A 60948-nucleotide genomic window follows, 5' to 3' on the forward strand; every position below is an offset into this window, starting at 1 on the left:
TGTTTGGGTAGCATGCAGTGAGGAAGAAATGATTAAGCAGCTGAATGTTTGAAATCCAGCTAAATGCACCGATTATTATCTGCTTAGGGCTTTCTTATCTTGAACTGTGTGGTGCTTAATGGCAGGCCCATTGTTTTCAGCTCAAAGGTATTAATGAAGGAATCAGGGCAGCAGGCTGATGTCATAGGTGGCTGAAAGGTGACTTGCTGCACTGATTTCTCTTACTCCACCCCTTCCTAAGGCCCTTCCAACTAGTTCACTGGACGGGTTAGTATTTTTAGAGTGGGGGGAAAAAAAAAGTCAGGTTGCATGTGTGTGTCTGGTAAAGGGATTGTGGTGGCTCCTAAATATCCTGCTTAGAAGATGTACTCTTAGCTACTGCTCTACTTTCCCACTTCATAAAGACACGGCGTTGCTTGCCCGGGTCTCAGTGTGAAAGCAGTCAGCCCTTGCTCACACCTGCCACAGACCCTGGCAACTAGTCTGCACTTTATATTCTGACCTGTGTCGCAGGTGAGGATTTTAGTTTTGTTTTTCAATGTGAAGAAAGAGCTGGGAATAAGTAACTACTGTCAAGTGATACTTTTTTGAGGTGAGCACGGCTTCTGAGGTGATGGAGGACATAGGAAAGAGTTTCTGTAATTGAGTATCACTTGTGCTTTCTGTCATGTCTCCAAGCTGTTTATTTATTTATTTATTTATGTAATGTTTGTCATTATTAAATGCAAAGGGGTATATGTTGTGTGAAAGGAAACCTGTCTCTCTGGGGTTGGATGTGTATTAACTTTTCTATAACTTGGCACAGGCGGTGAAAGAATTGAAGATTCAAAATAAATTAGATGTCATTGTGATTGTGATTTAATCATATATTGTTTCTTTAGCCCTTAAAGTTTAATAATTTTTAGTACTTCTCCGCACTGTAAAGCTTGCCATCATGCTGCCTACAGAAACGGTCAACAGAAAATGCAATTCAGAAGCTATTTATTACAGGCTCAGCTGTGAATTGGAAGAAAAGCCTTACTTGAAGCTTGTTTCTATGGAGCAAATGGCTTTTATAGAACAAGAAAAGAAAAACTGCTGTTAGGCAATTTTGTGTGCATAAAAATACAAAAAGGCCTCATGCAGGAATCAGAAATTATTCACTTTTTTTTTGCATTTAAATGAGACTGGCCTTTTAGGGAGTCTTTTTGATTACAGGTAAAATTAATCTCTTTGCTGGCATGTGATTAGTAAGTTAGGGCTTTTGTCCTACCTATACAAATGAGTGAAGAGCCTTCTCTTTTTTCATATTTTTGATTGGGTTTTATTTTGTATTTTTGTCCAGTTTAGTTTGGGTCTGTCAAACATGCAGTTGTTGCTGTTCACTTAAGTATTTTGTGCCTATGGAAGGAGCCATCTGAATCGTTCAGTAGCAAAGACTAGATAGCAGAAGAGAAAGCAGGAAAGCGGCACTGAGCATTAACACATGCATTAAAGCCAGCTGCTGATTTTTGTTTTCCTGTCTTTAGAAAAAAAGAGAGATACTCCTAGAGTTCCTTTTTTTCCTTCACTTGCTCGTGCATCATTTTGTTCTGTTTGGCCATTGAAAACAGAATCTGGTATTCTGAATTTAAAAAAAAAACAAAAAGCCAAACCAAAACCAAACAACCACAACTGAAGAACTTTCTAAAAGCATGAACTGAGGTGTGCCAAAAGTGCTGAATAAACTGACTGGCACTTCCAGTCCTCTCTCTCTCCCTCTCATTTAAGCCCACAGTTTCTTTAGGTTCAGCAGTAAAAACCTATTGAAATGTGAGATTAGCAAACTGAGGTAATCAGTCTGAGTTGATTAGGGAAGATGACCAAAAGTCGTCTTTTTGAGTTCCTTATCTTGAATTTGCTATTTCGCAACTGTTTCTTTCCAAATCTGTATTTCCTGTAAAAATCTAATACTTTACCTCATGTTTAAGTTGGTCTGTGTATACCACCAATATTTGTTGCGAGTAGTGAGGTCTGTCTTTTCCATACAATTATTTTGAGGGTTGTTTTTTTTTTGTTTTTTTTTTTTTTAAAGGAAAAAGTGTTTGTTTATTTCTTCAGCAGTTTGGCAGATTATATGTCAAGCCCAGGGTGAAAATTTGTTTGCTGAACTTATCTTAAACCTAAGAAGGGGAGGACGGTTCCGTTTAAAGGTCAAAGTGTTTCAGGAATTGAATTAGTTATATATATATTTTTACCTTTAAAGTTTTCCCTTTCCCCACCCAGACCTCAGATTTCAGAAGCTTTTCAAATGCTTTACACGTGTTAATTTCATATTGAATTACTTGATTAAATCCCAGAATCGTTAAATATCCATGTGCCTGTTATTATCCCCCACTGCACAGAACATCGCTCTGGGAAGAAATGCAGTGTTTGAGGTTAGGGGGGAATGCTGGAGCTGACAAAATTCAGATGCTAATGATAATTAATTTATATAGTGGCAAAGATAGGTGCACTGCCAGGTGCTTTACAGGCAGATAAGATCTGGTTTCTGCTCCAGTGAGTTTACAATCTGAGGCCCCGGTGTTGCAAATAGTTATGCACATGAGTTATGCCACTGAGCACGGCGACACTACTCATGCATGTGGAGCTACTCACCTGTAGTGCACTTATCTGTATACAGTTTCAACTACATTAGCTTTGCAATTGATTTCACCGTGAGTCAGTAATTGTTCAGCATGATAATTGAGGTTATTTAGTAGGCTCTGCCAGTCAGAAGCTGAAAGAAATAAAGAGGATGCTTTTCCTTAAGGAAATTGAAAATTGAGATTTTTCTGGGAAGTTATTTAGCATGCAAACAATTTGTGATAAGCACTTTTAAGTGGCATTGACTGAAACTGTGTCTATCTGTCTGCTTACCAATCAGGCGGGAGGAAAAAGCACGTGATAATTGGAAGGGAAAAGTGTTACTCCCCTCCCTCATTTGTCCTGATGCTGATGTGAGGCCCCATTGAGAGTGCTTCCAAGTGAAATTACTTTCAAGTCTGGGAAAATTTAATCAACAAAGGCCTTGGTAGCTGTAAATTTGTGGCAACAGTCCCTAATTCATCTTGTAATTCTATGACAGGCTCTGAATTCCCTGTATTTGGCCAGAGATCACCTCAGTGGACAGTTAATGAAAGAGTAGAGGGAACTTGAAGGTCAGTTGCGTTGAATTCTTTCTTTGTGGATGCATCTTTTTTGTTACTGTTGTTATCGCAACTCATCTTTGTCTAATTTCTTAAAGAGCACTTTGTTGTTTTCTGCAAAGTTAGATAATTTCCTTTGTTGCTTACCTGCCTTTACCCTTTGGAGTATTTACAAAATATCTCATATTGGAATTCTCAGAGTATATGTTTTTGTTGATGTTACCAGACAGAATTACACTTCAGCAAATTTGTATTTCTTCTCTGGGCATAGGTTTGAGAGTAAAACTTCAATATATGCCACATACAGATATGTTTTTGAGAGTGGAAATGTAAATCTTATTTCAGTGTCATGAAAATATTTTAGTTGTTGGCTCAAGACCTGTAGTGCCCCAGCTAAGCTCACAATAATCAATCTGAACTTCAGAAGACTGAGATTCTAATCAAAATCACACTGAAAAACACATTTGGGTATGCTGGATTCATACTGGCCGGCAGATAAGTTGAAATAGCTTGTGTTTATTGAGGAGCTTTAGTAAGTGGGTGCTGACTTAGTAAGAGGATTTTCATGTGACTTGTATGGCATCATAGATATGTTGAAAATAAACTGGAAAAAGAATAACACATGGGCAGGGAAATGAAATAGTGGCCTCTTTTTTTTTTCTTTTTGTTTTTTTTTTAGTGCTCATTAGCACTATTTGGTCTTTAATAAGTGCTCATTAGCACTATCTTCTCTTTCAGGATCTTTTGTTTCTTACTTTTATCTTTCATTGTCTCCCTCAGATACCTCTGTGTCTTAATCTTCTCTTTCTCACTTTGCCTTTTGTTTTTTTCTTTTCCTCCTTCATTTCAGATTGCATTCAAAGTACAGTATCTTCCCACTTCAGAGTCTCCTCCCTTCTTTAGTCTTTGTCAGAACAAAATTTGTAGTGCTCACCATGATTTGGCACTTCAAGGTCAAGCGTCTTGAGAGACCATTCTGGCATCAAAGGGAAAGGAGGTGTTACTAGATGAAGTCTGCCAGCTTCAGCTGGTAGGTGAAGTGGTTGTTTTACAGCACCTCAGCTCTTAGCATCTTTTCAATCACAACAGGATCTCTGCTACTTCCTCTGGGGTTGAATTCAAAATCTTTTCCAGCTTCTGGGAAGCTTCATTTACTCTTAAAGTAAACCTACAAGGTGGGACTTCCTTCTTTAGGGGCCCTGGCGATGAGCAGAGGCATACGGTACCAACAGTGTCAGCAAAAGTCCCCATATCCACAGGCTGGCACACTGTCTGCTGAGCCCAGCAGATATCAGTGCGATGCCTGAGAAGCCCATCCTTCCTTTGCCTGTACCACCCAAGGAGAAGGCCTTGCTCTCTGAGGCTGCTCTCTGTCTCTGCAGCCTGGCCATGCTCAGGAGCCCACTGCTGCAGCCAAACACAGCAGTGGTACATCCCTTGTGGACAGTGCGTGACCATGGCCACTGCTTGCCATTTATCAGTACTGGGGGATTTCCAGCTTCAGCACTTTTACAGATCACAAGTGCAGTATGGTAAGCAAAGCGATGCCTTTTAGCTCGATCGTGCTGTTGTTTCTGTGCAGATAGCGGGGTTTTTGCTCGTATCGAAGCCTTTCAGAATGACTGGGTGTCTGAAGAGTAGCTGTGGCCTCAGGTAGGAAGGACGTGCTGCTTTTGAATCATATGTGAAATGCTCACACCATAAAGTACTGAAATGCAATTGCAGGCAGATCTGCAGAACAAAATGGTCATTGTCTTTTCACAAATGTATGGGGGGAGCAGGAGCCTGGCCTCTCACAGTACTGGCAATTAAGCATTCCTACAAGTGGTGAGTTTCCAACTTTTGGACAAGAAGCCCATTTGAGAAAGGCAGTGGGAAGCGATCAGGATCATTTTGCATCTTGATTTGGCAGAGTAACAAACTTGCTTGAAGTACAAGTTGAAAATCTTATGTTTGTTTGTAGAGGGCTATTGTTAATATAATCAGATGTCAAGCTTCAAAAGCATCATATGTGACAATAAAGTGCTTTTATTAATGATGTGAAAAAAAAATTGAATAACAACATAAGAAAATTCTCATTGTGAGAGGAGAAAAACTGTGCCTCTCCTGACAGTGCTTCTTGTCAATGGGGATTCCCCTGTGGAACGCTAACCAAGCCCATTCAGAAAGGCCTTAATTAATTTAATTAAAATCTGTCAGATCAAACTGATTAGCCTGACATTCAGCCTGGCAGGGGGGAGGCCAGTTCCTGTGTCAGACGGGTACCGAGGTGGGCTTGCTCTCTGCTGTCAGAGGCACACAGTCACGGCATGTGGCCTGAGGTGCCTTCCTTTGTCAGTGGACTAAACATGGTGGTTCCTCAGGCCAGCCATTCCGTTGCTTTTTGTCAGAAAATATTTTGCACCCTCACAGCTGTGCTAGTTGAGGAAGGGATGGCAAGTACCTCAGCCTGATTGTACTGAGTGGCCTTTCCTAACCTTTCAAAATACTGGCCATCCTGTGTCTTGATTGTCCATGGCCACTGCCACCAGGCAGGAGAGAGGTACAGGCTGCACCATGTGCTCTCCTAACACAACTGCTGTCTCTGGCAGCTTGAGAGCTGCTTTTTAGGTTGTGAAGGTGGCATAAGTGTCTCTGCTGAGCAAAAGGCCTATCCAGTACTCTCAGATGCTCTGAAGGTCCAAGTCTGCTTGGGGCATCTCAGAAGGAAAGGCACTTTCTGTCAACTGCAACTGTCATGAAACTTTTTATATACAGTATTTCAGGTAATACTGAAAGTGTGTTTGTTACTGTAGCTGAACTTTCCAAAGAACAGCATGACCACATGTGGCATCATCCTTTCAAAGACTAACCTGAGGTGGGAACTAAGAATTTACACCCTCTAATGTCTGACTGTGCATATCCAAACTATGAGGAACCTCCTTAACCACGTATGCTTCTTAATCCTACAGCTGCTAAGAATGATGTGGTTTCTATGGCAAACATCAGGACGGCCAATGCAATCTGTGTCCCTATCCCTTCTCTCTTTCCACTTCCTCTACCCCACACATGTACTTATGGAGCATTTCTCATCTTCAAAGCTTTTTTGTAAACACTTTTATCCATCATTATAGTGGGACGGATGCATCAAAAGGATAATGCTCAGGTTTTTAGGCCCCAATCCTGCAGGCGCTTAGGCATGTGTTTTAGCTTTGTGTACTGTAATTCATGTTTCAGTAGAACCATTCACAGTGCATTAAGCATATGTGTAAGTCCCTGCAAGTTAGGAACTGTGAAGATTAAATAGCATTCCAGTTTGCTAGAAATCAAAAGGTAGATGAAAATGGTGACCCCAGCTACACAGGAACAGCAGTTCCTGAAGAAAGTGATGCAGCAGCTGACATGAAAGCCTTGCCAATAAAAGGCCTTCTAATAACCTATAAGAGTTGGGCCTTTATTTATGAGAAGGATCCTTCTGGCAGAACACTAAAGTGCCAGTTTCTCCAAAGGGTGGAAAGCATCTGGGCATCCAGCCCGTCACGTAGGGACACATATAGCAAAAGCATCTTTTTGTAGTGTTTAGCAGCATGTGGCCCATTTTAGTACTCAGAATCAACCAAACTTTTTGCCCGTGAAGTTATAGAGATCAATTTTCGGCCAAGCTAGAATGTGTATTTCATTTGCAGATATTTTTCCCATCACTTCCCAATTTTTATGGCCTTTTCAGTTGAATAGATATTTGATGTCCTTGAAATGGGCATGTAGACACATTTTCCACAAACTCTGTAGGCTTCTTTCATCCTGATCACATTACTATCTTCCTGCTGGCCTAAGGATGAGACCTTATTGCAAGGGAAATGTCTAATACCAAATCTTTATGATCTCTGTCGATGACATTCCAGCAGTTTCTTCCCAGCTCTCTTTCCTTTCTTCTTGCGTTTTGACACGGTGTCCCTTCTCTGGCATCTCCCCAAGTTCCCCATTAGTTCTGTCTTAAGATAATACAAAGCTGAATTCTGTTCAAGTGCTCTCATTACATTAGATTCTGTTCTAAATTTTACTTTATACTTCATCATCAGGTACCTAGCTCGAAAAACTTTAAGATTCTGATCATGCAATAGAGAGTGAGTGGTTGGCTCAGCATGCTGCAATAATCTAAGTTTACAGACATAAGAGTTCAAGAAGGACATATTGAAGAGAAAATTGTTTGCAGGATTTTATAAAATTTGCCTCTTCCCACAAAACAACTGCACTGACTGTACTATTTAATGTTGATTTCTTTTCTTCATCTTTTCAAATGTTAGCCTAATATTCATGAGGAAATAACACGTTATTGATCTATTTTTTTCCCTCCTGGGTCCTAGATCACAGTTTAGGCCCTACTTCAGCAAAGTACTTAAGAAGAGGCTTATCTTTAAGCACATGTTCAAGTCTCAGGGGAGTAAATGAGAATTAAGCAAATACTTAAGTACTTTACTGAATAGGGATAGAATTAAGCATGTAGTTGAATGTTCTGCTGAATCAGGGCCTTAAAATTAAAAATTAATCTTATTTGTGCTGCAAAGATTGAAAAGCTAGGCACTGGACTGGGATGCTGCATTAATATAAACCAGGAACAGGATACTACCAACTGTCACAAGAGGAATGATGTACGAGTAGTAGACAAGTGGGGCAATGCTGGTGGTGGTCAAGTAGTGGGTACGGTGCAGGAAAGAGGCACATTAAGTTCCTAGATCTGTTTTAGACTAAATTAATGAAGATTGACTGTGCCTGCTGCTTCAGTCCAGGCAGTGTTGAGCCCTAGCATGTATAACAAGCCGCCTTAATGAGAATAGTTTTTATACTAAGTCTAAAGTTGGAAAAGGGTCTTAATCTTTCTGAGTCCCGGTACAGATCCTGAAAAGCAAAGGCAACACTACCTTTCCTCTTTGTGCCTCCCTTGTCTATCTGATTGCATTCTCTTGGAAGTGGTGAAGTTTCTTTCTGCATTTATGCAGTTCATAAACTGGCACAGTGCTCTTCCTTGGGAATTACAGATACTCTCAATTCCTTCTGAGAAGTGTTTGGTACCAGTAATAAACACTGGAGGTGTGTAAGCAAAGTACTTCAGAACCATCTTTTCTGCAAACGTGGAGCTTATGCCCAAGGCTGGCTCCATGTGTGGGGCTGCAGCAGTCAGTGTTATCATTCAGCAACGCTTGGAGAAGATTGACCGACCCAAGTGCCCATCTTGAACTAGGCTTCATTTAGGAATACTTAACAAGTATTCATAGCGAGTGTAATATGATCTGCATGGGCACTAGCTAATGGTTAACTGTCTCTGTTGGACCCGTGCTCCTTAAACAAACACTGCAAGTGTGGGATGAGCTGTCTCACTTCTGCAGAGGCATAGTGCAGGTTGGGAGGCTAACACTTTCTTCTTAAGAGTAGAGGACAGCAGGAGGGCTTTCACTCTCTGCTCAAACAGGGACGGAAAGCATCACATTACTAGAGCTTCTATTTTCAAATAAAGATGGGAGAGCTGAGGGTAGTGGGTTCTCTGAGTATGTCCTGAAGTTCATAGCGTGGCTGACCTCAGCTCAGCTGTTAGCTTGCTTTTTTAACTGACTCTTGTCTGAACAGGTGCTTGATGCAGTATAAAGCTTCTCAGAATAGCTGGCGTAACTTTGCTTTCACACTTCAAGGCAAGTGAGAGAAATAGGCAAGAACATGCTTTACGTAGGAGCTTACTGTATGGAGATACTCTGTATGGTGAATGAAGGGGCAAGATAGTGCTGAGACTTTGAGCTTTCTGTACAAGCCAAAAACCTATTAGATCAGGTGAGTCAAAACTCTGTGGATCTTGCTTGTATGCTGGGGGCTGTGAAAACTTTGTGGAAATTGCTTGTCAAGACATAATGGGATAATAGTTTTGTTTTCTGAACTTTTGGTGGTATATTGAGACAAAAAGTGTGTATGTGGGAGAGATTTCTCACTCAATTTTTGCAGTGATAGCATCGCATCATCAGCTTGATTAATCCTTGATTTAAAAGTGTGATGCATTAATTTCTTTTGTCTGAATTATTCTTTAATTGTTAGAATTCCTGATTCCAGATCAGTTGTAATTCCCTCATTAAAAATAATAATAATTAAAAAAAAAAAAAAGGATCTGCTCTTACATATTCAGATTTTTCAGTCCTAAAGGCAGAAATCCAAACCTCTATATGCTTTGAAGCTTTGAATGCACATCTAGAGCAAAGCCAGTATAATGTGGTCTTTCACTGTTACAGTCAGAGTAAGATTGTATTTCAGCTTTTTGACACATTAATTACTTCAGAAATTGTCTATTTTGCATCATTTTTTCAGACTAACTTTCCCTCCCTTGATGACTTAAGTGACCTGTCTGTACAGACGAATTAGATTCTTAGCTTTGAGTAAAGGAATGTGTACGTAACTGTGTAGCATCTGCTGCTCATAATAGAAGCCTCTGATCAGGACAAAGGTTTACAATTTGTTTCATTTAAGGTACCTTTATGTACCAGATAAAATTTTGTTAAAATTCTGTTGGACTCTTAACTTCCTCTTGGGCTACTGGTGTAAGTACATTTAAGTCAATGAAGTTTCACGTGACTTGGAGCCTTAAACATCAGACAAGAAGCAAACCAATAGTAAAATACTGAAATAACCCTTTCTCTTTTATTTTTGGTTTGCTTATTAGCACTATACTTCATTTGGCTTTGTTTCATTTGTCTCTGTCAATAAAGTTTGTGTCACTTCATAACATATAATGAAGGCCTCTAGAGCACATACTGATTAGTTTAAAAATCATTCATTCGCAGGATAAATCTTTAGCTGTAAATCTTTTCTTAGTCTTTTCAAATGACTGTCAAAGAGCAACACCTTAATTTGTAGCCTGAAGTTATTTGTTAATTTTTATTATTATTATTATTTCTTGACAGATTTATTTATGAGCATTGTTTAACAGGGTAACTGAATTGTTTTCTACTGGAAGTAAAAAGTGAATGTATATTTTAAACAAATCAGTGTAATTGACAAGATTGAAACACAAACAATTTTGTGTTGTGAATTTCCCAGTGATCTTTCTTAGGCAGAATTAATAATTAAAAAATGGAAGTGTTTCTATGAATTACTCTGTTTAGGATATGAATCTGAAATTAGGAATCTGGAATGCAAGAATGGTCTTGGACTCTATTCAGTGTTTGTTAAACAAAAGTGCATTAGCTATTTTGCTGGGAAATTCCCTTTTAAGCATAGCAAAGTCATAAATATGTGTACCCCTAATATTTCTTTGGATTAAAGTAATACGGTCTCAAATCATTCGACGAATGCAAGTTTCAGGGTTATCTTGTTTTGTTTCACTAACATCCATTTTATGGGAACTTTATGAGTTCCAGTGCACCTTCCAAATATTTACAGTGCTGTGGTTGGATGGAAAGTTCAGACCGAATCTTTAACCTCCTCGTGTTGGTTCTAAAGACTGTCTGGAGTCCAAAGGTTACGAACTGCTTGTAAACTATCTCCAGAATAAAAGCCTATATGCGAGGACATCGGTGCTGCTTTGTGTTCTCTATTCTTCTCGTAATTTCCATTTTCTCCCCGGCCTGCCCCCCGGATTCTTAATGGTGTGAATTGCTACAGTCTGTAGCATTCAGTGAGGCTATGCTAATCGGTGTCAACTGAAAGCCTGTCCTGAGGCTTTGCCAGAGATGTTAATTCAGTTAGTACTACAAAGCCACAAAAACAACAACAAAAACAACTTCGAATCGTCTGCTGCTGAAACACAGATACCAAAACCCTCGACTCAGCAAGCTGTTGAAGTGAGCACACAGCTTCAATGGTACGGATTTAAGTGAAGTGTTCTCTGTAACATTAATCACTTCATACAAACAGGAGGTAACGGATGTAATTTGTTAGCAGTAAAGCGGCTCTTTGCAGCGTTTTGGTTTTTTTTTGTTTTTTTTTTTTTTTTCTTTCTTCTGTTGGGGCTGGCGTCACAAAGATCACAATTTGCATTCAGAATATCTTTACGATGTTGTGGCTACTGCAGAATTCAACGGACGCCTCCTGTGAATCCAAATTTAAGAGTTCGCTTTGCTGAGCTCTGCAAGGGTCTGCAGGCTAAGTCAAATAAGACCATGTCTGTTCTAAATGTGAGGCAGTATGCCACTGCTTAGCCAATGGGGATCTGTTTCCCAGAGCAAGTCTGGACCCTTGTGGTAGGTACATGAGGGAGAATCTTCAAGCATGAGTTGAGTGCTGGGTCTCCCAGGAGCCAGCAAGATGACCCAGAAACATCCTGACTTCAGCAGTACAATTTGTGTGGTTTTGCAAGCGGAGGATAGGGACGTAGTCCTCCTAATCTGCTCCTTCCTCCCCCCAGAACTGAACTGCTTGCGTATCCCTCGGATATCCTTTGAGGAGCCGGGCTCTGCCTCTCAAGCAGAAGCACAGAATAGTAGACTTTCTCAACGTTATTTTAAAAAATTGATTGTAAGTGTACATTTCTCCCTAAAGCCCTTTTCCAAATAAATACTTTTGCCAGAGACGGGGCTGTCACTGACAGATTTCCACAGGCATAGTATTCTACTCTCAGCTGTGATAAATTTACCTCTGTGGTAGTTCATTAGAGAAAACTTTGGCAGGGAAATGCAATTCTTCCTCATTCTGTAAACACAGCGTTGGTACTTACCTCCTTTTACTGGTTGTTTTTCAGAGGTGAAGTTGAGTTATATTGATATGATTTATGTGATTTTTTGAAAATACTTTTCCCTATTGGTATGTGGCTTTTATTTAATAACAGAATATGCAGCGTCTCTGGTTCATCAGAGTGATCAAAGGTCCAATGAAAGCAACTCAAATGGATATTTAAACTCTGAACGGGTTCTCATTGATCAACTTAAACTCATGGCTTTATTCTCCAGAAATAGCATCGTTTTGCTAAAATGGGTCTACCAAAAACATTTTTTGTATCAAAAAATTTAACAGTGTGATGGCATATTCTTCAGGGATGTATTTTAAGTGCCATTAGGAACCAAGCATGATCTTGACGATAAATGATTTTACAAGGCTTTGGCTGTCCTTAACTCTTTGTGAGATAATCCCAAATTCAGTGTGTTAAATATTGTCAAGAAATAGGCCTGCTGACTTCAATCTGCAGGTCTGTTCTGTACAGCATGCAGTTTCCAGGTACTCGGTATCTCTCATGTCATATAACCTGCTTTGTTTGCGTGGCTATCTAATCTTGCGGCAGGTGAGAAGCTGCAATTTGTAGGACGTCTTATCAAAATACAGAAAGCTGATGCGGAAAAAAATGGTGATTAAGACATATTTAGCCTGTGCAGTTTAAATTCTGATTTGAAAAATAGGCCGCAATGAATGACTAACGCCCAGCGGTGCATGAAAGCTTTTTGGAGAGTGATGGGCTGTGTGGCTTGGATGAGCCCTGCAGAAGACAAGCCCAGGGCATCAACGCTGCTTGTTCCTCAAGGGGCTGAGCGTCCTCCCCTCACCCCCCCCCCCAGCTCACTTCTATCTGTTTGTCCAGTGATGCAAGAGTTTGCTAATTAAACAGTTCACAGTGGTGTTTGGGGCAGAACCTGTGGACATTTAACCAATTGAACAATTTATTGCTGTAATTGAAGGGGCTAGCTGGTGTTTATTAACTAGCCTTCCTGTCACGTTCGAATTGCTGGACTAACCCTTGGTCCCTGACTTTTGTTTTTAAGCGCTTCACCTGTATCGCTTGTGCTTGGGCCGCCTGCCGCAAGGCCACGGCTTTGCTTAATCCTGTTTTGTGATTTCAGCAACGTGATTTGAATTTAATTTTTTGCCCTGCAAGTATGATATTAGAAATTAAGTACTACCTGTTTAAAGCAAAAATTTAGAAAAAAAATGGGTTGGTTAGGACGACCACTTCTAGCTTGAAAGTGAGTGTTGGTCTGTGTAAATTCAGTGTCATGCTCACTTGTTTTCCTGTTACAATTGCGGTCACCTCTATCATCATTAAAGTAGGTTTGGGACAGGGTGTACCGCAGCACCCCTGTTGCACCTCGGAGGCACACACAGCACTGGACACAAATCTGTCTCAGGAAGAATGAGCCCTGATGGTGAGAACAGGCTGCTTCTCCCCCTTGCCCACGAAAGCTTCTGTAACTAGAACTAATTGGCCGTTCCTAAAGTGCAATTAGTGGGGATATTAATCTAGGCCTGACAGGTGTGAAAATGCGTCTCTTTTGAGTCCATTCAAACGACACCATATCTCATGGACCGTAGGGGGAGCCTGGAGCAATTGTGTCTGTTAACTTGCAAGGCTTTCGTTTGTCGGAACTGAACAGCCCGCTTTTATTAATGGCATTTGAGTCTGACAACATAAACTCAACACAAATGGATGGGAGGAAGTTCAGTGAATACTGGCATAATACTTGCTATCAGTTCCATCATCAGTAAAGGAAATGCTTGCATCCACCACCATTTGGGGAAGAAAAAGGAAGACATTTGTAGAAAATACATTTTAGTTAGAAAGGTAGGTGTGAATTATTTTGAATTCAGTGGATTTTTTTCATCAGTTCAGTTCTGGTGACTTCTGGTGTAGTTTTATAATCTGCACTTCTAATTCTTTTTTCTTCTTGTATTTAGTTGTTCTTTGTCCCACTAGGCACAGTACATGTTAGTGACCTTAATCCAAAGGTGGCATTTCTATGCTCAGCAGCAGTGCAGATATTAAATAGCATTTATGTAGCAGGTTACTGTGGAGCTTCAGAATACGTTTGAGGAACTGGGGCTAGATGCATCTCTACAAGTTCATCTTCTTGACAGGTGGTGAAAATGGACACAGCTCAGTGGAGCTGCACTGATCTGTGCTGGTCCGAAGATCGCAAACCCAACCAGCAGACACCGTGGGGTGCCAGAAGGGTTCCAGCTGATTGTGCTGGTGGATCCTTATGCTAGTGGCCTTCTGGCTTGGAACTAGACAAGGAAATTTGTATTTCCTTCTTTATTTACAAGGGACATTCATGGCATGAGACTAAAAGACTAAGCCCACCCCAAAGACTTGCATTTGTTTTACATAAAATAAATGCATTATGAGAGTGAGAAATTGCTTGAAGATGGTCTTGATATTGAAAGTAATGTTTGTGCACATGCATGTGCATTTATACTGTGCAGTCAGATAAACTTTTCTCCAAAGGTGGAAAGCTCCATTTTATTATTTATGGTCTGCCTTGAAAAGTGTATGCATGAAGCTTTACTAGTTCATCCTTCTGGAAGTATCTGAGCATCCAGACCACGGTGATTTGATATTTCCTTGAAATATCTCAAAAACGCTGTGTAGAAAAGATATTTGTAGAGGCAGTCTTGTCACTCAGCCCAGGCATATGCTGTGAAAGTCAACTTCTTCAAAAATTCACTTTACTAATTAACAAGATCTGTCTTAGCAATGCTGGGATTTTTTATTTGCTCTGCTGAGCAAGGCTGAAAGACTCACTACCAGGCTGAAAGCTCACTTTTCAGGCTGAAAGACTTACTACCAGATCTTGCACAGGTCAGTTTTATTCTTACATCAAAACCTCCAGGTGCAGCAGCTTTCTTCTTTCCTTGCTGTTTACTCCATGACTTATTTATAGAGCCATATCCTTTCCCAACTTTGGTGAAGCCAGAAAGCAAGGAAGATCATGTTTGTGTTGCATAATGGAGCAAGGTTCAGTGGCCTTCAGGAGCATGGACAGGGACTGAGGTAGCCTAAGAAGCAGTATAAATGTGTCCCTGGATTTAGCTGCATATGCCTTCCTAAGCACTAAGGCTTAACTTGGCTGCTGATGTCCCTGTCGACGCTTTGATATAGCCATGCACCTCATGACACCATGCTTTTCCATGGTCAGCATGCTTGGAGCTGGCTTGTAGATGTGCCCTTTTGTGTTTCTTTTTCTAAGAAAGGTTCTGTGTTACCTAACTTACTGCCATTGAAATTGATCTTAATTCAGCATGGATGACCAGCACAGGAAATGGTTTCCTCCTTCCGGAACTATAGCAAGGCTTGTTGCTTCTTTGGAACTCATTGCCTTTCTGTTAAGACATCTGAATGCATTATGTGATTTATAGGTTTAGTATTCAATTACTGATTTATTTGGGCATGGCAGTCCTTTTCTTGATTACCCTAGATGGTGCAAAATGCACAAGAGGAAGGAGGGTCTTGTGATTGAGACACAAGGCTGTGATTCAGGATGTGTGTGTTCAGCTCCTTGTCCCTGTTCTCAGCTTTCAGTGAAACCTTGGGGAAGTCATTTAATCTCTTCCTCTTATGCAAAATCTCTGACTCTTTCTGTCTTTCCTATTGAGCTGGTAGATGCTTTTCACCAGCTGCACATCTGTGTGGTCCCCAGAGGGGCAGGTTGGTCTATTGCCAGGCAGCCTGCCTTCCCACATGTGGGGACAAGAGGTCGCGTGTGGCACTTCTGTGGTCCCTTCTTACAATGGAGAGCACGATCCTGTGCCCAAGTCTACTGTTGGAGCTCCTGCTTGCCCTTCAGTCTGTCAAGAGGTGAGGACAAAAAGGACTTGCTTTCCCCCTCTTTTCTTTGGAGCCAGAATGCGTTATCAGTCCTATGAACTACGCAAGGCAACAAGATTGCTCAAATCAATGTCAACCAAGCAGAAGTTATGCAGTTTCCCAAGCTGGTAACTATAATTTTTGGAATTACCCTAAGTTAAAGGATATGGTATAGCTGAAAATAGGGGTGCAAATGGTGCTTATTTCATGGTTAGTGATGACAGGGGTAAGTTCTGGTGCTTCACCTCTTTGTCCTTTTTAAGGAAAAGAAGTGTGCACACTGGAGATGTTTGTTCATATTTGTCTACCTCCAGTGGTCTAGGCAGTTACGTTCTTCATTCTTCAGTTATATTTTTCACTCCTATTCAGAGTTAGTTACTATTAGTAAATTAGCTACAGAGTGATGCAAAGTATTTGCATTGAGATGTTTCTCTTATAAATCTAAGCTGCAGCAATGCAGTAAAACCTGCTTTTCCACAAGAGCTGTCGCACTCTGGGTCTTGGTACCCAAGTAGAAAAAACAAAAAACAAAAAACAACAAAAAAAAAAAACAACAGTGATTAAAATAAAAGCTAAATAAGCATTAATCTGGTATTGATAGAAAGCTGTAGTTCTTTGCTGTGTGACTGGTCAGAAACCAGAGAATGAATAATAGCTACCAGTGTCCCACGATTGAAAAGCCAGAGGAAATGGCAGCAAGCAAAAGCAAATGAAGATGGATGAAACCCCAAGAGGGTGAAGGGAGATGTCGCCCATGCTGGGCAAGGATGGGCGGCTGACTCCTGGATCACCTCTGCCGTTGCTTTTTGGAGTGGTGTTTGGGAAGGGTAGTGTTTAGGAGCAGAGCTTCCTGGCTGTGACCGCCGCATAGCACTTACACATGCTGTGTGTGGGTCAGTTGGAGGTCATGGCGAGTTAACTCAACACCTCCAGTGAGGAGAAAGCTCTTGGGGATAAACTGCCTTACTATCACCGTCTACACAGCTATGGGAGGATTCACAGATGGTTCATTTGCGTTTCCTTTGTTCTAAAATACATTTTCTTCACATAATCAGTGCTGTGAACTAATACATCTCCCTTTGCTAAATAAAGCAGACCCTGAGCATTGGTTTCTCCAGGTAGGTGTTTCTTCTGGCTCACTGTGCTGTGTAGAGGTGCAGTCGGGTCCCCAGCAATGTACAGGTGCTTGGGAGATGCTACCAGGGCCCAAACAAGATCCAGGGCTGTGCAGAGCAACAGTATCCATGTGCATTTGGTGCCCCAGAGCATCCTCTGTGTCAGATAACACCTAAAACAAGGCTGCCTCCTTTTGCCAAGGCTCTCACTATCCCATGGCTTAGGTCAAAGGGGAGAAGCAGTTTTTACTCCATCGTGTGTATTGTAGTGCTGCCAATAACTTATTAATCAAGGTTGATGTTAGGAGTTGGTTAGGGTGAATGTGAAGGTGGATGGTGTTTGCCTATCAAATGCTTAGCTTGAGTACATTGAGCAAGCTGTATCTAGTTCTGTAGCTCTCATGCTGCAAACGAGGTGCGCAGCAGTTGCATTTAAATCGATGAGATTTGAAAAACATAGAGATTAAATTAGTGCAAATAGTGCAGGAGCCTGTGTCTTTTCTATTCATACACGCGTATGAGAAACCAGTGTTTTTTACGTAACTCCCGTGTCTTTGCTCCCAATAGCCTTTACAGAGCTCTGTTTGCTGAATGCACACAGCCCGTCTTGTGGTGTGCTCAGGCTGTGCTTCCCTGCATATGAGAATTTGTGGGGTTTTTTTGTGTGAACAAAAGCATAGAAACTGTAATGTGCTGAGGCAGAGGGAGTGAACTCTGCAAAACCTCTGCAGGTTGCAGGCTGCTCTGGTTCTGTCCATAAAAGAATTTAGTAGGCATGTATTTTATGTATATGGGTACATCAGTAGATACGTAAAAATACACGTGTCTGTTTCCAATAAAAGTATTCCGTGATCTAAACCTCTTCCAGATAACATCTTAAAAATCTTAGGCTTCACGTTTTCTTGAACAGGCTTGTTCAGGGAAACGAAAGAGAGTGCTTGACAAGATTATGGTGTTGCTTCTATACGTTTCCTTTATTCTTGTGGCTAAAAGGAAATTACAATGTGTTGTTAAGTCAAAGCGTGGTCTGTGGAGCTGAACCAAAAAAAGCCTTTAAATGGACTAAAATTCCCCTTCTGATAAAAGGGAAAACTACACAACAGAGAGACAGGATATCTTTAATTTAAATAGCGGGTTTAAGTATATTAATTTGAGTTCAAAGCATCTTTCAAAGGGTATGATGCCCACATTTTTAATTTTACCTAATACTGAGCATCTGGTGTGGACTGGTTTGTGGTACTGAGAGCAAAAGGAAGTACATTACTCATAGATGAAAGGAGTGAGGGGGAATCACTGTCCTGACTAAAAATAGCCTTTTTTTCTACCAGTTAATATCAGCTGGAGGTTTGATTAAATAGTAATTGTCTAAAAGAAGACAATAATTGAGTGCGACTGTTTCCTTTCAGGGGCCAGGCCCAGGTGGTGAAAGTTAAGTATTGTCCTTCAGATAGGGTCCTGAAAGCAGTTTTCCTGGATGTCCACTGAGCCTTTCTGTAAAATGTCCTTTCTGGGTGCTGAGCTGCAGACAGACGAAGTCCAGGCCTGTTCACGGGGCAGCAGCGGCTCTCGAGGATGCAGCGCCGGAGGATTTTATGGCTGCGTTGCAGATAGGAGCTGGCTCACCTCTTTGGCTGGAACTCTAACCCAGAGGCGCAGAGATCACAGGAGACAAATGGCTTGAATTAAGAAATGGAGTTGACATCTATAAAAGTCGGAGCACGTCTAGTAGGCAACATGTGTAATAGGACTATAACATTATATCTAATAGGGATATTGGAAAGCTGTCTAAAAGCGCAGCTTCCGTTCGGAACATTTAAAACCAAAATGCCCCAGATTAATGCTTTTCTGTCCAATTTCTTGATCAGAATCGTACATTTTTTTTCCCTAAAAATTGATCTTTGTACTGGTAACAACCACACTTAGCTTTTTTTTTTTTTTTTTACATTAATAATGAATAGATGTGTATTTATGTATAGGTCAACAATATTTTCCTTTAAATGTCTTCAAGATTATTTTCTCTGAGCGACCCTTTTACACTTCTTAGCATGAATACTAGTCTGGGACTTTACGCATCATAAATATCTGAGCATTATTTAATTAACCTTTGCAAGGGTCCAGGAGACCAAAGAGCCATGAAATGGAGCCAGGCAGGAAACGCTTTCTCTGCCTTGTGAAAATGTTCAAAATGCTACGTATCTTGAGTGGTACAGCCTCAAAACTTTGGGGATTTTTTCAAGGAGAAGTGGAGGAGGAAAGAGCGTGAGAGACCAACCACTCTGCTGCAAAATAGCCAAAAGTCAGAGTGCTCCCCTGGGGAGGGACATTCGTCCTTTCAGTCCTTTGTTCTGCTTGTCGCAGATCTGGGACTTGAACCTTACGCCTCCGCATGCTGAATTAGAACCATAAGCATCAAGCCAGAGCCGGGCAAGCACCACTGGATGGCTTGGAGACAAGCATCTGAAATAACCGGAGCCTGCTAGGAGAGCAGATCTCCAAAGCCTGTATGACCATTGCTCAGCCCTGCATTTCCTGCACCTTGGTCCTGCAGCCTCACTGCAAGTGAGGCCAAGTTCTCATTGCTGCCAGAAGTGCCAATCCCTCAAAGAGCAGCATCCCACCAGGAAGCTTTGGGCACTTGAGATTTTCCAGAGGCATCTGATCCCTTGCGTAGGTGTCTGTAGTCACCTCAAAGCCACAGCTGAAATTGATGACATGTTCAGATAGAGAATTAGGATGTCTTGATTCTGTGGTTTAAGCCACTAGACCACACTTTTTCTGAAATAGGTAGGAATATTTGCATTTTTATATAAGGAAACTGAGGCACAGAGAGGGTACGCGACATGTCAGAAGCCACGTAAGAGGCCTGGGGTAGGGCTGAGAGCAGAGCCCAGGTTTCCTGATACTTGCACCTGCGACTTGGCTGCAGCATGCTGTGATGGCACGACAGGAAGGGACGGAGTTAAAAATTGAATTTGTTCTGAAAGCAAAGACTCTTCTTGCTTCAGCTGTTGTTTTCTATTATACCCAAAGCAAAGATGAAGTCAGATTCATTGCTATGTCCCTATAATCTCTTTTATTTTTTTTAACAGTTGAGTTTAGCGATGTCTATCACTTTGGCTCCTACCTCAGGAAACTGCTGGCCTTCTGCTAACCACAGATTGGAAGGCTTAAATAAGAGACCGCCCATTGAGAATATAATCCCTGTCTGCAGGGGGAACAGAAATTTCTTCACCTCTGGGACGCAGCTTGTAGTTTAAGTAACCAGAACTTGAAATTCCTTGATTAGTTAGAGCACAGCATACCAAAAATTAACCTGAACTTAAAAGGGAAGGAGAGTGGTCTTTAGCTGACAAGGAAGATGGCCAGTTTGCTTATTGATGCCTCCTAGTACACAGAAAATATATAAGAAATTTTAAGGATGATGATAACAACAATATTGGGAAACAGATATTCTTCCATCTTCCTCTATTGCAAACGCATTGAAAAAAACTATATAATTCTATCTGTGTTTACTGGTATGTTTTAATAGAATAAAAACGGGGTCAGTAAGTCCTCTGAAAATAGGCTAAAATACAGGAAGATTGAGAGTTCATTGCTTCCATATTTTGAGCCAATGACTTCCAAAATCAAAGGCCTAGTAATCCTAATGGATTGACTTCCAAAATTCCTTGGATTTGTATTGCTGGACTTGTCTCTCTCCAGGGCTTAGCTGGATCCCTGCAGATAGATTTTTAGGTTTATATGCTGTAATTCCACTTAGTCCAGCTGTAAACTTGTGGTGGCTGAATTAATACATTACAGGGAGGGTTAAAAAAAAAAAAAAAAAAGTATACCTACAAAACCCTTAGCTTGTATATCAAATCCTGAGGGGGGGAAAACGGGCATTTCAATTAGTTGGTTGTGTGGCCTGATTGAAGAACAGGCCTGTGGCTAACAAAGCTTTGTCTGTAGTATCAGCTTGCTCCTCATCCAACAGGACAAATGGAGTGGTTGGTCATTAACGGGCTAGCCATCGGGTAGGGGTTTTGTTCTTAAATGGGGGCTTTGTCTTATCCCTGCTGTTTAAGCCCTCTCCAAGCACTCCTCACCTGTCATATCTGTCATACATTTAATTCATCACGCTCTCTGGTCAAAAGCTACACTGATAGTATCAAAAGAAGAGGAGGGGGCTTCTTATAACTTTAGCGATCAAAGGAGATTACCAAGCAAATAAGATTTTAATGAAGACGGCAGGTTTGGAAAGGAGAATTTACTGCATTGTGCATCGCTAACACATAAAGGTTGGGCTTATCTGTACAGTGTTTGAGAGCACAGTTCCGAACTGTTACAGAAAGAAGGCTGGATAAATGTTTTGGTGTGTGGTTTTAATTACAATCACAGAGGAAGGAGACTGGGGGGTGGGAGGGGGAACGGGGTTGGAGTTCCTTTTACTTCACTTTTAAAGGTCACATTTTTAATCTGTAAATATGATAAGCCTAGCAGCCTCCTTAAATATAGCAAGCCTGTTGGAGTGATGATGGATTCATCCACTGATTTTCTTCTGAGCTCATATTATGAGGCAAGGCTCCCTGTTAGCTTGGCCCGAGTTACTGAATGCACATCACAGCACTGTAACAGGCTTGGCCTTGCTGCAGTTACTAAAGAGGCAGAGTAGGCAGACTCTTCCCAGCCCCCAGGTCTGCACACAAGGATATTCTTGTAGGCACACATACTGGGGGATGCCAGACAGCCCCTCGCTGCCCCATGACAACTCATTCTCCGTTATTTCCTATTAAAATGACAGTCTTTCCATGGAGGAAGTATCCAACGGGGGACGGGCCAGGACTGGCCAACAGATATTCTGGCTTCTGATAAAGTGAAAACAACCAGTGCTGGGTTATCTGTTATTTCCCATTGCTGTTGCAGTAGTCAAGTGCTTAAAGAGCCAGTCTCTCAGAGATTCAGTTAGCAGCAAACATGCCTTACCACAAGCATAAAGCTTCAGCAACCAGCCTGTATCTGTACACTGCGTATAGCCAAACCTGCACTGTTAGCAGCACAACTGGGCGGCTTTATTTTTGCATTTTTCCTTGTGATGAAAATAAAGCCTCTGTAGTTGCTGAAGCCTTTGATGAAAGAACAGGTAGCTGTATTATTAGCACGGATGTTAACTTCTTTTATGTAAAGAGTGGGGAAGTGGCTGCCTGGCTTTCTTTAAATTGAATCAGAAACCTGGGGTCTGGGACAGAGGTCAGAAAAACATGTCAGAACTTGTAAGCCTTTATGGTTTTGGGTGGAAAACTCCAATTCTCACTTTCCACTGAGTAAAACTGAGAGCTGATCATTTGTGTGGTTTTCAGCCCGGGTATGTATGATGAATTACTTATTTAAAAGTGATAAAGTATAGGGAGGTTTCTACAGCTGAGAAGTTTTATGTTCAGTGAGGAGATGGGTCTCAGCACCCTTCCGACATGGGAGTTATTTTCTTGTTTTTTTTTCAGTTGAGGCCGTCATTCATCCTTCTAATTTGCTTTTCTGTAGCCCTCAGGATTTGCTGATATGCAAGACACAGTGTACCAGTTTCACTGAGAGAGAGATGAAAAATCACGTGTCGTCATCTGGCAACATGAATCTAACTGAAACAGAGTTGAACCCAGATGTATTCACTAGGAAGGACAGGGTGAAGATAGAGTCAGCATCCTGACGATAAATAACAATAAAACTCAGGTCTGGCTGTATGCAGTGTATGGATATTGGCCAGCTGCTGAGGTGCGCTGTTTTATGCTTGCAGTGGGGTGTCCGTTCAGTGCCTGAGCCTTACGTTGAGTAAGCGTGCTGGCAAATGGCTTCTAAACTAATTTACTTGAAACAATAGTGATAAAACTCAGATGTGAATAGGGCCCGTATTTAAATAATGCCATCAGCAGACAGCAGGCCCAGCTCCGCTCTAGCCAGGCAATCCCCTGTTCTCACTAGCTGGAGGAAACACTGGGAGTGCCACTGGGAAACTGGGAGCAGAGTTCTGCCAGACTGCCCTGTAAATGCGGCTGCTCTGCATAGAAGACTGAAACATTTCAGTTTATGGTTGGTTCAAGGACCTCCGTGCTATTATTCAGCTGGAAACTGCCCCCTCTCATCCATTTATCTCTCACAGTGGATTGTAGAGGCTGGAGGCGGTCTTATAATATCGTTTTTCCTTTCACAAATGAGAAGCTCTGGGAAGTTACGTGGGTTACTTGAGGTACAGACCATCCGTCTTGACTAATGTGTTCTGATTAGAGATCTTAAGAGGTATTTGCAGAACAGAAGCACTTATGTGAAGAAGTGTTTTGGAAAATAACGTAAGTCCGCATGACAGCGTATAAAAGTCAAATGACAGCGCAATTCACGGGTTATTGTTACAAAACTTAACTTTTCAAATGAGTTCCCGAAATACCCTGTGGTTGGGAGTTTCACTTGAGGAATTTACTCTCGAGCCACTTTCTCCAAGTTTTAAATCTGTCGACAGAAAAACTTCAAAAACTTGTTTCATATCACTCCGTACCCGACTAGGGGGGGAAATAAATAAATAAATAAATAAATAAATAACTCTACCTTTTGAAACGGGGCATCAGTTTTCTTCAAAAGCCACCGTGCCAACACTTAGCAGTGCAACGCGACGCCTGCTCTTGCAGCTCATACTTTATTCTCTGCATCAAAGCTTTGAGGTGGGGGGGGCAGGGGGGGAGCAAAAACAGAGAGTGAGAGAGCGAAAGAGACAAGCTCTTCAGAGCCTCTAATGACGCGTGCCAAACACGTGGAAGGTAAATCCCCTAATTCAGGCTATTCTTTCAGCATTCCCTGGCGGGTGGCCAAGCTAAATATTTCTGCTGGATAAAAAAAATGCACCCTTGCATGCAGCACTTTCTTAGCAGGGTGGCTCTCAGGCTTTGGTGGAGGGGGCTTCTCCTAGGGAAAGCCAACATGTGTGTTCTCTTATCTATTTATTTATTTTATTAAAAAGGAGCTTTATGGACTGTGATTGGATTAACTTAGCGAACCCGGGAGGAAGAGGAAAAACAAACTGGGAAGCTGGTTTAGCACCCCCACCTTTTTGTCATCTTCTTTTGGGATTTCCTGGCTAGCTGCCACCTTGAGCCTGTTGAATGTTCTTTAGATCAATCAATTAAAAAGGCTTTAATATTTGGGTGATTGGAACGCAACATATGGGCTGCTGGTGCGGATGTCATGTGGTGCGTGTAGTTAATTGAAATGATTAATAGAGGTGTTAGTTTCTTCAGGACTAATTGAAGAAAGAATATAATTGGAAGCATCGGCTAGTCATTATTGTTGGCTTTTTTTTTCTTCTTCTTTTTTAATGTATTGTGTCTCTTAGACACTTCTAAGTGTTTATAAGCATCCAAATGGATTTTGTTTAGATCTTTCCAGCATGGTGATTGACAAAATCACGTTTACTGTATATCCAAAAGTCAAACTTGTTTTTATGCAAATTAAACTGGAAAAAAAAAAAAAAATATATATATATATATATATATATATATATTTCTACTTGCCTTGTCTGTTTCAGTAACCACCACATACTCTGAATTTCTGGTACCTGTTTGTCTTTAAACCAATTTACCCTGCCCCCTTGTTATCTGTATGTTTACACCATCCATCCTCAGGAACTGACTGGGAGTCTCTGAAGGGCTGCTAGCTCACTCCTCTCTCTGTAAGGAGTTGTGCTGATTTACATTTTTTCTGGTGTCCCGGCACACTGCAAATGTGCCAGGTCTTAGGAGGAAATTGCATCTAGATTGTACTGCCCCACACCTAGTCAGCCTGACCGTACTTCAAAGGGATACAGTTCTCCTGGCTTGGGTTGTCAGAAGGAGACATTCAATTAGAGAAATTCAGAGGATTTAGTTGCTGTTGGATCTTTTGGCCTCTCCACCTTCTTTAAGAACAGTATATGCCTTTTCTTCAATAATAGCAGTCTGTGAATTTTTACTAAAATTCTTAAGCAAGTGTGAAGTACAAAATCAAAGCCATGAATTAGCTGCAGAGGACATCTGGCAGTAGGGTAAGGGTACAAAGCTTGTGAGCAATGTGTCTTCTGAAAGTCACCCTGCCAAAAGGGCAGCTCTCAGGTTAGAAACGGGGAAACTGAGAAAATATGAAAATCTCCTCTCTGTAGTCAGCAAACAGGGGCTGGGCAGCACAGCACTGCGCTCACTGTCCTGCTGTGGTTGTCAGTGCTGTGGGAAGCCTTCAGCTGCAGATTTGTTACAACTGAATATCACACCCAACTAACATGTGAATCTGGTAAAGGGTAAGTGGTTGCCTTTGGGGAAAGAAAATCAGGCAAGATGTGTTGGAGATATAACCAAAAGGTAAGTCGGTTCCAACTGGGAGAACAGTGAAGCTACATTCTGAAGCATGGTATTTTCACACTAGCCTTCTTGTTGCCTGCTTTTACTATTGGGGAAAAAAACTTACACATAGTTGTAACGTTCTGGGACAAATGTGTCTTTTTGGAAAGCACATATCAGTTTCTCTCTGTTGTTTCCTTTCCACACATGGTGCTGCTCTGTGTATTTGTGCATCATTTTTCAGTAGTCAGAAAGTTTATTCTGCAACCCAGCAGAGATTGAACAGAGAAGTGATAGATAAGTGTAGAGGGGTTTGTTGTTGGCGCAGAAGAATAGAGTATAGGATGGTTTTAATATTTCAGAGTCTTCCCACACAGATTTCCAGCAAGGCTTTGAAGGCAACTGTGTGTCTGCAAAGGCTTTGAGCCTCCCCGGAAGATGTGGCCTGCCTTGTGTACAGATCTGAGCAGAGCGTTTGTAGAAAGGAAGTGGCTGTCCTGTACTGGGGGCTGAGAGGAAGGGAAGGCATTAGGTCTGATTGCAAGCTTCTCTTTCTCCCTGTTGCCTGATTTGTGTGTGCGTAGTGCTGGTAATTCTAAATGAGGAGTATGCCAGGGCTGGTTGGTGTAAATTAATATTTCATTAACTGATTTCAGTAATTCAGACTTTTTTCTCATTGTTATTTGGTGATGGTTTTATTATAGCAGACTACTGCAATTGGATAGTTCCCTACATATTTTTCTAATCTTAACAGTAATGAAAAATAGTGGCATCAGCATTTTTGTTGGCCTATTACTCTTTAGGATTTAGTACATGAGAATAGGCACTCTGTAAACTTGTTGGAGCTGAAGCATCCTGTCTCACTTGATGAAACCTTGTCATTTTTCATAACTGATACAATTCTGGTGCATTTGGTGTGGGACACTAAAAGAGTAATGCAGCCAAGGAGATAGGATTGAAAGCTTTGCTCTTGCTTTATATGTGATTTTTGTGTTATGTTTTCTTTAAAACACAGAGGAGGATTTTCCCTAAAATTAACCTCAGGCAATTAATGTCTAATGTAAGTAGGGCTGGTAGCATCACCTGTTGTTAAGACAGACCGATTATTTGCATTAGGAGACCCTACTGCTTTTAGGTGTTCATAAATCTACTAAATTCTGAACATGTGTTTCAGTTATTTCTTACATGGCACTTGCTATGTATTTCTCCCTGGAGCCTATTCTGTCATCTCCAAGAACTTGTCCATCTCCATCTCTGACTTCAGCTCCCATACCTCAGAGAATTGCTTTCAAGGTCAAAGCCATTCCAGATGACCATCAGGCCAGCACCACAGGTCTGCTGGAGGGCATCGTGGCTTTCTTCAGAGCATGAATGCAGTTGCATCTGGGACTGAATGCCTGAAATGAGAATGGGTGTTTGGTGCTTGCTTACTGCAACCTGTTCTGAGGCCAGAGAATCACAAAAAGGAGCAGTGTGGCCAGGTGTTGAATCTGGAGGAGATTATGAAGAAGGAGAGGCTGTGCCTAGGGATCCACAGTGTCAGGAAGGAGGGAAACTGAGAGTAAGGTTGGTAAAGGACTGAGGGATTTATCTTTATGGGTTATTGTGGACGAAGACGAGCAAGCTCGGTGTTAAAAGCGGGTGGGATGTAAGCCAACTCTGATCCAAAAGCTGCCTGACTGCATTAGCACAGTGCTAAGCCCAAGCTAATATATCCGGCTTCTCACCAGGGCTTATTAGCTCGGGCTCAGTGCCATACTAACATAGTCACAGGACTTCCAGTTGGCTGGACACCACGTCTGCTTCAAGTGTGAATGGTGATCAGCTCTGCATGTCTGCTGAGTAGCACCAGGAAGGGTCTGGAGACCTGCCTGCACTTTGGTGTTGCTCAGATGCTGCAGATGAGGCCTGCTGAGCAGCAGGAGGGCAGGTGGGCCTGGGGAATGCAACCCGTTCTCATGGAGGAGGGGGAAAATGGAGTGCTACTGAGGAATCAGGAGGAGATGAAACCTGGTGGAATGACCCAACACAAGGAGCCTGGGAGAGGGAGATGGGAGTGATTGGAAAGGGACAAGATGCAGGAGTGGATGGGAAGAGAAAATGAGGACTTGCTGGGCAAGGATTCTGGTCAAAAGTCTGTGCTGAGGTATGGAAGATGGGATGAGACAGAAAGAGAAAAAGGGAGGAACAAATTCAACATCGAGCCTAGAATGCAACCAACATTCCTGAAACAAGTTGTATCTCTGCTTCCAGCAAGTCACCTGGGGAAACCCACCAGCAAAGTGACCCATCCCAGTGCCATCCTTGCCACAAAAAATAAAGCATAGAATTGCTCAGATGGCTCTGCTAACAGCCTTGGCAGAACTCTGTCTGTGGCAGATGAGTATCCCAACTCCTCTGATGATCTACGTAGGTGTCGGTGTGATGCCAGGCCACAGGTTCTCCAGTTTTGCTATTTGCAATTTCAAAAATCAGGATACTGCAGAAAAAAAAAATGTGGAAAAAAAATTACTTAAACTCCAAGCTCCAGTTCTCCAGAGTTTAGGTTGCTTGCCTAACCTCGCTTTGTTCTTCTTATGCATTATGATGCAGTTTTAAATTACTCATTTAATTACGTTTTTGCCAGTTACTTGCCTCATTCAAGCATCAGACAGGTTTGCTGGGGGAGGTGAATTGGGGTGGTGTAATAAAATGTTGTCCATAAGACACCTCTTGCCCCCATTTCCTTTGTTGTGACATAAAGAGGTAAAGTGGCGGCCACAGGAAGAAATGTTGCTCTTCCCCAGGGCAGAGGACCTCTACCCCGAGGAGCTCAGTTCTATTTCTGCCCATGATTCTGAGTAAGATCCAGTTCAGTTCCACAAGGTGCTTTGCATGCGGTCATCAGTGTTGATGTTTCCTGGGTGCTTCATTCAAAGCCCTGCAAATCAAGAGCCATCACAGATGGCAGTAGGAGAAACACTTTGAACTGAGAAAGTAATGCACAGTGCTGAGAAATCAGCTGCTGCATCCCCAAATTAATGTATGCTTCTGATGTCAAAGCCGTCATGTCTCCATTCCTCTTCCACCAATTAGCAATAGCAATAATACCTTCATCTGTATATGGAGGGGAGACTGTGAAAATCAGATTCATCATTATGTGATATTTGTGAGGCATTCGGGGGGTGCCATTGTGAAGAGCAAACTGGAAAAATACAAAGCTACATTGGTTAGTTTGCCTTCCATTTGAATGGTCTGTAGTAAAGGTCTGTAGTGAAAGGAAGGCACTGGGCCTTTCTAGGAGGATGAGGAGAGAAATCAGTACCCTTGTACCTAAGGACTGAATGAGGAGGAGATCTAGTGGGAAAAAGAAGATAGTGTTTCTTCCTACGCAAGGAGGGCAGAACGACGCATCTGTTTGTAACTCTCCACCCAGTATCTCCTAACACTGGAAAGGACTTACACCAGAAAAGCCTCCATTTTCTGTAGCTTTGGAGCATTTGTCCCGCTGTGCAAAGCGTGCCATCTGAGTGAAGCTGTCGTCTTGCGAGGCGGAAGGTTCGCGTTGGGTTTTTATAGAACCTTGACTCAGCTTCAGGGAAGGAGGAATGAAGAAGCAGAAGAGCAAACTGGCAGCTGAAACCCTCCTTTCCCTGTGTTTGAGCAATCTGTGCTCTTATGAAACCTTTTGAAATCTCGGTTGCTGATGTCTTTCTGACCCCCAAAATTATTCTTGTGCAAATGTTGACACCCAGCAGAGATGAAATCACTGACTTAGGAAAACACATCCAGCTTATCAGAAGCTGCAGGATTCCAGCAATGTACTGGCAACACCAGCCTTTCTTTTTTTTTCTTTCCTTTTAAATGTTTGCAGTTAGTAGACAGGTGGCATTCTGAATCGGGCTGTTCGTATCTGAGGAAGCAGAAGAGTTTTTCAGTTCATGTCACGTACCAAATGGTTTTGTGTTCTGATCTCCTACTCGTGAATTTTCTGCGAGCTTATGATTTTGCTCTGTTTACTAATTTTATGCTGACAGCTTTAATTACAAGCTCATGTAGTGTATAAGCAGAACAAGGACTGGATATGACCTAGAAGTGGGTCTGAGAGCAAGCAGGCACGTTTTTCCAACTGAATGCAGGCTTTCTGTAAATCTTCTGTGTGGTTTGGACCTGTAGCTCACCAAAATCAAAGGACATCAAAACTTCTCCATTGACCACCTTTTCAGCCAGTCCTTTATTGTTGATTTTTTGCTGATTCTGGCACCAAATTTCTTTGTGTTGATAGCTGAAGGAAAGTGAGTGGGGAAAAAAACAAACAAACAAACAAACAAATATCTAAAGAACATCTAAAAGCTTTGTCTTCCCTTGTCATGCCATTAAACAACAGGCAGGGAAAAATTGCAGCTATTACAAACTATTGATTCCTGGACACGTGTAAAGTCAGGAGATACCTTTAAACTTCATTTTATATCTTAGATTTTTAGGGCTATTGGGTAATTCCTATAAGAAAGACCTGTTTATATGGAATTGAGGTACCGCTCTGCAGGAGGAGGGGGCAGCCCTCTCATAAACCAGCAAAAACCCACAATAGTCCCCTTGGTCCAATTTGGAGTTCTGCTGTTCAGAGTTTGGGTTTTTGCTTTTTAAATCAAAGGCGTGGCTGAATGTTCATTATCCTTATGATAAAAGCTGCAAAAATAGGTGCGAAACAGCTCTTGTGCAATGTTGTAATTTACCTTTATTTTAAACTGGCTTACACATCTTAATACATTATGACAATCAGAATTATCAGGCCACCAGGCGGAGAGGAGTTTGTTTTGTTAATTGCTCTTGTTAAACCTAATTACGGAACGGGGTGGAGTGGATGTGAGGGGAGGGAGGGAATTCTCAAATCCTCAGAGCGGTTCCAGGCAGTGAGTGTCGGGGAGTGAGGGCGCGGGTGTGTGCTGTGCGTGCAAGGGTGTGCAGCACTGGTGTGCGCAGCGCCGGGTGGATGGCAGGCTTTCCCTTGGACTAACATCCCAAGATGCATGAGCTGGAGGTGGGGAGCCCGCTCTGTGGGGACACATGAAGGTACAGCTAAACAAAGAAGTGGGCTGTGTTCTCCTTTGTGAACTAACTCTTTTCTCTCTCTCTCTCTCTCTCTCTCTCTCTTTTATTATTTTTCTTTTTTTTCTTTTTTTCCTAATTATTTTTTAACAATGTATATTGCTTACTTTACTATTGGGTTTTTTTTTTGAGTTTCCTTCTTGGTTGAGTGTCAGATTGATCTGTTGCTGTGACATGCCATTCTCTGATGTTACAGTCTTGCAGGCACGAGGTTGGCATACATAGCCATGGGTCAGTACCCTGCCTCTGAACCCTTTTCCCTTTTCCCTGCGACTGAGGGAGAGACAGGCCATCCCAAAATGGTGTTGTTTTCACTCCTCATTGGAGAGTGTGCACCTGCAGAGCTCTTCTGCCTGGCAGTACTGGGGTCTGTCTGTGTGCCCCACATTGCGCTGCCTGCCGGTCGGCATCCTCCGGAGCTTGCTGTCCAGCAGTTTCTGTTCAGGCAGCTTTTGAGCAAGCGAAATGTAAAATCAAGGCTGATATAAGAAATCTGTGATCTTCTCTGGGGTATGTTACCTGACTTGTTTGCTGCCAAGGTGGTTTTATTGTTTTGGCTACTGGGTGGAGGGAGGAGACTAGCAGAGGAGAGGAGTCACGCTTTTGTTTTGTTTAATTATAATGTATGCTTTTAATAAAACCTTTTAGCGCCGTGAATTAAATGGCACTGCAGCTCCGCACAAGAAGAAAAATGCTACTGCTGTCGTGGTTGACAGCTGAGTGGTGAGGTGGCTGGCCGGGGCTGAGCCTCGGGAGCCTTTCTGTGCTGCCTGCAGATACTGCTGCTTAAATGTGTTTACTTTTTCTGTAGTATTTATACTAGTTAATGTGTCGCACTAGATAAATCTACTTCCTGAGTCCATCTTTCAGCTCGCTCTCTCCCCTTCCAATTGACAAATGGTTTGAGTTTGACACCGTTTTATCAGTTGAGCCCCTGCTGGGTGCTGCATGCCTGCTTGGTTTTGCTTTATCGTGAAAAGTGAATTATCTGCAATATTTTGTTACCGTCTAACTAGCAGTTGGCAGCCTTTCCTATAGGGACTGATTTGGATTTCGGCAAGGGGAGGCTGTTGTCTTTCTCTGCAAAGCCCCGTTGTTTCTCTCTGGGAAAACAAAAGATCCCGGAGCTTTCTGCACCGCAATCTGCCACTGTCCCACTTTCAAGGAGGTGTTTTGTTTGTTGCGGCAGCTTCCTATCTTAAAATGATAAATCAAGAGAACGCGTGCACTGCTTTAAACCCTTGTCTCCAGGGCTTTATGTTTGCTTAGGGTAAAACGCATAATTTTGTGGTAGCCTTTGGTGAGATCTAAACTTCGTTTAAAGGTTACAAAGCAAAAGGAAAAGCATCGACAGCTTTAGCTGGGGTAGTTTGATGGAGAATAGCTGTCAGGAGAAGAACTCTACTGACTTACCTCAAGTGGGTTTCAAATGCATTAGGGATTCATCAATATTAATAGTAGAATCGACATTTCCTGCATTCGTTTGGCATCTTCCATGCTCTTTTTTTTTTTTTCTTTCTTTTTTCTTCTTCTTCTTTTTTTTTTTAAGAGCAACTTAGAGTGCAGTTTTAACACTTACTAAAGTTAATACAAGGGTGATAAGCTAAAGTTAAACAGAAGGAGACCCCTGAGTGTGTGGGGTCGGTCTCTAGGAGTCCTGGAATTTGGTGCTGTGCTTCAGAGACAGATTGTGGTGAACTCCTGGGTGAGGCTTCCAGGGCAGTTTGCAAAACGGGTCCGCTGGGTCCAGTTCTAACCAGAATCAGCAAGGGTGAGCATCCAGTTCTGGGGGAGGTGACTGGAGGTTGCTATCAAGAGAAGGGTTCATAACCACACAGATCTCTAACGTGACACAGTAGCGGCTTGTTTCTGTGTTCAGGGGTTAAAAAAGAAAAAAGCAAATCTGTTCTTCTGCCTCAAAACTTCTTGTAATGGTCCAGTATGAAAAATAAGTAAATCCGAGGTTATTTGTATTTGTCCTCTATCTTTTAAGACTAGTGATGATCCTTTAAAAAATAGAGAAAGGAAATTCGAGAAGAACACCAAGTACCTTTGAGACACAGGGTAAAAAGCCCAGAACATTGCCAGTACCCAGAGTGAACACGTACTGGCAATGATCATTTTCCAGTGTCCTGGACAGCACATCCCCGTGCAACCCACTGAGCCCTTTAATTCAGGTGAACTCGCAGCGAAGGGGCTGGCTTTTTATAGAAAGCACAGCTAAGAGCTGCAGCCTGTAAAGCATCAAAGGAAGAGTTTAAGTCTGCACGGAGAGCCCAGTCTGGCAAAACTGGTGATGCAGCAGCTACACATAGAGCAGCACAGGAGTTTGGCAGCTCTTAGTGACAGAGCGATCGGGATCGTCAGTGTGCGTCTGCTCTACTTGTTGATCCTAATGAAAAGTACAGTTTAATCACTGGTGTGCCAAATTGAGCATGATTAGCTGTTATTGCAGATTAGTGCATTGTCTGGGGCTCCAGAATTATCGATCCGGGTGCTGTGTGCCGATGTTTTCCGTGCCCTCTTCCGTAACCTCTTCTTAATGCCTCGGGGAGGGAGGCAGGGAAGGAGAGGAGGAGGAGAGAAGTCCAGATGGGAAGAAAACAGGTCCTGAAAAGACCACATAGGAAGTAGGTCAGGTACTCTGGAGATTAAAGAAGCATGCTTCATCCCTGGACGCAGGAGGCAGGGACAAGTAGCATACAATTACGAGGAATTAGAACGGCAACAAGTAGTGCAGATTTATCAGCTTTAATTGTCTATTGTCAGGACAGAGCCCTTCTTGTAGATCAGGCGCTGCCAATGCTTTAATACCTCTAATGGACTCTCTATTGTGGGATTATCTCTCCTAAGGACAATGTCTTTCTTTTAAACTAGTTGTTTGGGGTGAGCAACAAAAAAAAAAGAGAGAGAGGCACGGAGCTGCAGCTCTAGGTTTTCCCTTTGGCTTGTCCCATTCTGCAGGAAGCGGCTGGCAGCCCATTGCTGCTCTTCTGTCAGCAGCTCTATTCCTGCTGGGGAGCCCAGAGACACCTATTGAACATTAACCCCCTTCGCTCCACCTTCCAGCCAGCTCCTCCGAGAACAATAGGTGCTCGATAAAGAGCAGATAAGCAAGGACACAGGGCTTAGGAATCTCTCGGCTATCTTTATTTTAAAAGCTTTCCTGGGTTTTGCAAAGTAAACATTACAACATTTAAAGAAGGATAAGGTGTCAACTGTTTAATGAGAAGTTGTGTTTAATAGCAGAGGAATTCTTCCCTCCCCCACACAACACACAGGTATGAAAAGACTGTTATTTCACCACTCTGGGGTAGGGAAGGTGGAGAAGTGACAACTGTACTCTCAGCAGATTAAAGTGCGGTCGCTCAGCCCGCCCCAGCCCAATTCCCTAACCAGCTCCGACCTCACACTGGCTCTGTCGAATCCTTCTGTCCCAGATGCGTGGCAGCAGCATTGCTGGGTCTGTGATAATCTGTGGGTAAATATTTTCATTTCCAACACACGCACTCCGTCATGGTGCTGAGCTGTTGTTTTTGTTAATCTGTTTTGCAATGCGCTCGGTGGCCAGTCCTTTGTCTGAGAGGTGGCGAGGTTCCACCCATGGATCACAGTCTCCTGCTGTGAGCACCAGCCCCTCGCCATCGGCAGCCTGGGGAGCTTTCAGATGAAACCAGAACAGGGCTGGGGCAGAATCCGAGGCTTCACCGTAGTTCACATCACTGTTGTTTGCCCAGGAGTTTGAGGAGAGGATACCCCAAAAAGTGTCACGAGGTTTGGAAAGAGGCATGCAAGCTGAATTCATGCAATTCCTTCTGAGCTGGCTTTGGTATTTCACATTGCCCTGCTGTAGGTGTTTGAAATATTCATAGGAGTGAAACTTCTAATACATACATGTATGTGTGTACATATACCATCACATCCCTCCTCTGTAACAATCTGGAAATCAGCCTATCTTAAAGGAGAATTTCCCCATATACACATTCTTTTTCAAGCTTGTGCTCTGCTCACCATGAAAACTGGAAAGTGTTTGGAATGGGCTGGGTGCTTTCATTCATTTTCCACAGACTCGGTTGCTACAGGCAGAACATTGAAAAAGCTGCATATGGGATGTGGAATGTAGATTTTTGTGCTCAGGTTTGCTTGCCCAGGACAAATTTGAATTGGCAGAAACATGCAAAGACCACACAAGGGTTGCTGAGTAGGGTCCTGGCTATCATCCCTACCTCTCCTAGGTCCACCATTTCTGAAAGTGTGATGGAAAGGCAAGAGGGGATCTTCTGTTGTCTGCCTGTCCTTCTCATAAGGAACAGGGAGATGGTTCCTTCCATATAGTCTGTTCTCCTCCATCAGACCCAAAGTCTGTTTCTCCTACTCTGAACAAAAAAAAACCCAGCACACCAAGAAGTGTGATGACAAAGCTGCCGCTGCTGTTGCAGCTTTCTCAATACCTTCAGCCCCCTGGGAAACAAGAGCGAGTGTCTTCACACTGTTACATCTCTGCTGCTGGGCTGCACTCACAGCAAAGAGAAGCTGAGCTTCTCACGGTGACTTCTCACTCTCCCAGCAGCATGTCCAGACAGCCATTTCCTCAAACTCCAGGAACTAAACATGCTTCTGTGTGCTGTAAGACTGTTTTGGGTTTTTTTGTTGTTGCTGTTTTTCTATTGGAAGACGGTTGTTTGGGCTTATTCAGAGTCATCTGAGCAGCATTTTAGTAAGACCTAGCTGGAAACAAAAAGGGAAATTTCGTTTGGTTTTTCTTCTTCTCTTTTTAGGAAAAATTTCCTTAGAAGATCAAAGAACATCAGAATCTAAGGAGCCATCAAGGCCTGAACTAGAGTGCAGCCAAAAGGTCTCCTCTTGCTGTTGTGCATCAGAGACCAAAATAAATGTACAGGCATTTGGAACTGCTAGGAGGCAGTGGCCAGGGTGCTCTGTAATTAAAGGCAGTCCCTGAGAGCTGCACGCATTACTGTAAAAGCCTCCTGGCTACAACATACACTGCCCCAAATGCCCTTGCAAAAACCTTCATGTAGATTCAAGTGAGATTTTAATTTCTCTCCTTATAAGCAGTCCCGTGCTGGTGTAGTCCAGGGCACTCAAAGCCTCAGAGATCATATCTGGAGCCCATAGGCTGTGTTTCAGAAAGGGCAGGCCAGTGTGTGGGCAGAAGGCTTTAGCTCACCCTGTCACTCAGCCACCAGAGCATGCCCTCACTCTGGCGCTGGGCACATTCTCAGAAGCACAGCCCTGAAACTTGAATGCATCTCAGCAGAACTTGAAGGAAGCTCTCCTTCAAGTGCTGCCTCTTTTAGAAGCACAGTCGTGCAACTCCATCGCGTACCTTCTCTGAGCAGTGACCACAACTGGTCCCCAAATGTTTACAAGCACAAGGATGCCTACATACAGGAAGTGGGGAAGGGGGTGGGTCTGGTCGTGGCTCTTGATGTGGTCAATTCAGCACTGACCTTCTTTGGGTAAGGGGACGGGGAGGATGTGAAAATGAGACTGCACTTTAATCTCTCGTGTGTGTGCATTTTATCTCCCCTCCGACTTTCTGAAGAAGTTTCGTAGGCTCGAGGCGGCTCCCTGCCCTCCTCCTTCCCCCGACGCTTCCCGCTCTGCTGGGGAGAGCGACAGCAGCTGAGCCCAGGCCTCCGCTTGTTGTTGAGCTGAGGTGGTGATAGCATCAAAGGAAATGGATGGGGATTTCTGAGATCAGAGCCGCTAGGGCCATTCATGATTTGTTGCCAGGCTGAAAGCTGCTGCAGAGAGGAGCTGCCTAAGAAATGCTGATTAATACGGTAATTGAGGTTTTCTATGAGCGAGAAGGAAAAAATGAAAATATGACTAAAAGTGTTCTTTTCTGAAATGAACAGCATTTTGAAATTGCACATTCCAGACAATAGCGGCTACTGGTATGAAAGATTTTTATAACAGAGCAGACAGCTGCCGGTTGAGCAGGGCATCTTTTTATGTTTCTCTATTAAAGAGGAAGGTCAGAAGGTCAATCTGTATTTCTTTAATAGCAGAGCTTCCTTTATGATCTGGCTTCAGCACGCATTCTTTACAATTTGTTCTCTCTCTCCTTGATAAACTTGCTTTCATTGGGATTGGGCAGCGCTGTGTGCCAGGGAGATCCCTTCCCCTCTGCATCACTGGGGGCTGATTTGGGGCTGACTTCAGCATGTGCCGGTTATTGGCAGCTTGTGTGCTCAGTGGGCTGCCCTTGCTTTCGTGGGCTCTGGTGGCATTGACATACTCATGTCGTCCCAGTGAATGTGTCACTTCATCTCACCTGATCTGTCCTCTGCCTCTTTTCCTTTCTTGAAAGAGGGATTTGCTCTTCTCCAGCTTTCCTTCACATTAAGATCAGCCCCTGAAGGAGACGCACCAACCCTATTTTGCCCTCCTCTTTTTTTCCTGTCACTCTAACAGGGAAGTGAAAAGCTCTGAAGCAGCTGCCTCTCAAAGTGAGACTATTTTTTGGTAAAATAATCACCTTCAGTATGACTACATTGTTTTTCTGCTCTATGCGGTGTGACTCAGCATCAGTTAATTAACCCAATCAAGTAGGCCGGATTTCTCTCCTTTAATGAGTGTCTCTTCCTCCTTCACAGCCTTCCTAGCCCTCGTTTTGTCTGTGTCTGGTTGCTACCTCACGCAGCCAATGCCACCCGCACCCCCCAGCCCAGCATGGGAGCCACCTCCAGCAGGGTCCCTCAGGGTGACGGTGGCAGCAGGACGCCACTCATAGGCAGCTGCCCCACTTCTGCCTGCAGTCGTGAGCCCTCCGTGCCAGAGTACATGAAGGTCTTTGCACTGATGTACTATTCTCAGCAACTGCAGGCCAAAAGTGGCAAAGTAATCCTCCTCACTGTGCTTTATTGGAGAGGAGGAGCGGGCGGAGGGAAAGGGTTGGTTGTGCACCTGCCAGAGAGGCAGCGCTGGGGCAGCAGCAAGAAAGGTGTTAGAGACAGGAGGTGAGAGGGTTTGCCTTAGCCCATGCCCGTGATGGGCTGAGCATAGCTATAAATGGAGCCATGCATCATTGTTCCTCTGAGCTGGAGGATTCCTTGCTGTGGGGACAGGACCACTGGAGGAAGTAAGGCATCTGGCTGTTTTGCAATGAGAAGCAGGAATGCTCTTAATAATAAACAAACAGGACATTGTATGCCATCATCACAGGATGTCCTTCCTTTAGCCAGCACATTGGCTTGGGTCGGGGGAAGAAATTGGGCTCGGGGTCTGCTAATGACTATTGCAACTCTCTTCCCACCACGATCACTTTCATATTGCCCAGCACAAGGACCAGCGCTCATTTGTTTATTATTATTATTATTTTTTTAACGCTGCAAAAGAGATGTCAAGTTTTGAAGTGCTGCTTGCTATGTGTTTCCCTCCTGCACTTTCCTGTCGTTATATGAGGAGAGAGGGGCTTTATTTAAAGGGAGAAACTGAGTTGATTTTCCTCATTCCTTTTACAAACCATTAGAAAGAGACCCCGTGTAGGAATAAAACCAAAATAACAAGACTCCTGGACGGATCTTATCAAACTGCTGTAATCACTGAGATTTGGAAGTAGGGGCTTTAAATCAGGGCTGTAATTCGGTACCCTGGAAGTCATTTTTCCTTCTAATTTTCAGAGCATCCTAACTACTTAAATCGGCGGGGGGTGGGGGGGGGTGAGGGGGAAGGCGAGGTTTGAAACTGAGACCTTTGGCGCTCTGAGCTACAGGCAGCGTTAAAACAAAACAAAGCAAACACGCATTTCGTGTAAAGCGGGGGGGGTTAGCAGAGCGCGGCGCCCTCCCGTCCGCCCGGAGGTGCCCCGGTGGGCTGTACCCACGGCCGGGGCAGGCGGTGCCCGCGTCGGGGAAGAGCAGAACGAACCAGAAACGAAATGAAAGAAGCAAAGTTCCCCCGCGTTGCTTGACGGCCGGGGCCGCCGGGGCCGCAGGTACCGCCCCACCTCCCGCCCGGGCATCGGCGGGGCGCCTCATTGGGAATCCGAAGCGGGGAGGGAGCGGGCTGCAGCCTTTGCTGTCTCACTCAGCCCTCCAGTGTCTCGGAAAGGCAAAAGCAGCGAGCGCGCAGCACCTGTCTGCGGCGGGAGGAGGAGCGGGAGGGCGCGGAGGCGCTAGGTGTGAGTCAGTCTCCCGGGGACCCAGCGGCTGGAAGGAAGAAGCAATGTTTACTCGGTAGATATGAGCGAGATCCGCCGCGGACGAGGGGCTTCTGTGCGGAACCGCTCGCCGACGCAGCCCCGGTAAGCAGCGCCGAGCCGTCCCCGCCCCGCACCGACCCGGTAGCCTCCTGCGGAGCCTTCCCGGCCGGGCAGCGCCGATCCCGCGCCCAGCTCTGGTACACCGGAGCTCCGGACCACGGCTCAGCCGGGAGGCGGCTGCAGCCCGGCGCTCCCGCAGCCCGGCGCACCGCAGCGCCGTGTTCCCGCAGCCCGGCGTTCCCGCAGCCCGGTGCCCCGCAGCCCGGCACTGCCTGCCCCCTGCTTGGAAGCCCGAGTCCTTTCCCCCCCCCGGCCCTTTCGTTTTGTCGGAAGAGGGATGCGAACGTCGCGGGGCTGCGTTTTCTATACGGGACAAGCGTAACGAGGCTGCGTGCCGGGTGAGCGCCGTTCCGAGCGCCCGGCGTGAGCGCGGAGCTGGGTCCTTTATTTACCTCGGGGAAGGAGCGTCCTGCTACCTGCTTGGCGCCGTGTTTGTTAACGCAGCTTTTGTCCCAAACAGAAAGAATGGCTTTGGAGGGATTTCTCACTCAGGGATCCTGTCCAGTACTTTGAGGGAGTAATTCTTGAGGTGCCATCCAAATCACAAGGGATACGAGGACTTTTATTTATTTTTATTTTTTTCCATTTTTCCTCGCCCCTTTTCTTTGCTTTTTTGGCCCCCGGGAATGTGTGGCAGTGCTTTGTGTGGGGCGGTGGGGATGCTCGCAGGATGTCGGCTCTCTCGGCCGCCCGTGCCAAAGGATAAGGGGACGGCAGGAGGAGGGGGGGGGGGAAGGGGGGGCAGGTTGTTTTGAAAGTTGTTTGTGTGTTGAGAGCCGGTGGGAAAGTTCAGGCTTCCCCATTTGGAAAAGGCAAGGCTGGGTTCCGCTCTTCCAACATGCGCTTTCCATTTTTAGCTTCATTCAGACGCAGACAGCAGCTCCTTTCCTCTTCCTCTCCTTGTTTGTGTGACACTTTCTGAGGCAGCCTTTCCACAGGCAACCGAGTGGTCGTGCGGCCGTGACCCCGCACTTTCTTGGGCATGGAATATCTTTTTTTTTCTTGGAGGCATTAAGGAAGGGCTCTGAGAAAGGTACAGCGGTTGTCAGCCCAGGGATTTTTTCCTTTGTTTTGGTTCCCTCCTCGCTATGACCGAGGCTGGCATTTCAAGGCGCTGCTTCAGCCAGCGCAGCTTCGTTTACACACTGCTTTTTGGCTATTACTCAACTGTACCAGCTATCCTGCATACGCTTTTAAAGTGTCACAGACTGCTGCATTAGTCACGCTGTCTCAACGGAAACCACAACACTGAAGGACAATGAGGATTAAAGGCTGTTTTCTTATTTTCCAGGCTGCTACACAGTGTAGCTCGGACGCTGTGAGATTCAAGAATCTGGTGAAAGGGAGAGAGTGGACAATGAAAATGGACATGGAGGATGCTGACATGACCTTGTGGACGGAGGCCGATTTCGAAGAGAAGTGCACGTACATCGTCAATGACCACCCGTGGGACCCCAGTGCCGATGGAGGCACCCTCACTCAGGCAGAGGCTTCCTTGCCAAGGAACTTGACTTTCAAATATGCATCAAACTGCAAAGAGGTAAGCGGCGGTGCCCGGGGAAGGCTGGAGTCAGACGAGCCAAACCACAGCGCTTCAGAAAGTGTGTGCTCGCCTTGCCTTCCATTCCTTATTCACGCACGCTACGCCACCACCAAGCGCTGCCCACTGGCTTTTAGGATGGGACTGTGATAATGCTTTTAAGAAACGGTGAACGGGGCATCTGTCGTGTGGTATTTGCACTGGGAATCGCAGCCAACCTGTCTCTGAACCCGGCTCTGAGCCAATTCACAAACAGTTAAATTTTCACACAATTTGAACAGCATCTGAATAAGCATATTTAAACTGCGGGGTGGTTCCTTGTGCCAATTTCTAGACTGCTGTTTGCCAGGACCATTCATTGCTTCTGGCACAGAGATTAAAGTGCCTCGGTTGTCCAATAAATAGCTTCAAAAAAAGTAGAGGGAAAAAAAAAAAACAAAACACAAAAAAACACAACAAATTCCTGGAAATGTGTTTAATTATTTCTTTTTGTTTTCCCTTTGGTTATGGAATGGCTTTATTCTTTTCGTGAGCTCGCCATGGTCCCGACTTCCTAAGTTCTTCAATTCGGCATATGATTGAGGAGGTGGCAGTGGGACTGCAGTAAGCTGGACAGCAGGATAGCCATAGCTCAGGTTGACTTGTGTTTATCTGGGACAGCATCTTCACTGGTAGCTGGCCGTGCGAGTCCGTCCTAACCGTGTCCCTGGAGTGGGTGCATTCTTTGTTGTTGTTTCAGAAGGGCTGGAAAGAAATGAGCCCGGATGAGCAATTTGGTTTTGTGTTTACTCCTTCCTATAGAGTAGCTATTATAGCTAGGTGTGATGTTCAGCAGGGTAATAACCCAAGGGACAACCCTTCATTTCTCCTTGTGCTGTGACTTGTGGTGTGGCAGCTATTACCTGTGCTGCTGCTTTGGCTAAACACACTGACCACAGAGCTGGGAAGGAATACACTCATCTCTGTCTATCAAATGTTTCCTTCTAAAGCAGGTACTTGTTTAGTCCTGCATACAGAAGCAGGGCTGGACCCCCAGCTAGAGGGTATTGGCACTGTGCAATTGAGTTTGGCAGTGCCTTATACAATGCTTGGTAGGTTTGCTAAGAGGTTAAAGCTAAATTCCCATGTAAAATCGCTCCTCTCTTCCCATCTGCCCTGCCCTGCCCCGCAGAACTTGGCAGAGTAAGGACATGCTCCCAAAAAAAATCTCAAAACCTTGTTTGGCCTCACTGTATTGTGAGATGTGTCTGACTTTGGGCAGAGATAACGCCGCAGCTTCACTGTGTGATGCAGAGAGGTCTCCGGGCTGAAGGATGGGCTTGTGGCACAGGGCCCAGGCAGCTAGCCAGGGACTAACTGCCCAGCTCGGGCTTGGATCTGCAGCCACAGTAGTGAGTGTCCAAGGAGCTTTCAGAATTCCCAGCGCTGTGTTGGGACATATCAGCATGCAGTTTTCTTGTGGTAGAGCTGAGCTCAGTGAATCGAGGTGGGAGAATTGCTGTGATTGCTGTACAGGAGGTGGGGGGGAAGAGAAGTTGCTGAAGGGTTCCAAGTTCTTCCTTCTCAAGTATGATCCTCACAGCTCCTTGCTAGTGGGAGTCTGAATATAGGACATCCTCCTTTTGTTCTCCAGAGCTCCCCATGCTCAATTATTTGCACTGAATAGCACCTACTGGCAAGAGCAATGGGAACTCAGAAGCCCTTTCTGTTTCTAACGTAGCTCTGTAAAAAAGGGACTTGCTTATTTTCTGCGAAAGCTCTGGTGCTGTAACTGTGTGGACAGGTCACTTGTTTGCTGCTTGTCTGCGGGGTGAGATAGCTGTGTGTGGCACGGCCTGTTTGTCCTCTCAAGGCTCCTGGCACGAGGCATTAATTTTTTTGTATCTACCTTATAAGTCTTGATTTTGTTCAGTGGGGTCGGAGCTGGGTGTGTGTTTCTCTTAAGTGCCAGCTTCTGTGGGGTCACAGAGAGAGCCTGGCTCTGGTTTTGACCTCATGGAAAACCACCGGTGTCCTGACAGTGCAATAGGGTGGGATTTTTCACTTGCAAAAGTCTGAGGTAAGGCACTGGGGGATGCTTGCGTGCGTGTTCGCCAGCGGATCTCAGATGTGAGCTGTCTTCATTGTTAACTTTTGGGAGAACTGTGGCTTCATCTGGTTGAGAGTTTTAAATGCTGAGTCAATTTATTGACAAAAACATGTCTAATACACCGCTTGTGAAATGCTAAATACTGTCATGATTAGATCATGTGGTTGTCATGATTAGCATTGTATCTCCATTTGGAGAAGGAAAAGTACTGCGTGCCTGCCTAGGAGGGAGGAAGTACAAGCGTTGCTGTTTGGGGAGGGCTGCTTTTCGTGTTTCTTTTCCTCGCACGCTTTGTGAAGTGAGTAGTGCCTCTGTAAGAGCGTATTGAATTTGCGAGAGAGTCCATGACACATCATACTCTTGTTTATTCTTGGATCTCGATCGGGGATTTTTCTGAAGGACACATTTTTCGTTATGAGCTCACAGTATGTGTCAGCATTTTAAAAAATGAATTACTACTGCTCGTAACATTCTGGGCTGCTAGATTTACGTGAAGTCATTTATTTATTCCTATGCATGAATTATTTATCTTTGTTCCAGTTTTAGCACTTGTCAAAAATGGACAAAACACGGTGCCAAAATCACACTGAAGAAGGCCATATGTGAATAATCTTTTTCATTTCAAAGCATTTTTTTTTTCAATAGTTTTTCCCTTTGGCTTCACTTATAGCCCAAACAGCCCTCCTCAACATCAAGTGACAGTTATTCGGCTGCCTTGAATACTGCCAGTGCCCCATCCTGGCACCCCATCCTGTGCTCTTGACAGCAAGAACAGATCTCAGTGAGACAATAACTTATTGCATGTCTCTGATAAGGATACTATTCAGCAGCGGACGCTGCTCTGACAGTGATTTGGAGCTGTTACCAATGTACCTCACACACTTGCTCTCAGGCTTTTATTTTATTCATATATGATCAGAGAGGAAGCAGTCTGAAAACATTTCCTCTTGTGGCAGCTCTTTTAGAAAGTGTTAACTGAATGAAGGGTTAAATTTAGGTGGGTTTATACAACTGTAGACCTACTGCTTTATTCTAAAGCGCATGATGGCTTGTCCTGATTTGCATCTGGAAAATACTGTTATTTCACAGCGCACTGGGGCCAGTAAGATTTTTATATTTTTTTATGTATTGTTGTGTTTTTGTTATTCCTTTAAAGCTATTGGTCCCATTGTAAAATATCCTCCTCTTGAGGAATCCATCTGTGTAGTCATTTATTTCACTGCTCTCACTCCAAACGAAGCTGTAGGAGTGCTAGTCTCTTAAAGCTCTTGGTAACAGTGAACCTGCAGTCAGCGCTGCTCTGTCCTGTGTGGGAACTGTGGGCTTGTCGTGCTGCACACTGGCCTGCTGATGCTGACAGATGTGCTGAGGCAGCAGTGGGGCCAGCGCTGCCCATTAAAAGGTCCACTGGATGGGCTCCCCTCAGGCCAGCAGGGCATGGTGGCAGCTCAGCCCTTGCACCGTATTAGGACCCTGGTCAGTTCCAGGTCTGTGGCTCCCCACCATGCAGCCCCCCACTCCCCACAGCCCCAGGGTGCAGCTGTTGTTCCTTAAGGCTGGCTGGCAGAGCACTCTCTGTGCGTTCTCTCCTGCTGGGATGATGGTGAAGGAGGGAGAGCTCCTCTCAGCTTTCGCTGGAGTGCTAAGATCCAGCATCAACATCAGCATATCAGGTTTGGTTTAGTCCTCACAGTAGAAATGATGTTTTACTGAAAGGAAGGATATGTCTGTGGCTCAGTTGGATGAGTGCTAAAAGTTGTGAAGTGGCTGTAACTTAAAGAGAGAGGGAATACGTGTCAGTAAAGAAGATAATATTCTGCAAATAGCATTTTGCTTGCTTACTGCATAGGTTAGTTTGGCATGCTTGCAGGGGCTGTGTAAGTGCAGAAGGCTTTTATCAGTGCAAGCAGAACTGAGGCCACACTCCTCTCTTGTTTCCCTGCCATGAGACTGCTTTGGAAGGTCTCACCAGACGGAGAAATGTGCTGAAGGACACCTGGTGGACACAAGTCTGAAATGCCTCTCTGTGATGGCTTGTTGGCAGCCTGCAGCCAGCTTCCCCTCAGTCTGGGCATGCAGCTCCCTTGCTGTTTAGCTGCAGCCCTGAGCAGCTCCACACATTGTGGGCTTTTTTTAAGCTAATCCTGAAGCCACGGTGGGGCAGGAGCCCTTTTGGCTGTGCAAGGATCTGATAGTGGCTTGGAGCCTGGTGCTGGCTTGGCACATTGATCCCCATCCCCCAGAAGGCAGCCCTCCTCCACCACCAGCACTGATTCCTGGGGACACTGGTACCAGAAAGCCACGTTTGGTTCGAGATCAGCTGGGCAGCTTTAGTCTGATTCAGCAGAGCAAATACACACATGTCTAGAACTACTGCCAAAATCACCTTCTGATAGTAGGGAGTAAGAAGCTGCCCTCGTGTTGTGGGGAGGAAGCAAACACTCTATGGAAGTGGATATCAAAAAGCATCTGCTGTGTCAGAAGTGCCAGTGCACAGCGAGTGTTTCAAGTTGACTGGTTCAAGGAGTGATTTCTAGAGATTCTGAGAATTTCATTAAAGTCATTTTAATTAAGGGCAAGATATTTTAAAACCATGAAAAAAAAAAAAAAAAAGCTCAAGCTACCTTGCAGTCAAACTGGTAGGGTGTGCTGTATCTTGGTAGTGAACTTCTCTTGAGAGGGCAGATGGATGTAAATGAAGATATATGGGGAAGATGAGAAGAACATCTGCCTTTTTCAGCTCTCTATGAGAAATGTACAAGCAAGACAAAAATAAAACTGAGCCACTGAGCTTGTTTCAGCTTGTGGTAGGTGTAGGAAAATTTCTGGAAGTCCCTTTTTTGTCTCTTCAGTCCAGATGCACAGATCAATGGAGCATTTAACTGCTTTTACTGTTGACGTTTAATTTGTTTTGTGGTGTTCTGAAACACGTTAGAACACAGACAAGCGTGAACAACAACCACGCCACATACACCCAGCAATCTGTTTCCGGGTGGATTATCTCCTTGATGCTTGGGCTGCTATTTGTTCCCTTTATTTTGACATCTCACATGAAATTATGCCAGGCATTAGTTGGTTACTGGGATTTTTAATCTTAACCAGTACACAGACAAGTACTTCTCTGTCTCTCCCTTTCTCACACCGAAGGTGATGCAACAGAAGAAAATGTAGCATGAGAAAATCACAAGGCTTAGCTAATTTGTGAAGTGCTGTCTGCAGTTCAGGGTTTTTACCATCTTCTGCAGTGAAGGGCTGTTATAGGAAGAAATGAAATGCTCTCTGAAGTGAGCTATTTACAGGGTTTGGTGACTGCTAATCTGCTTTGGTAAGAATGTTGATTCCTTGCTGAGTACAGACAGCAGTAATCCCCATTCTCAGTGTTTATCAACAAACTCTGCTATTGCTGTCTTGTTCTGAGATCCTGATGAGCAAAAAGACAGTTATTAAGTGGCAAGATGTGTGAAGGGAACATGATGAATATGTTTTGCCAAGAAGGTTTGGTTTTAATACCAAATTGATGGGCTTTTTAACATCCTCTTTCTCCACTGTCTGAGCAGCGGGGTCAATCTTACATAGTCTTGGGTTTCTGGTTTACAGAATTGCTGTTTTAAAACGTTCTTTGGATGTATTAAATTTGGGAAGATTGGTGAGAAACAGAGAGGAACAAAACCAATAACTCAGCAGTGTTTTGCAAAGGGTTACTCCAAGGCACGTTCTTCTGAATAATGATGAATTGCTTCCTGATTTGTGGTCAGTGACTTTTTTTGGTATAATTACTGTCAAGAAGGAAGCTGAGCAACTAGAGTACATTTCTTAGACCTAGCAGTGGAGCATTTTCATCAAAACCTTTACGCCTTTTTGACCAAACCCACTTGTCATATGTTACCGGAACTGCTGCCTCCTTTCTATAAAAGAGGGTGATCTGTGAGTACATGTCCCACTGCCATTTCACGTTCTGTTTTGTATGCCACTACTGATGAGACAATTGTAGGTCTTGTTGTTGTTTTTCTCCTTTTATCTATCAAGGAGGGGTGTGGATTGAGAGGAGTAGGGGTAAAGTTTCGTTTTGACCTGGAAAGGCGGTCATTCCAATTGCTAACTGCAGCTGGCTACGTAGCAGCAAAGTGATTGATAGTTCTTGAATATTTTTATTTACTGGAACTAGACTCTAGAGGTTCCCTCTTAATAAGAAAAGTAACTTACAAAGTTGTTTGAAAATCTCTATGTATTTTGCTTAGTGTTTCTCCTTGTTTTTCTACAAAACATTTTTCAGGCAGTGTTCATCTTTGGCTTCCATACATCTTGGTAAGACTTTAGTGTCTAACAAAGCTGGTCATCCAGCACAGTTGTTAAAATACTTCTGTTTTGCTGACCTGCCGCTAAAAAATTTCATGTATGAGTTGTTTAACCTTGTAAGTTTGCAGGGCAGGGGAGAGGAAGGAAGAATTATCAATTTCTGCTGGCAACGGACTGATCCTGTGCTGCTCTTCTTGTAGGTCACTGGAGTTATAAGCAAAGAGTACATCCCAAAAGGAACGCGCTTTGGACCCCTGGTAGGAGAGATCTATACCAGCGATACGGTTCCCAAGAATGCGAACAGAAAATACTTTTGGCGGGTAAGCAGGAAAAAACAGCACCATGTTGTTGCAGTAAGCAGATCACTAAATGAGTACAGCTGAAAAGCTGGGTCACTTCCTGCTTCAGACCTGTGTGAATGCAGGGGGCAACTTTTGTGTGTTGCTGCCATGGAGGAGCAGGGTGAACACGGTGAGCTATGCTGAGTAAGCCTGTCTTGAATATATTGGGTGTGTAGGTGGAGAGAGCAAGGGAGATACCCAGCTCTTCCTGGCTCTGTCCTCTGAAGCAGATCAGTACTTGGTGGGATAAAGAAATAATTTCTGCTGCTTGCTGTAGGGACAGGTTATCTTGAATTTCTTCACAGTAGAAATTTATTCTTGTTTATGCAAATGTCAGGTATACCTGATTTTTTCAGCCATGAAGAAGTTGTGAAAGTACTGCATCATCTTTTTCTTTGGAATCATGGTATCTTTTAGGGTATTTTTTCCTGTTGTTGAATAGAACTGCTGTAGCACAGAGGTGGTGATCTTCAGCATGTATAATTCAAGCCGTAGGCTTTTCTAGTCTGCTTCAGAAAGCAAAGCCACGAATCGTAGAGAAAAGAAAATTCATTAAGTAAGTGCAAACAAACATTACAGGTGATGCTTAATTTCTATTCATCATTGTAAGTTGGAAGGGAGCACCAGCCAACTTGTTTTGGCATGAGCCTCTGTGTTGGGGAATATGCCTCCAGTTTATCAATTAACATAATCCTCAGTTTCCTTTGCAGACCCAATACTAATTTTTAGGGAACATTCTTTAAGCCCCATTTCTTCCATGGATTTTTTTTTTTTGCTGCCTTTAGCCATGTAGGCTGCATCTAAGTCAGTGGATTTGGGAGTACATCCAAGCCTCTGTGCCCAGGTGCCTCCCTGCCACATAGCAACATCGCAACCTCACATCCAGGTGAAACCTGGGGCAAGCACAGTTCTTCCTAGCTAATTGCATCATTTTGGTTTTCTCTGATCATCCTCATGCAATGTAATACAGCATTGCACAGGCAGTTTTATTTGCATGAGTGTTTGTACAAAGCAGGCAGCTGCTTTCGCATTCATTGGGCTACAGCGCTTTTCTTTTAGCTGAAGTTTTTGGAGCTCGTGTCTGACATAGGAAGAGATCAGTGTGCTGGCCCTAGCCCTGCCAGTGGTTTGTAATTTAGAGGACTCTGCGATCGGAGCTGCTCACCATCTTGCTTCATTCATACATGGCAGTGGGGAAGATGACATCATTTTCGTGATGTGATTTTAAGCAAGGGGATCCTTGGAACTAATATCCTAGGAGCCATCTAAGCATCATTAAATTCCCAGCTATAATCTCTTGATTCGTTCAAGATATACTGCTGCGCTGAAGATGAATTCTTTCCTATGGGGCTGAAGCAGGCCTGCATATGCAAAGGAAATTGTGGGAGATAACTTCCCACATGTTGCTGAAGGCACTCCTGGCTCGCTGGTGGGCGCAGGAACATCTGCAGCACGCAGGGGGATGCTCGAGGGGAGCGGGGCCAGCGTCATTTCTGGGAACCGCACTGTGACTCAGCACATCTGCTCTCTTCTTACCCAGAAGAAGTGGGAGCCAAGCAGGGCAACTAGGCCAGGGTGGCGGGGGTGTAGGCCCTGTCCCATCCCATGCTGGCCCTGGGGAGCAGTCAGGGCAGGGCGCTGAGTGCTGCGGCCCTGCGTCGTTCCTGGAAGTTTGCGAGCTGGGGTGAGCGGAGAAACTTTGATGGCTCTTCTTGAGACAGCAGAAATTCACCCATCTCCCTTCCATTTTCTCATAACAAACACACCGCAAAATCTCTCGCAGGCCGCTTTGATGAGGCCACATGTATTTCCCCCTTCTCAGTTTACAGGAAGTTACTCTTAAAGAAAGTGATTCTGGTGTTTATGGCCCGCGTTAAAGGGCCAGGCTGCCTCGCCCCTCAGCGCTGGCGGCTGTCGGGGCAGCGAGGAGAGGTCCAGGCAGAGAGGAGAGGTCCAGGCGGACGGCAGGCCCGGCATGCCCATCCGATGGTGTGGGCACAAAGGCAGGAGCAGGCCGCCCAGCATTCTCCTCCTTGCAACAAGCTGTGTGTTGTGTCTCTCCTTCTGGAGGCATTTCCTGCCCAAGGAGACTTGTCACTGGGGCAGGCTGCTCCCTTTCATGTGCCCAGTCATTTAATTTGCAAGCTGGGGAACTCCATTTCATCCAGCGTGGAGCCAGTTCTCCCCGAGAGCAAGGGATGTGTCCGGAACAGATGAGTCTCCTGGAGGGTTTTTCCTTTTTTCTCTCTCTCTTTTTTTTTTTTTTTAAACATACTCCTCCTATTCTTCCCACTTTAAGAAACAGCAACTTCTCCCAGTGACTGGGACTTTTTCTCCCCCAAGCTACAGAGCACTGTGTAGCTCCACATATTCGTTCCCTTCCATGGACAAGTCAGAGCGTGTCCCTTGATAGGAAAAGTGACTTCTCATCGACTGGCCTCTTTCCAGGTCTTCGCTGAGTTACGGCAGGTGAAGTTCATCTCTGCCTCGCCCAGCCTTCCTACAAAAGGGCTACAGTCCAACTGTGAGCAAGTGTTGCTTTAGGACTCTGGGGAGGGGGGTGGAGGATGTTTGCATAGTTTAAACCTTTGGGCGGGGGTGGTAGGAAACTGCAAGTACAGAGGCCATAGAAAAAGGTGAGAAAGACTCTGACGTAGCACAGCCAGTCAGTCTTATACACAGGTGACTCAAAGCGTTAATGCAAGCATGCACTCAGACCTGCAGTCATTAGTATCGCCCAGCTGTTGATCATAGCACCGGGAAAAGGACTCGGGCAGGGAGAGTACTTTGCGTTTCAGATTTTGTGTCTGATTTGCCCGTACTGGCAAAGCTACACAAGCTGAGCAGGGATGGAAAAGGTAGCTGTGTCCTTGCCTTTGAAAAGCATTTCTTTTCTTAAAACAGAGAATATCATAATTGGAATGGGAAGAAACCCAGCTTGAACTCTTACTTCAGTAATAATATCTGCTCAGTTTTTTCTTGAAAGCTTTTTTTTTTTTTTTTTTTTTTTTTTTTTTTCTTTTTTTCCCCTGAACTTATCATTTTTCCACTGTGGACTCTGTGCACGCATGTTGAGTACCGTGCATATATATATGCTCATAGGCACTTCCTCTGTGTTCCAGATCTATTCAAGTGGTGAGCTTCACCACTTCATTGATGGATTTAACGAGGACAAGAGCAACTGGATGCGTTATGTAAACCCTGGCTACTCAGTTCAGGAGCAGAACTTGGCAGCCTGTCAGAATGGAATGAACATCTACTTCTACACTATCAAGCCTATCCCTGCCAACCAAGAGCTGCTTGTGTGGTATTGCCGAGACTTTGCAGAGAGGCTGCACTATCCCTCCTCCAGAGAGCTGACAATGATGAACTTCAGTAAGTGCATTACAGTATGAGCAAAGAATGCTAGTAATGTCTCTTCTGCCTGTATGATCTAATAATAAGTTCTATAATTACACAGCTACATCATCTGTTGTGTCACAGTAGGTAGCTTGGAGTGGAAAAGGGGAATTAAAAAAAAAATAAAAAAATACAGCAGAATGAGTTCCCTGTGCCTATACAAATGTAAACAGACTACTAAAAATCTCAACAGTTACTGTTCTTTATAGAACAGCTACTGAGCATTATCTGGTGAAATTCTGGACAAGACAACCTGAAGATATCCTCTCCCTTAGAACCATAGCTGCTGGTTCACACTTTCAAGTCCAGATCTCACAGAGTATCGAACAAAAGTCTTGCTTTGATAGCATATCTGAAAAGCTGTCCAGTCATTTTCTAGAAGTGCTGCCCTTACTGTACAAGGAAGTGGCTGTGTGCCATGACTTTGTCTGGGTGTCTGACAAAATATATGTTGACTGCATAATGTTCTTCAGGCCTAGCATCTAAGGTTACTTATCTTCTGGGAGCAAACCTCGTGTGTTCTTTCTCATCTGGTTTCTTATATTTTAGGCTTGGTGTATTCTGTCCTCATTTCTTGGCTGCATAGTGCAGCTTTCATTTTCTGTTCAAAAATAATAGCACAGGGGAAGAGGTATTTCCAGGAGTTTATCTTTGGGTTCCGCTGTGGTTTCTTACCATTTCCAGCCTCAGTGCTCTACTCATAGCATTAATCACTGCATGGCATCTCACCCAGAGTCCCTTGAAGAGGAGGAGTGATTCCTGCTGACTTCTTATTCAGTTCTTAGGCGTCCTTGCCTCCTGTTAGCTGCTCTGAGACTGAGCAGAGCATTCTTTTGTCCTTCTGCCAGCGCCAATGCTGAAATTTGAAGCAAAACTGAAATCAGTTTGGTTTTTTGTTTTTGGTTTTTTTTTGTATACAAAGGGCTGTTTACTGTTACTTGGCAACAAACAATGTGTTATAAAATATCAGTGTTACTTTGGGGGTCGTTAGAGCTAAAATGCATCCCTGCATCATGAAAATGACATCAGGTTGAAATTAATCAAAAGTACATCTGTCGTCCATGAATGTCTCCCTTTCACCAGATTTTGGTCTTTGTCTTCCACTACTAAACATAACACAATATAGAAGAAAATTTGCTTTCTTTTAAGGAAGAAGAAGAGAAGGGGGTGGGGGGAATGTCTTGTGCTGCTATATTCTCTGTTGAAGAAATATATCGCTTATTCTGTCATCTTTGCGTGTATGTCAGTTTGCCAGTAGCTGTGCAGGTTTATTTCCTGACATGATGAACTGTTGGATTTCCAGTGGGGCCTGCAGTTGGGACAAGTCAATAGTATTGAGGATCCCCATGGATGAGGAGCTTGGAAAGATCTAGCCAGAGCTGGCTGGCCACTAACTGGATAGATATACAAATACAGCCACAGTTTCTTACACCTTCTGTCACCTTAGGTTACCTTACAGAAGTAGTAAGGAATGTGTTTGCTAAGTGTCAACAACAGTAACTGTAACCCAGTTACTCATGTCAAAATGAGGTTTGTTTAAACAGATTGAATATTTCATTCTAATAAAAGCAGGTTTAATACCTGGATTTGAAGTGGCTGGGTCTTGAGCAACAGTTGTATAGCTCAGTCTTAACATTAGCAGGGATCTCCCTTCCAGACACTGAGGCTGAAGCATCCCTTCTTCCTTTTAAAGATAATTATTGAAACTACTTAGATATTTATGTTAAACCCCTCCACGTAAAGAAAATGAGAAAAGAGCTAAAGTTTATCAGCTTTTTAAGCATCTCCTACTGACAGTAACAGCTCTCTCATTTTTATCTTTTTTCCTCCACCTTAATGATGAACACGCTTAAGCCCGAGACCTACTATTAGGCCAGAAACCCTTCACATACTGTAAGATTTGAGTACCCTTAGCATTTCGATGCCCTTTCTTAAGAAAAACAAAACAAAAAAGAAGTCCAGAGGTCTCTCGAAGACGCTTATTTACTGCAGGGCCTGTAGCAGCCGTGCGGGTGGGGATGTTTTTCTAACATTAATACTGGAACCAGATGAGTATAAAGCAAATGTCAGCACCGTGCAGCTTTCTTCTTCCCCTTCCTCCCAGACTACTTCTTGTAGTTAAATTTAAAACTAGCAAGCACTCCCCCAGCCTCTCCAGCATTTCATTGTAAAGAGAGCTTGGCCCAGGCCTCCTCACAGTTTGTTCATCTATGGCTGAAATGCAGGTGGCTTGTCCCTGAGTTGTTCACGTAACACTCTGGCTGCAGATGGGGCTTTGCCCCATCAAAGCACTTTAACGCAGTCTTAGAGGCTGAAATCAGTGCTTGAGGGACCCTTCCACTGGCCACTCCCCTAGGAAAGCTCTTGCCAGCTAAGGGAATCACTAATATCAGTGTTTCAAGTGGCATGGCTTTCCTCAGAGGAGCAGCCAAGCATCACCTCTCTCCCACCTCCTGGCTGCTGGTTTTGGCATCTTTTGAGGAGAAGGAAGGCAAAGCTAGGGTTCAGATCCCATCAGGGTTCCTCTTTGCTAGGACATGCACTAGTGAAGTGTGGGACAGTGGCACCAGTAGACCACAGTGCATTCAGACCCAGTTCCATCCCTCTGCCATGTCTTGGTTGTGCAGAAAGTTTTGGTGGGGATGAAGGGTGGTCTGGGGTATGCACTGATAGAGAATATCCAGTGTCACCTCAGTTTTACCAGCTTAAACTATAGGCAGATGCTTTAGGTGCCACAGGGGCTTTGGGATCACAGCCCTAACCTTTAGCACCTCAGATCCTCTCTAAGTACCAGAGCGGGATGGACCTCCAGGGAAAAAATGTATCAGAATTTCTCTGGCTTTATTTCCTGTAATTAGTGGCCTCAAAAATGAGAGAACTACCACTTTGGAGCATAAATATATTTACACGTCCACATATAACATCTACTTGCCTCTGTAACAGCAAACTTTCAAATTAAAGGTAACTTCTCCAGCATTAGTTCAATTGTACCGTAGAAGGAAAGCATCCAGATCCAAGACAGCAATTAGGCATGCACTTAGTTATGGGTTTAACCCTGTCCTCTGTGTTTTCATGAACTGGGGCCTTTGACCCAGTCCTTCAGACGCTGAAGCACACACCTACCTTCTCGGCCATGATTAGCTCTGATTGAAGCTACACAACCTCAAGCAGATGCTGAGGTGCCTGCGAGGGTTGCACAACTGTGGTAGAAACAAGACTCCACTCCGTCCTGGGGGAAGAAACTGAGTCTCATTTCAACACATTCCCTTTTCCTTTCCGCCTGTTTTGAAGCTGCTAGTGTTTTTTTCCATCAAGATTTGAGACATCAGACATTGTCATGTCGTACAGTAAATTGTTTTAAGTGTGATGGCAAGTTTACTGTGTCCTGCAGACCAAAATATTTGATTTTGATACATTTTAGGTGTGCTTCTTAGCCTTACTGCATTGGAATCGACTGTTTATCCATGATATTCTAGCTGTTCGGATTAGCAAACAAACTGGGGATATTTGTTTAGGGATCCCACATAACCTAGCATTTCATTCCTACTTATCATAACAGCTTTATTTTGAAAAGAAGGGTGGAGAGGGCAATAGTGTTTTTTTACTTCTAAAAACAAAATACAATTGCATTGACTCAGGTCATGACTATTTGATAATAATGTTCACGTATTGCAATCATGTGATGCAACTTCCTGCTATTCATGTCGTGTTTGTCTCATCAGTCAAGCACAGGCAGGTGACATCTTATTTTGGTCAAGTTTCAGAAAGAAGTTTGAGTTCAGGGAAGACGGGTTCCATATTTGGGGAACACTTGGCAGTTTCTTTGTGCTTTGTGAACAGTTTCTGTGAGGTTTTACTTATTCTTTTGTATTCTGTGAATATTTTAATGCTTGGTTTTAAAGTGCAATGTATTCTTGCTTTCATGACACTGACCTTCATAAATTTGTCGTTAGCTAACGCATGCTCTTTGCTTTCCCTTTTGTTTATGGTCAGTTTCACTTTCTGGTTTTAAAGCTTTTCTGTTTGGGTCCAAAGGAAACATCTGCATTTGTTTAAAAAGTGCCTACTGGAATCTTCAAATGGGCTGAGGAAAATGATTTTCAAATTGTATACAAAGTTCTCACTGCAAAACCAGAATTTGGGGCTGAAGTTGACTTAATACTGAGGATTATTTGAAGGCATCTCTGAAGTCCTTCTCTAAGCAAAACGTTTTCAAAGTCAAGACACACTGCCTTGGACGCATTAAGAAAATAGATGATCAAATTATAGACTTCTGAATGTTGGTCTCCACTCTCATTTTGAGTGGAAACACTCTTTGTTTTGCCTACTTCACAACTTCGAGGTTCTCTTTCTACTAGCAAAAGCGTGCTTAATTTAGATCAAAAATGTGAATTGGCATAATTAAGCTTCACCGCTCAAAATGTTCAGCACCATTTCACTCCTGAAATTACTATTGAAATTACTGTCTACCTACAACCGTTTTTCAAGTTTTTAGATCATTGTTTTTATGAAGCCTTTCTCAGGCTATAGCTGGGAGCTCAAGCATTGAGCAAAACCGACAGCACGGCAGCTGTCTGTAACTGGAACACCCACACTGGAGTGACTTCAGGCAGCCCCTCCACTCACATTTCATTAATACTTAAAAGTAACAGGAGTTCTGTCCCCTTTCCTCTCGCACGCACTCATAAGTCTCAGATCTGAGTAAATGATCTGTTGACCTCAGTGAGAAGTGGATCAGGCTCTGAAGGAGGCACGTCTGTTGGCTTTTTTTCCCCTCAGATCAGTAAGTTGCTAATGCAACTGCATTGTTCTTCTTTCGTCATGAACTTCTTTTCTGTGTGCCTGCCTGACCACAGAAACAATACAGATCTTGGAAGATTGTGTGCCTTTATCTATTATATATGTGTGTGCTGGGAGAAGTGGGGTGGAGAGAGAAGCATGGTAAGAGAGAGACATGGTGATTAGTAACAAATCTAAAAACAAAAGATTAAAAAAAAACAATCCATTTGTAAAAAATAAATCTCTCTAACTTTGAAGTGTGGCTGCTTTAAGAGCAGTAAGAAAGGTTATAAAACCTCTCAGTCAGTTTCAGCCCTGGTTTAAATCCACGTTCAGCATAAAACATCACAACCTCTCCTTGGCTTTTGACATTACCTTCTCTTGTTTTACACGGTGCTGTTTGTATTTTGATCTCTGGTGTCGTGAGTCTTCCTCAGTCTTGGGTAATGGGGGAAAAGTCAGGAGGGGATTTATGGAGCAGAGATGACCTCCAAGCTAAAGAGAGCTGTCACGGTTAGACTTGGAAAATAATCCTTAAATGTTCCGATTTCTGTTGCATGTGAAAATTAATAGGAAGGAAGGCTTTATTGGGAGCTTTGAAGGGAAAGAAAGAACCACTATCTTCTTTCTGTCAAGTTAGGCTGTTGGGCAGCTGTGCACAGCAAGTTAAGTTCTCCACGTGAGCTTCCTCTCTGTCGCTCGCCTCACTGGCTCTCTCTGGCACATCAGGCACGTACCTCCCCACCCTCGGCTTTACCCTTGTGACAGTGAGAGAGAGCCCTTCCTCCAGCTGAGGCGTCTGGGTTTCTCTATCACTTTTCCAACAGCGCTGGCACTTCTCCTTCCTCTTCCCCTCCCCCAGGACTTGTTTTTTTCTTTAAAAACGAAAAGTGTCAATTTGAACTTCCTGCTTGACAGACCCCACAGAGAAACTGATAGTGGCCTGATAAGGTGGTATTTATTTATTCTGCTGTGAGGCTTCACAAGTCCCTCCCTCTCCCAGCCCACCCCCCCGCCCAGCTTTCAATACTTCCGATCCCAATACTTCCCGTTGCTGATAGTGTCACTGGGAATGTTTGCTCAGAGATTCTGGCGTGGTGACAGGCCAGGATAAGGAGATGGAGATAACGCTATCCGCTGTGCCAGTGTGGGGGGCTTCTTAAACCTAGCAGACCTAGATGTCCTACCCCAAAACCCGAGTGGGCATTTAGAAACGAGTACGGACAAAATGACAGAAGAAAAGCGGATGATTTCTAATGTCAGACAACATGACCTGTTGTCAGCTTGTTGTTGAAACAGCTCTGAATTGAACATTAACGTCGAATAAAGTAGTCGGAAAGCCATCTGCACAATTACGTGTGTGCTTGCTGTACAACACAACCTATATTTGATCATGAATACTTTAATTGACCACGTCTATGTTCAATCACATTCCGTTGCAACTTGACCATAGACAATCTGCCTGCATATCTCAAATTAGATGTGCTTGCTGCCAGACAAATGCTGTTTGAAAAAAGATGCTACTGTAAAAGCGGGTTGCTGTGAGCAGGAGCATGTTTTGAAAGCAGCTGTTTTCTTGGATACGTTTAATAAATGGCAGTTTCTTTGCCTTATAGGGTAATGTTGCCAAATGATAGATGCCGTGAGGGTAGTGAATAGTGAAGCAAAGAATCTGCGTTGAAAGCGGTGTGGTCATTGCCTGTTTCCATCTTCCTCACTGGGTTTAGCCGGTCCGTCAGAAATTAGAAACAACTGTTTCTCAGCCCAGTTAGCAAAGGAAGAACTGTCAGTCACAGAAGCAGAAATTTGGCAGAAGGGCTGCGATACTTTGGAGTCACGTACCTTCAGCACTGACTTGCGTCTCCTGATGGAAAACCTTGCGCATAGCTAACCACTAAGATGAAACCTTCCTGTAGTTTTTTCCCTATAATAAAACATCTTACAAGTCATCATTTTGTGATTATGTAACTGCTAACTTTGGGAGATTAGATACAAGTAGGGTTCTTTCTTTTCTGTCCTCCAGTGGGCTGTTTGTATTATATTATGTCCAGATAAGAAGGTAGAGTCTTTGAATACAAACAGTCTGCGTATGTGCTGAACTGAGCCAAATGGATGTTAGCTTCTATTTCCTTCTAAATGCACATTTCTTTTTTCTTCTTTCTTTCTTTTTTTTTTTTAAAGTACATTTCAACTTAAGCTGGAGCCAACCAGTCTTGCTTTCTTTTGCTTTGCTTCAGCATTTTTTTTATAAAGTACAGCTGTAAGCAGAGGAGTTTTGCATAGACTGAATGCCACAGAAATCTGCAGTAAATAGTCTGCTTTGTTGTAGATGTTCCTAAGCAGTATATTTAATGAGTAATGATCTGTTTACTGATGGAGAATACCTTCTCTTTGAAGAAGGCTTTCATCCTAGCCAGTCATGGGCTTTTTGGTACTGTAAGTAATTGAACTGGCTGGTGAAGTGACTGCTGCGGTTTGGCAAAAGCCGATTTGTCATGCCTTGTTATTTTAGTGAGGAACATTTCTGGGAGCTTGTGTTCTGTAAAGTCCTTCTGGTAAACCTGTATTGTGAGGAAATGCTTGTTACCACATTTGCTAGAAGTACAGCTTGAAGAGATATCCAGCGGTGAAGCTGGTCGAATTTAAGGGGAAAGTACAGAGAAATCAGTTTGCAAAGCAGAGACTATCGCTCTGCAAATGAATCACTGTCCAGATCTGTACAAACTGGTAGTTGTCCCTTAAATTAACAGTGTTTTTGTTTTTTTCTTGTTTTTGTTTTGTTTTATTTTGTTTTGTTTGTTAATGCCTTCATGCCAGCAGGATTTTTTTTGCACAAAAGTTTATTTTTTAGTGAATTAATTTTATTTTTATCTCTGGCAGTGGCCCATCCTTCCCACTAAGCTTGTAGGAGTTAAATTGTGTTTTGAAAAGAGATAATGAAGGTGGCTTATCTAAATAATTACCTTGTCTTCGTATTTCAGCACAAACCCACGTTAATCCAAAGCAGCACAGTGCTGATAAAGATGAGCTTTATCAGAAGAGTGTCCCAAAGAAGGAGCACAGTGTGAAAGAAATCCTGAAAATGGAATCCAGTCCTCCAAAAGGGAAAGACTTCTTCCAGACCAACATTTCACCGGTTACTCCAGAAAAGGACTTGGATGATTTGCGTAAGAACTATAGCCCAGAGAGGTGTTTCTTCCCTCGAGTTGTCTACCCGATCCGACCTCACATTCCAGAAGACTATCTGAAAGCTTCCTTAGCGTATGGGATGGACAGACCCAGCTACATTACTCACTCACCCATCCAGTCATCTACTACACCAAGTCCTTCCGGGAGGAGCAGTCCAGACCAAAGTTTAAAGAGTTCAAGCCCTCACAGCAGCCCAGGGGTCACAGTTTCACCTCTGGCACCAACTTCCCAAGAGCACAGAGAGTCATACTCATACCTGAATGGATCCTATGGCTCAGAAGGATTGGGTTCTTATCCTGGATATGCTCCCCCTAGCCACCTCCCATCCGCCTTTCTACCATCCTATAGCCCTCACTACCCCAAATTTCTGTTACCTCCATTCAATATGAGCTGTAATAACCTGAGCGCTTTGAACAATATCAACGGCATCAACAATTTCAATCTCTTCCCACGGATGTATCCCCTTTATGGCAACCTGCTCAGTGGAGGTAGCCTTTCCCACCACATGTTGAACCCCACCACACTCCCCAGCTCATTGCCCAGCGAAGGAAGCCGTCGATTGCTGCAGCCCGATCATCCAAGAGACTTCCTCATACCAGCACCTAACAGTGCCTTCTCTATCACGGGCGCTGCTGCCAGCATGAAGGACAAGCCATGCAGCCCCACCAGCGGGTCACCCACAGCTGGTACAGCAGCCAGTTCAGAACACATAATGCAACCTAAACCTACCTCAGTGGTGTTGGCTGCCACCGGCGGTGAAGAAGCCATGAATCTCATTAAAAGCAAGAGGAATGTGACTGGTTACAAAACCCTCCCGTACCCACTGAAGAAGCAGAACGGGAAGATCAAGTATGAATGCAACGTTTGCTCCAAGACTTTTGGCCAGCTCTCCAATCTGAAGGTAGGTGGTGGAGACTAAGACACGCAGGCTCACTGCAAGGCTCCAATTTCTCCCTGTAGGTTTTCTAGGAAAAGCGGGGACAAGGCTTTGGTGCTTGGCAGGCTATTGGTCAGTCTGAGCTTTATACTGCATCCCCCACCAAGAAAGGGTGGCTGCAGAGACAATTCCTTAACATTTACGCCACCTAATTAACTAGATAGCAGTGCGTTTTGGCAGTGAGAGGCTTCTGCTAACTTTAGAAGACATCTGAAAGTGCTTTCTTTGCGTTACTGGAAACTGCTATTTGTTAATTGCTTTGTTTCTCCCTAGGTGCACCTCCGAGTACACAGCGGAGAGAGACCGTTTAAATGCCAGACTTGCAATAAAGGCTTCACACAGCTGGCTCACCTCCAGAAGCACTATCTGGTACACACGGGAGAGAAGCCCCACGAGTGTCAGGTATGTAACACACTCAGAGGCAGCTTCCCTTGGAGGCTGACGGGACAGCAGGGCTGGTGCCCTCCTTGCCCTCTGTGCACAGCCCGTGTGGCGAGCTGCGTGACAAACCGGCAACTGCTAAGGATTCACATCCGTGTCACAGCTGTTTCCAGACCTGGTGTACCAGTGTCTGTGAAACAGCATGGTTGCCTTCAGCCTGCTAGGGCAGCATCTGCCTGATACAATTTTGCCATCACCACACTCAAAATGCTATTCAGCAATATTTGAAATAGAAAAGCTGGGGATTTTTTTTTTTCCCCTGGTGAGAAAGTGTGAAGATATAAAAAGCCGCTGCTTCATCCTGCCATCTCCTCCTAGGTGTCTGATTTAAAGCATAAAATCCCCTCCCACTCACTTGGTGTTTCTCTGCCACTCCCCTTAGGTTTGTCACAAGCGGTTTAGCAGCACCAGCAATCTCAAAACCCACCTGCGGCTCCACTCTGGAGAGAAGCCTTACCAGTGCAAGCTGTGCCCAGCCAAATTCACCCAGTTCGTGCACCTGAAGCTGCACAAGCGTCTCCACACCCGGGAGCGTCCCCACAAATGCATCCACTGCCACAAGAGCTACATTCACCTCTGCAGCCTCCAGGTCCACCTGAAGGGCAACTGCCCTGTCGCCCCAGCCTCCGGCCTCTCGATGGAGGAGCTGAACCGAATCAATGAGGAGATCGAGAAGTTCGACATCAGTGACAATGCCGACAAGCTGGAAGAGGTGGAGGACAATATCGACTTAACGTCCATCGTGGAGAAGGATATACTGACCGTGCTCAGAAGGGAAATGGAAGGAGCTAATCTCAAAGTATCTTTACAGAGGAACCTGGGAAACGGACTTATCTCCTCAGGATGCAACCTTTACGAGTCTTCAGATATGTCAATTATGAAGTTGCCTCACGGTCACCCACTACCTCTGTTACCTGTAAAGGTCAAGCAAGAAACAGTTGAACCAATGGACCCTTAAGACTTTTTGGCAAAGTGATTTTTTTTATTTATGACTTGGCAAGTCAGGGTGCCTGTAGCAGTTGCTTGTACATAGTTTCAATGCTGCAAAGCAATCTTGGCTTACAGTAGTGTCCCTACGCTCTCCAGCTGAAAGAAGGAACTCCAAAGTTACTGTTTTCTCAGGGCATAAAAAGAGGCAAAGGACTGTGCGTTGCCTCGCCAGTTACTAAAAGACAATCATCTATCCGTAATTATTTTTTCAATGGTAGTACTTCATAATTTATTATGCAATTTATCATTCTAAAAGCAATAATTAGAAAAATGTTTACAATGACTGGAAAATTCATTGTAATTTTTACTTTTAAGTGTTTTTATTTTTTGTTTTATGGCCATTCTTCATAGAGGTTTTTTTTTTTTCCTGCACATCTGCTTTAAGAACCTAAGACTGGGGTTTTCAGTAACCATGTTTTATGTACCAATGTCTTTTAAACAATCGTGTTTTCTTT

General features: G+C 43.9%; 1 protein-coding gene across 2 annotated transcripts; it reads left to right on the top strand.

The window, feature by feature from the left end:
* The first annotated feature begins 39750 nt into the window (after nt 1-39750).
* On the top strand, nt 39751-60594 carry PRDM1 (PR/SET domain 1). Of its 2 annotated transcripts, XM_072332900.1 has the most exons (6): nt 39751-40032; nt 46618-46737; nt 49881-50133; nt 57918-59026; nt 59336-59464; nt 59886-60594. In XM_072332900.1, exons 1-6 carry the CDS (start codon nt 39751-39753, stop codon nt 60459-60461), a joined length of 2469 nt encoding a protein of 822 aa, XP_072189001.1. In that variant the 3' UTR covers nt 60462-60594. The 2 variants fall into 2 exon arrangements, with proteins under 2 accessions (XP_072189001.1, XP_072189002.1); XM_072332901.1 differs by lacking the exons at nt 39751-40032; nt 46618-46737 and adding an exon at nt 49608-49616.
* Nucleotides 60595-60948: the final 354 nt, after the last annotated feature.

This window comes from Excalfactoria chinensis, chromosome 3 (assembly GCF_039878825.1).
Source record: "Excalfactoria chinensis isolate bCotChi1 chromosome 3, bCotChi1.hap2, whole genome shotgun sequence".
In the NCBI taxonomy this organism is placed as follows: Eukaryota; Metazoa; Chordata; class Aves; order Galliformes; family Phasianidae; genus Excalfactoria; species Excalfactoria chinensis.

Bases quoted from the DNA above. Each gene is read 5' to 3' on its own strand.
- PRDM1 (XM_072332900.1), top strand. From the start codon at position 39,751: ATGAGGATTAAAGGCTGTTTTCTTATTTTCCAGGCTGCTACACAGTGT. The intron at 46,738-49,880 runs GTAAGCAGGAAA...TCTGTGTTCCAG, and splicing joins ACAGAAAATACTTTTGGCGG to ATCTATTCAAGTGGTGAGCT. The intron at 59,465-59,885 runs GTATGTAACACA...CACTCCCCTTAG, and splicing joins AGAAGCCCCACGAGTGTCAG to GTTTGTCACAAGCGGTTTAG.